Here is a 72,089-nt window from a genome sequence, read left to right on the forward strand (position 1 = left end):
AAAGGAAATTTCTTTGCATTCCATCCGTCTTTACTCATTTAGACTCAGGTTCCTTGTATAAACCCTTATATCCAGGTTCTCTGCAAGTTGTTTCCTTGCTCTCTTGTGACATGATGAAAAAAGCTGTGTTACTGCTTGAGTAGAGCTAGAGATGAGAGTGTTACATAGCTTTATTGTGTTTGTCCCTGACTTATCTTGAATAGCCAAGTGTTTGTTTTTGGTGTTATGAAGCAGTGTCAGTGCCTTTTGTATATTAGCTGTTGATAGTGTGTATATGTAGTAGGTACTTTCAGAAGTCATGTTTTCCATTAGTGATTTAGAAAACTAGAACCTGTATTGAATAGCACATAACTTCTTGTGGTAATGCGTTCACTTTTTCTTCTGCTTGTCCAGTTCAATGAAGAAATGGTTTTGCTTCAGATCTCTTTGTAACAATGTTAGTTAGGTTTTTCTTTACAGGACCTTGTTATCTAAAAGCTGGATCACACACTGGCTTGCTTAATGAGAGAACCTGATTAAGTGGAAGGCAGTTGTGACTTCACAGTCCGGCCTCTAAAAGGGAGGAAAATGCACACAGGATGACATGGAAGTAGCATCTGTGCAGGACACGGAGAAACTCTGTTCCTCCAAGAGCACACGTGTTCTGCTCTGTATGCGGTGTAGAAACACTTCTTGCAATACTTCATTGCTGTATTTTGGCTGCTTGTGTAGAATTAAAAGGTGGTACGAGGTACTGTGCATTTGGTAGTGCTGTGCACTTTTGGACAGACTGAACAGAAAGATCTTGTCTTGCAGTTTGAGCCTGCAGCACTTGGAGGGGTGGAGGAAAGCATCATAAAGCTGGGGAACATGGCAAAGTCTGAACTATCAATCTCTGAAAAACAGGAAAGCAAAACCGATTTATGTGATGGCTTGGCCAACACAAGGAACAGAGGCTGCATGTTAATCAGAGAAACTTGAACAGGCAAGAGACGATTGGAAAAATATCTCAATTTCTTTGGGTTAATGCAGTATGCTAGCCTTTCACCCCTTGAAGACAGCAGGATCAATTCAGGTTTGGGTCACAAGTGGAAATGAGGTTAGTGAGCTCAGGCTAATCTCCAGTGGACATTTGTCTACATTATGAAGTCATTGTGTGATATGGTAGGAATGGCCAGCAGTGTTTTCAGGGAGGCTGTGGGAGCTGGGACTGCCTCAGCAGTTGTACCCAGAAAAAACATCATCTTCGTTCTGCTTAAAGCTGCTTCCCAGGTATTTTGTCTTGTTGCTGTCAAAAAAAACCAAACAAACAAACACTTGAACTTGCAGCAAGGCCTGCTGTAGTGCTGTCCAAAACAAAGGTTATCTTGAAATGACTGCTATGGCTGAAATCTGACTTTTAATGTACGCACTCTGCTTAGTGCTTAAGCAAGTGCTGGTGGAAGGCAATTCTGGCTCTCAAAATATTGTGACTTCTACCACTAATAGTACCTTCAAAGCATGGGGCTCTTGACAAATAGAAATGTGAAAACAATACTTTCTCCAGGGAACCAATACCTACGGTATAAAACTGTAGTGGCAAGGGAGGAGTCATGATGTTATGACTCGGCCATGTCATGGTGGTTAAGGGGCATTGCTCTGAATTATATCAGCCTCTGAGGCCGATGTTACCATTCATGGAGCTGCACAAAAAGAGTGCGCAGGAGCAAAATTACGGTGTAAAATCAAGTTTTCATGCAATGTTGTGGCAGATGTGGGAGATCATTTGAATGGTTGATACTTTTCAGTGAATAGGATGGCCAAAAGAAGAGGCTGTGGGAGATAAGAGGATAAATAACAATTGAATTTTAAGGAGAGGAAGTAGAGGTGTAAATGCTGCAAAAATGGGAAAGGGATGGATCAGAAGATCAGTAGGTGACAATCTTTGAGTGATGGGCTCCAAAGGGGGTTGTTGTTGATGCTAGAGGGTCTGAGATGGAAAATAAATACCTTAATTTTGCATTCTAGCAATTGCCAATTCAGGATGGAAGTTGCAGGCAGCTAAAGTAAACTTACGAGTTAGTAGCTTGCTCAGTCTCCTGGCATGGCTTTTTCTTACTTAAAAGGTTAAACCAAAATTATGTCAATGTTGCTGGCTATCTTGCTCTTGGTTTGAAAGTGAACAAGTGCAAAGTTGAAATGAAAGGGGGAGGTAAGAATAAGAATGTCAATGTTGTACAGAGCTGAAGCTATTTAAATGTCTCAGGCTGTAATCTGCTCCATTTCTAAGCTTTAAATTCACCCATTCCTTAATTTAGCTACAGGAATTGCTTCTTGCACCTTGCCTTAAAAACCCACCTGCTGCTATTGCATCTTTCCTCGGGCCTTTTTCTTTGTTAACTACTTTGCAAAACCTTATAAATAAGTTGTCCTCCCAGGCTAAAGAGCCATGGTGCCTTGAAAACGTGTTTGCTGCTGTGCTAAATTGTGCAGTTCCTGGCCTTTTAATTTCTCCAGCATGAGGACTGAAGTGGGAGCACAGTGGGCAGCCCAGCAGCAGGAGAGGATCGGACAGTGTATGGTGGTTGTTCCTGTTTTTCTGCTAATGGCCTAGGGATTTTAAACTCTACCAGCCAGCCCACAGTTGGGCCTCGTAGTCACACAGCCAACTCACCATGGACTGACTCTGTAGGCACAATTGCCATACGCAGCTGGCCAGCCGCTGTCTGGCCCCTAGGTGGGAGGTAAAAATTAGGCTCAAAGTAGTTTTCCTGCAGTGTTTTGCACACTATTAATTTGCAACAGGGTTTTTTTATCCCTCAATCTGAGAAACTTCCTTTTTTTTTTTTCAGACTGATAAGTGGTTACCTCTGAGTGTGGAGCAAAGACTGGATACCCTGTGTTAAACACTTAAGTGCCTGGAGCTTATTTGGGGAGTATTACCGCAGTGGGTGCACGCAGCTCCTCTTGCTGGCAGGAGCCATGTGTTCGGTCAGTGTTTCTGAGCCCTGGCTTTGCAACTTGACAGTGTTTGGGGTTATTAGCTTAATTGCAGGGTGTGGTCTGTATCGGGACTTAATTATTTGATATTTGTGCATCCTGATGAGGAACATAGGCAGACTGCAGGTTTAGGAAGATGAGCTGCAATTCATCACACTCCTTTCAGACGATGAGTGGGATAGAAATAACGGAGATCTTGGAACTGAGGCATGCCCTGTGCAGCACAAGGGCATGCTGTTGGCTCCCGTTGGGTGCTCAAGGCCCCTCCATGCTGGCAAAATATGGAAAGCCATTGCTTTCTTCCACTGTTCTTTGCTCTTTTCCCACTTTGTTATCAGCATATATTCAAGCAGCTGACACCCACCAGCCTCACTGCAAGCCTTAGTGTGCAAGAAAATTGTCTGTAAACACCCGTTTAAAAGTAGTTATAGAGGTTCTTTTAGCTTAATCCAGTACATAGAATGAGTGTGAATGACAAACGTCATATCTCTAAGCTGGTGAGGCTATCCAACAGAAGACAGTTAGTGGAAGGGATTGATATAATTTAAATAAATTGTTGTTACTGATAGGCATCTACAGGCATTTGAACATTGAAAATGGGATAAAACCCACGGATCTCTGATTCTCAAGACTTCACTCCTATATACTGCAATAGCAGTAACTAATTTTCTAAATGCTAGGTCATGAGGGTCATGAAAATTGTTGGTTGGCAAATGACTTCCAGTAAGTGCTTGTGTAAGATGTTTACTTGAAGGATCTAAATCTCACACCGTGGTAGCCCATCCTATTAAATACAGAGTAACCACTCCTTGTCCAGGAAATGACTAATCTAAATACTACTAGAAGCTGAGAGACTATTCCGGGGAGAAGCCCCAGTATACTTATACTTTTCATTTTCTTCATGCTATTCCCTAGACATCTCCTATGGACTACTATGGAGACAGGATTCTGGGCTAGACAGACCTGGATCGGATGCAATAAGGCTGTTCTTACAGTCCCAGTGTATGTGCTATTTATATACTAGGCTGCTCAGAGAAGGCTTAACTGAGCAAAGCCTGCTAGGTAGCTCTCATGAGGTCTGCTGTAACTCACTGAGGCTTTTGGTGATGTGGGCTGTGGTCTGTTCACTCGAGTTCTTGCAGGCCATCTTCCCACAGTCAGCCCATGTACCCACACCAAAAGAAGCAAGGGAACTTCAAGAGCTTTGTGCTGTGCCTTCGAAATGCAGGAGGCATCGTGTCCCTTGGGGCCTGGGAGGGTCCAGCTAGAACAAGTTTGAGTCAGGGTTTGGGCTGAAGCTTGCCATTTGGGTAGCCCTGTTAACCTTCTACATGCTGCAGGAGCCCTTGCAAAGGCAGCAATGACAGTGTGATCCCTACACCTTAAAAGTAAATGCTAGGGTCAGACACTTCCTGCTTAAAACAATAGTATTTGAACACTGAGCATTTGTCCAGGGCATTCAATTATGCCACAAGTCATGAGGGTTTTGTTTGCACTTTCTTCCTGATAATATAATTTTTGGAAATTTGCATTGTAGATGTGGAGACTACAAAATGGCTTGAGTTTGTACGTTACAATTAGTATGAGTTGGACAGTAATGACATGTCTAGTCTAATGGCCCTTCTGATTTTGTCAGAGAAGGAGGTATTTGCATTGAAAAGGGGCAGAGCTATTAATTGCATGGTTTGCTGCTCAGACTCAGAGCAAGCTTTCATCTAGACAACTGAGATAGATACGAGTCTACATCTATCTTCTCACTACACATTTATTTCTTTTTCACATATGTAGAGCCAAGAGCAAGAAAAAATATTCTTTTAGAATCTGTGAAGTGCCATATTATGAATGAAGCATATGTTATGAAAAAATATGGATTGGAAAGTAACATCACTGAGCTGAAAGGAAAGGGCACCCTGCTGAGAGGGAGCTAGCAAGGGCATATCGCAGATGCAATAACCAAATTAAGAGACATTTAAACATATGTTGTCTCTCAAGCTGTTGGCAGAACTTTGTCCTTGCTGCCTTCTCCCTTAAGTCATGTTGTGCTGTGGACTTGTGTGGACATGCTGCTCTGTGTCCAAAGAGTTTCAGGTGCCATTTCCAGTAGTGGGAGGTGAGCTATCCGTGCGTGAAAGGCTGCACTGTAAGTGATGGTTGCAATTAAATGCTCTGGAGTGTGCAGCTGGATGCCAGGTCAGTGAGTGCTGCTGCACTGTTGGGCACCTGTGGGCAGGTTCTGGGCTGGGTGTGTCGGTTCTGACATTCAGGAGTTGTCTGCTTTTGCTGCAGCTCTTGCATGCCCTTTGATGAGTCAATTTACAGCTTCGTTTACTTTCTCTGCCTATAAAGCAGAAGTGATAGTATGTATTTGATCCTATTTTCCTGCACTCTCAGAATCCACTTGCATAGGTGAGGGTCATGTAATTAAAAGATGAGATGAAAAGAGGATCTGTTCTCTAGAAAGTTACAAAACTGCCAATAAAAACTCCTGAAGAGAATTTTTATCTTTACGCTCAGATGCTGTCCCAAAGCAAACCTTTACAGCTTTACCTGTAATTAATGGAAGTTCAGTTTAGATTTTGTCCTAATAGTATTTGGATACCAGAGAGAAAAGAAGCTCCTAGTCCAGTTGTGCAAATATTGCAGCCTGGATTCTGCTGATACTCTTTTATAGGTTGGCAATGTTTTACCTGAAATACTGGGATGCTGGTCACAGACTCCCTGGTAATATAAAATTTCTACCTGCTGTTCCTTGGAGGCTAGCAGATGAAAATCCAGAGACCAAGATTTCTGTATATTGAGGGAGATTCTAATAGTCTTTGAGTAAAATTAATGGACTGCAAAAAGTGGGAAGAATATTTTTGGTTTTTCCTGAATTTTTACAGGTCCCTGTTGAGCTCTCTCTGGCCTCCTTGAAGCAAAACAAGTAACAATCAGCCTGTTGAGACTGTAGAGCTAAAATGACCACAAATTTTGTTGCTGTGAAAGCTGCCAACATGAAGCTTTAAAATATTGCAGAGAAAACTAGATAATCAAAACTTGTTTAGAGAGTCATTGAAACCCAAGGTGAATGGGTTGACCAGATCAGCTGAAAGTTGATCATTGTCTCCATTGCATTGCTGAATTAAGCTGTTGTATTGGCCCCTTCCTAAATCTTGTCTTTGCCTCCTGTTGCAATCATGTACTGGAAGTGCTGGGGAGAAGCATGCATACCTTTGCCCTACCGGAGTCTTTACTTTTGCTTAGGCCGATCTGCTTTTGGAGGAATGGAATCTGCTCAGCTCCCTGCTGTTGCCATTGAAAGCTGCTTTGTGCAAACGGTTGTGGGCTTTTGGCTGCCTGATCTTCCCGCAGGAGTAGCTGCTGCACAATGCCAAGGATAAGATGCTTGGTTCAGCAAAGGGGTGGATTATGAATTGCTTCCCCAAATTGAGCAAATCGGGCAAGTAGGCTCTGCTGCTTCTCTCACCAGTGGCTGGTTGGCTTGAATTGGCTAAGTCTATCCCATAAAAGGCAGCTGCTTGCGTACCACCTGCTTCTACATCACCACCTTGAGCATCTGTTTGAATATGTAAATAAGTGTTTCTGATAATTATTGTAAGGGATCCCTATGTTAGAAGAGCTGGGGTGCTGCTAATGTGAAGTAGTCCTGGGTAAGCAAGAGAGATGGGTTGCCCCCAACAGTTTGTTTTTCAAGTTCCTCTGTGGACAAGAGAAGCGTGAGGGAGTTGCTGTCCTGAACTGAAACAGCAGGAGAATGGATCTGCGTCTTATAGAGATGCAGCATCCGAATTCATGGTATCCCGGGTGAACTTTTTTGGTCAATGCCTCTCCCCAACCGGCTTCACTCTTCCCCTTGCACTCACGCAGCCCTGTGCTCCCATGATAATCATCCACCCCCAGCTATTATAAGCAGTACAAACAAATGACAAATCTCTGGGAGCAGGAAGGTAACAAGAGGCTGATCAGTAGCTTTAGTTATCTTTCCTTCATGTTTATTGCAGTCTGCTGCAGTTATTTCAAAGGCACTGACATTGATCGACAGCTTCTATTAAGGCCCATCCAAGGCAGCTGGATTGGACAGATACATTAAATAAAGCAGTTATTGCTTTTCATTGCCTTTCCGTAAAATATCACTGCTAAATAGCTTCTGCCATCAGATGCAGTTAGGTACATGGTTTTAATTTGAGGGACTGCTTTATAACACTGCACAATTGACACTGGTCTTTGTTTCCCCTACAATAATGATTGTGTACATCCTGGAGAATTGATGAGCTGTCTTCTGAGGGGGGAGGTGGGAGCCGGGGGGGGCAGCCGCCTTTGTTGCTCTCGCTCTTTTTTATACTTGCCATGCTTGTCAGTTGTTTGCAGCACAGACAGAAATAATGTCAAGCAGGGCCCCTTATCTCAGGATGTTGTAATGTAGCTGCTGTAAGCGCTCGCCTGGAGACGAGATAAGAGCAACCTTACAAGCTTGTGGGGGAGTGAGGAGGGGGGCCAGCAGTGCCATTGCTGGGACAACAATGGCAGAGCTGTCACTTGCACATTATGACTCTTTCTGGTGCCAAGGAAGGATATGTATGCTGAGTGGTGAATAACAAGCATGAAAATAAAAGTCCCGAATGTTCATCTAATAATGATGTATTTGTAACAGGATTATACTGCCCAATGATATTCTTTCTTTATCTCCTCACTAAATGGTGGGGCAGCTGTGTGCTTTGGCACGGCATGATGTCCTTTCTTTTGTGTGCTGCATATTAATCCTTTATTGAAGTAATTAAATGTGTGCTTAATGGCAATGAGCTGGCAGAATGAACGTACAATTGAATTAGCAGTTATGATCGGGACCATGCTACAAGATGAACTAAATGCAATTACTGTAGGCATTTTTCTCCAAGTCGAATCTGGCTACATGACATGACTTAATTACAGGTTGTTAGACACACTCTCAGATCTCATAGTGGTGCATGTGGAGGCACAGCTTCGGCTCTGTTGTGTACCCGTAACACATGCACGGGCACCCATTTACTAAGAGATTTAGCCTGGCGAAAGGGTCGATGCGGATTCCTGACATTGCTGCAGGCAGCTCCCACTTGTGGTGGGAAACACAGATTAAAAATCAGGTAAACAACGGAAGAGGAAGGCCACTGCTCTGCTACTGGGAATCTGGTGGGGTCTTCGACCAACTCCTTGTTGTCTGGTGATCACCCTCCTTTCTTAGGGGATACCCTCTCTTCCTTGAGGACAAGGTGGACAAAGAGCAGGTAGCAGTCTTCCGTGGAGTCCTTCTTTCAACATGTGTGCCTCTAGTCAAACTTTGCTCTCAGCAGGACTACAGATCAACTTGTCTGACCCCAGCTGGACATTTCTAGACTAGCAGGTACAGGGTTTGGGAGTTGGTTTTTGAAAACATTTTGGAAACAAAAAGGAAAAAGGCAAAAGCATGTGGAGCTTTTAATTTGCAATGCTAACTAAGTTCTACAACATGACCTACAGTTGCATCAGGACAAAGATAGTCCTGTAATTTAGGATGTGGTAAGAGGCTGAGATTTCTGACACTAGGGGGACTGTAACTACAGTATTGCAAGTGGAGATTTGACAGCTCTTTAGTGATCTAAAATGTCAAATCCTGGGTTCCCAGAGGTGTTTTGTCACTGGTTCAAAATTGGACTAGGCTTCGGCTGTCATCAAGGAAAGATTTGGTCTGTTTTGATAACTATTGAGTCTGGATCATTGTTAGCAGCACATAGACATCTCCACTGTCAAGGCCTGCCTTGTGTTACCAACACACAAAAGACGAGACTACCTTCTTGCCCCATGCTTCTCCGTGCTCTTAGGTGCTATGTGCCTGTTGTAGCCAGTGTTGCATGCCTTTGAGGAAGGCAGGCTCTGAGGTATGAAATCTCTCGGAGAAGGTCCCAAGATGGAAATGTGTTGTGGCCACTCAGGCCTCAGTCTGGAGGCAGCACAAACTTTTCCTTACATCAGCAAGAGCTCCACTGTCAAGTCAGCGCGTCCCAGAGCTTGCCAAGTCTCAAACTGCTAATCTTGTGTGGCCCTTCTAGGTGACTGCACACCTTTGAGGGTGTCTCTGAGTTCCTGTGGAAAGGTGCAGGTGATCAGTGTTGCATTTGGGTGCTCCACTCTCTTGTATTGTTTGTGCCCTACATTCATTTCTAAATCTGACACGGCACCACAGAGGAGAGTATGGTGACAGAAGTGGCAGTGAAACTGATGGTACAATACGTATCCGTTTATGAAACAAAAAATGTGTTTTTTTTATTTTAACATAAGGCAAACCTTCTGGTCACCAGGGCTCCCAAGGTTTATTTTATAGCCTTCATTCTCTTTGGGGCCATAAATGAAACCCTTTCAGCCCTAATGACCACAATGACTTTCCTCGATCATGTTATTGCTACTTTGGCACATTTATTGCTTTCACATGCACTAATGGATGAGTTTGGATCTGTTAACAATTTATATATCATTTGATCCTAAAAAAGAGCCCACTCCCACCAACCAAACTAACTTAGCCCTGAGGATTGAGTAGCTTTTAAGGAGTATAAATGAATTTAATGCTTTAGAAAGAGCTTCTGTAAATTATGAACATGACACCTATTACATTAAGCTGCATTAAGCATTAATACATCTTCATTACTGGCAGGTTGCCCAAACCTCCAAGGTTGAAAAAGCTGCCTGAAATGCCCAACGTGGTAGTCACCTAAGCTGAGATTTATGACCTCTTTTTGGGAGGGTGGGACACCTTGACTCTCAGCCTGCTGCATTTGCCCATGAAGAAATGTCCTCGTAATACCTGTTGCATGATGGCTTTTTTCCTAGAGTTACGTTGGCCTTTCTGCATCAGAGTGTCAGATTCTTAGGTAAAAAGGTGCAGTAAATCTCGTGGAAGCCGCTGCAGAAATAGAAACTAGTTTTGCTAACCTTTTTAAGCCACTGGTAGTGGATTGCTTGACAGATTTTTCTAACCACTGGCCAAAAATTATCTCACTGAGCATGTAATAGTCATTTCTTATTGTAAATCCTTTCCGTGCTATAGGCACCAAAGGCTGGAATTGCTGAATTGGTGTTTCCAATGGTTGTGGAGGAAGAAAGTCTAAAAAATAATCACAGTACATTAATGAGAGCCTGCTCTACATGGTCAAAGAAAGAAATAAAAGTGATTTTAGTGTCTTAAAAAGCAATATCCATTAGACTCAGATTTGGCTAAAAGTAGACTGAAAGGCTCTTATTTCAACAAGATGTACAGGCTTGGGGAAAAAAACAAGCTAAATGCTTCTGACATTGTAATTGATTTTATGTGGTACATTTATGAGACTCTCAATTCGTGTTCCATATGGGATTTAGCACTGAGGTGCTATTGCAACTTCTGAGACAGTTATGTTGTCGTTCTTGAAGGAATAATTTGGCAGTTCCTCTGTTCCCTGAACAAGTACTCACTTTGGCTCCATGTTTACACCTTGCAGTGGGGGAATAGTTAAACTAGGGACTGTTTTTTCACAGATGGGAATACATAGCACATCTTGGGAATCTGGGTGCCACAGGATGCTGTAATGAGTCTCATGTTGGCAGGGAGAGGGTAATCCACTGTCTCGGAGAGGCTGTAATATGAGACTGCAATCCAAGCATAAAGCAACGTGGTCACTATATGAGATGGAGATTTAATGGATATTGTTCATGGTGTTGGAATATATGAAGCAATAAATTGCTTTTCTGGATGATTTAATGCTGAAGCAAGGTTGAAGACTTAGGTAACTGCACATGGTTTACTGCAAATACACTAGCTTTACAGTGGTAAATGTATAACCTATTAGACAGCAGAGGAGGGAAAGAAAAACAAGCAAACCCCAAAGCCTTTTAATCAAAGCGATATTCCAAGGTTCAAAGTCAAGCTCTCGGAAGTTGAGAAAGACCATATTTAAGGTAACCTAGCCTTCTAAATCGCATACTCTGTGAATGTGTGTGTCTACCTGTGCGCACATTTTGTTATGGGTTTCAGTTATATAAAAACATGTTTGTTTCTTCCAGATACTACCAGCTTCAGTGCACAGCATGAACTATGCACAAAGTGTGAAACAACTCTACAATATTTCTTCCTGTAGTGATGGCTCAATGCCAGGGGTTATGTAAACTCTGCAATAAATATGCATTTAATAATTTCCTGATGTTGTTCTTTGTGGCAACCATCACTGCTGTAGACAAATATTAATGAATTTATCTTTATTGCTTTCCTGTGAAACAGCCAACTAACATACTTGCATCATTGAGTATAATTCAGCAGAAGTCAGTGAGAAAGTTCGAGTGCTTAAAATTAAGCATGTGCTTAAATCTTTGTGGGATCAGGGCCTCGAATGCCTTTACTGGATTAGTGGCTATGTGAAAAAGAAAATAAATAGTAAATTACATCAGTGTGACTTCTTTGAAACTGTGAAGCTTACTAGTGTGTCCTGAAAAGCACATTAAGAGGAAATAATTAGACATACAGAATTTAGACACACACTTATGTCTAACTGGAGCTGTGCTTGCTGTTCCTTGGCTTGTTTGTTTGGGTTTTTTGTTGTTTGCAAGCAAACACAACAGGTAATAGTATTGTCTGTTCTCTTAACTGAAACTTAATTTGAAAAGGGCTTTGGGTTTTAGGGAGATTACCCTGGTTCTATTGGTGTCCATGGCAAAACTCCTATATTGAGAAGTGTGTCCAGGAGGATGTCCCTGAAAATCATATGGCATAAAAAGCTCTCTTCTTGCTGTAAGGTGCCTTCAGGAAAGCTCTGTGCCTTTTATCACCCTCTAGGAAGTTAGGTGCTTCTGAAGAACGTACTTGTTTACTTCATTATCTCATCTTGTGTAGATTGTCCAACTTACTGTGTGTTTCTCAAGAGAACGAATAAGATTGCTTTTTTAACATCTTCCCAATTTTTACAGAAACTTCTTTCATAAACAAAGTCATGTTAATTATTTGCCCAGCGCTTGTCATAGGTTAAATATTTACCAGAAGAATTTATTTTAAGTTTGCTTTGTCATTTATCATTAGTTCCTATACACTTTAAGGTGTACAAGGGAATATGGTCTTGAGCCTTTTTGGCTATTGTAAAATCCTGTCCAAAAGCTGGCAGAAATTATAGGTCACTATTAAAGTTAAGCAAAAAAATTTGCATCTACTAGCTTCAAAGGAATTGAAGAAAAATGTCCTTAGAGCTTCAATTGAACTTTTGAATCAACTTTAACATTTAAGTTAAGAATTTGCAAGTGTATCTAAACATGGGAAGATCAAGTACTTGAGGTTTCTCTGGAAGTTGGAAAAGACTGTGTAGAGGTTGTGATCTCTTTTAATCGAAGGCTTGTGTGATAATTGCATGCAAAGCCAAAAGATCATTGAGTTTTTCTTGTATTAAGTGCTGTCCTGACTCTAAAAGATGTTAAGGTTTGTTACAGAAGGTAATGCTTCCTATTAGGCATAAGGAGAGAAAATATGGATGTACTTTAAAGCATATGTGAACTGCTTACTTCTCTGTATAAACCTTGTATTTCAAGATGTTCCAGGCTATAGTAAGGAGCATAGCTGATTACTCTCTACTCTGCTGTACAGGAAAATTTGGTGAATATACAAAGCGTTGCCTGACTTAGTAAGTGCACACAAAGGGTTTTGCAGGTTTCAAGGACAGAAATCCTTTCTCAGGGAACAGGTATGAGACGGTTAACTATTTGTACTGCTAGAAACATGTAAAGTGTGTGTGTGTATTATTTACAGAGAGAGAGATATGTATTTCTATATACACACACTCTGATAGAGTAGCATAGATTAGGGTGGTAAACTGAGTTTTAATGTGACACTGCACCTTCTGTATAAATATACAAGTATTGTAGTCAGCTTAATTTTCTACACCTGTCAGTGATTCATAGTGATATTACATGGAAGAATTTCATATATGTAAAATGTACATATTTTAGAAACTATGTAATAATCAAATATTTATCAAACATAAAATATTGCACTTCATAGACATAAAGTGCAAAAAGTGCATAGAAGTTGGGAATTCTAAAACCAGCAAATTATCCATACTTAAGTTTAAGGAATTCTGTTTTCTCTTCTCTCCAGAGTAAGTAGAAGAAAAGATAAGAGTTATGCATCTTATCTGTTGTCTTTGTTAAGCCAAGCGTCTGAATGCATTTTACTGTGTATCTAGAATAAATGCAGAGTGACCTCTGGCCCTTTGAGTGAGCTCACTTACATAGTTAACTAGGTATAGATAAAGACATCTGAAAATATTGGCTCGTGTTGTTGCAGCTTCAGTCTTAACCGGTGGGATACCAAATGCACTGAAACCAAATCATAGTTAAAACTGTATTATTTGATTATTTTAATGCTGCTAGAGCACATGTTTGCTGGGGCAGGGACCAGCTTGATGTCTCTTTCACAGCTTGAAGTAGATATTGTTTTTCTGTTGAGTGAGTTAAGTAGGAAAATGCTCTGATATTGTAAGAAAGAACTACTTTGCCCCTGTGTAGCCCTCATTTGATGTACCTGATTGCTCCTTTATTATGCAAAGGTAACCTAAATATCAGGGGTAAGATTAGTTTAATGCAGTAAGCTGCTTGTAAGGCACAAGTGACTCTGTTGGTTATAGCGCATCTCTTAATAACCTGCTCAGTGTGCGTCCCACTCAAAGCACAGGGCAGGAACTAATCTGGTTACTGATTTCAGTGCTGCTTGATTGGAAATGGACTGAGAATTGGAAGGAAGGTGCGGGAATGAACTCTTTGCATAGCTGGTTATGTTGCTGATAATGCCCGAGCCACCTCATCTTCAAGGCGGTGCTTGCTCAAGATGAGCTAGCAGAGAAAGGAACACTTTTTTTTTTCCCCAGTTCAGGAATAGTTGACCTTAGATTTATACACGTTATAAATGTGCTTACAATACAAAGGATTGCTCTGTGTGTGTATTTGCCTGTGGTCAGCTAGAGAAATACAGACGTTCTATAGATGAATGTGCTTCAAGTAAGATCTCAGCGTCTGAGGGCATGAACTCCGTCAGTTCCCTTTCCCTTCCAGGTTTTGGGAGGGGAGATGAGTCTGGCACAGACCTGTGTGTGGGATGCTTCTGCAGGCACGAGCTCTGAGAGGAGGTATTGGGGAATATGAAATGGTTGTAGGCAGCGCTCCACCATGCTATGTGGATGTGTTTTACAAAGCCTGTTGTGTTTGACTGTTTCCAATGCTTTCCAACAGGAAGGAAGATTTGAAGTCAGAAATGTTCTACAGAGTCAGCTCCTAGATTTGTAGCTGTATTTTAATAGTTCATCAGACTCTAGGGCCAGAGACATTTGTTCTTTCAAATCCCAGTAGATACCAGAGGCTTTTGTGTTTGTCCCTGACTGATCTTAGCCAGAATCCGCACAGCTCAGGTATGTGGGATCCTCTTGCTGTTCCCATTAGACAATTTGTTGTCATGGTTGCTATGAGCTTTCTGGATGATATGACTGCTGAAAGTTTTAATGAGACTAAGATTGCTTTTACAAATGAGCACTCAATATGCCATTAAAATTGTTCTCTCACTGAAAGACATCATACTTGAGAGGCTGCTGTAACTGCAGGGAAAAATGGCTCGGGCACCAGCCAATGAAGTCAGTAAATCAAAATAAATAAATGGAAATGCCAGGGGCTATGAGCATGTACTTGATGCAGTTCAGAGCAATTACTGTTACCTGAAGGGGGGGAATCCATCATTTAGAAGTAGCCCTACCTGTGGGTGGAAAACCTGCTCAAATCAGCATGGTTCCAGCGATGGCCTCTTGGCAAGAGGCATTGCCTCTGAGGGCACAACTTGAAAGTTGAGCTTGACTTTTTTCAAGGACTCCAGTTATTTCTTGGCTTGCTATTTTCACACAGGCATCCCTCTCCCACTAGAAAGTGATGATCCCAACTCCTGTCCAGGAGGGATACCATTTTCTTTTGGACCATTGAGAGCAAACAGATCTTGTGATGCTGCTCATTTGCAGTGGTTGAACATGTTCTGCATGTAAAAATGATTAGTGAATGTAAGTGTGTTAGTGTAGGGTACCTAAACTCTGTGATGGTGGAGATTTTAAACACTGTTGTGAATTAAAGTAGGATTCCTCCATGTATTTCCTTGTTTGGAATAAATGGTGGTATGAAATGCAGCCTAATTGCTCCAGAAAGAGAAAGTAAGTTGACCCTCACATTCCTAAAAGCTGAACTAAAGATTTGGAGGCTCACATCAAAGCTCTGTAAATAAAGTGAGTAACACTTTGGACGCTTCTGGTGGAGAGCAGGGGAGGGGGAAATTCCCTCTATAAAGAACACCCAAGTATTTAAAAAGAAATGGTTAGGTTTAAATATCTCACTGTTTTTCTTCTCCAAGGCTCCATGCTGAGGATTTTATTTTCCTTTGCAATGCTTATGCTGCTGAGCCCTTTTCTCAGAGGTAGGCTGACGTTAGCACATTGAAGCGACTAGCAGGTTCACCAGAGCAAGTTTATTTGTAGTGTGGCCTGAGTTGCGTTTGAGGGTGCCATTACGATTCAGAAGGCTCCACAAGGTTTGAATATCAATGGCACTTCAAAGGACTGTAGCTGTGAATGAGCAGACACGCTTCCTTGCAGGCCCCAGAACGGAGAGGGAGAGATGGATTCAAAGGTAGGAAATAGGTAGCATTTGTCCAAGGGCACTAATAGTAAAGTAGGCACCCCAGGTCTTCATAAATGTGGTGGAGTCTTTTTGGAATCTGCAGACTGTGAGGACTGTATAGAAACTACTCATAGCAGCCAGACTGCTCTCCTCCCTTCACTGCCCTGTACGCCCCCTTAATCCAGCCAAGAATTGAGGAGAAAGAAATGCATTTGCTTTTTCCCTACAGAGATATTTTTTTTTTTCTGAGAGATATAAATGGAAACAATGTAATTTATCTTAGGTTTTCTCAGGTATCATTTTAGATTTCAGGATTCTTTCCTAAGCCACCCAAAGCTCCTTCTTTCGCTTGGTCTGTCTAAACAAAATGTAAACTTGGGGTAGTTCCTTTTTCTTAGCTTAGTTGAAATATGAGATTGAGTACTTAGTTTTATTACTGAGGGATAAGTGAGGAAGAGACCTATGGTAGTTTTTGGTCTTCACTGCTGATGCACTATTAAAAATTATGTCAGAGATTAGCGAAGCTGCGCAAAATCTAGGACTTCTTGCTGGCATGATCAGAAGTACCTGCTTCTCTAAGAAGACTGCATCCTTATTGATAAGTCCAGTGGATATGGAAGAAGGCCAATATCCTTAATTTAAGGATAAAAAGTTTGTGAACCAATATTAAGTGACTTGAGCAAGGTCATTCAAGCAAACAGTGGCAGGAACAGGAAACTGATGGCAAAATAACGTGATTTCGTGCTGTAGTAACTATAGAGCTATAGCTAATAGCGTGGCCTCGATACCTTTTAACTAAATTAACTCTGCTCAGGCAGCTTGTTTGGATGGTTTTCTCTGTCCATTTTAATTTTTTTCAATGGGATTTTACCCCCCCCCCCCCCCCACCTTTCTCTCTGGAAATATGCGATATCAGAACTTGTATTGTAAACTTCATGGGCTAGGAGAAACCACCTCTGTGTCCATATGGCAAGACATTGGCAAAACTTACTTATGAATTGGATCCAGACCAGAACAGGCTTTTTGGGTATGTCTGCTCCGTGTTGTGAGGTAGGCAGTATACTTTAACATCCACTGCTACAACCTCTTATGAAATGGTCGTGTTTCTCATGAGTGGTTAAAAAGTCAATTGCCTCTTTTTCTGGTGGTGATATAGATGTTTTCTATGTAAAGTGGCTGTCTCGTAACCGGTGACCCTGCCGTGGTAGGCATGATCACAGACTGTTACGGAGATGCTTTGTGTGGTGTGCAATGCTGTACTTAACAGCCGTCTGCTGCTGAGAGACCATTCATTGTGTTTATGCTCTGAAGGGAAGGACTGGAACTGGACTTTCTGCCCTAACTTTGGCTGCATCCGAGTTGAATGCGCTTAGGCTTTGGAGAACCTCAACAGTATCCTAGCAGCATTTTCATGGTAACCCTTGCAACTTCCAGACCTTGAACGCAAGCATGGATGGAGTATGCTGTAGGTTTGGACTGGCTGCATCACTTGCAAGTACAGGAATCTGGATGCATTGCCCAGGCAGATCTTGCCAAAAGAGTGCCAATAACGGCTTCATATGTGCTAAGCTTGAAGATCTCTAATGATTTCATGCAAGGTAGGCAATGCACTGATTTACTTAGTTGACAAAATGCCATGCGCTGGGTTCCACCAGGGAAGCTTTCTTCCCTTTGTGTTTATAATTAAATTGAACTTGAACGTTTAAGCAGTTGGTTTACAGAAATCAGCATATAATTTTAAGCACTGCTAGTCCATCTGCTTATGAATTGTTAGACTAAGTATGATGCTAGAGTATGTGTACAGAATAGTATTCAGCAATGCTTTTAAGGTATGCTCAAAAATCTAGTAATAAAATGTGCCACATATCCGTGTTTCCTGCTCTGCATAGTCAGTAGCTGCGGGATTCTCTTTCTTTGACCAAACAAACCATAATACTCCAAATGGCTCTTTAAGATTGAGTGTTAAATTTTGCAAACCGGTTTTGCATTAACCACAGTAGAAAAGGGACTTAAGGACACCTGACCAAAAGGTACTTACAGGCTGCATCTGCATTGTCCTGTGTTCGGTTGGGATAGAGTTAATTTTCACAAGAAGCTGGGAGGTGACACAGCCAGGACAGCTGACCCAAACTAGCCAAGGAGATATTCAATACATATGATGTCATGCTCGGCATATAATCTGGGGGAGCTGGCTGGGGGAGGAGGAGGGATCATGGTTTGGGAATGGGCTGGGCATCGGGTTCCAGGTGGTGTGCAATTGCATTGTGCATCACTCGCTTCGTATATTCTTTTACTAGTGTTACTGTCGTTATTTCTTCTCTCCTTGTGTTGTCCTGTTAAACTGTCCTTATCTCAACTCATGAGTTTCTACTTTTTTTCTTCCGATTCTCCTCCCCATCCCACTGAGAGTGGGGGGAGGAGTGAGTGTGCGGCCGCATGGTGCTTAGTTGCGGGCTGGGCCTAAACCTTGACATGTATCTAGATCCTTGTCATAATTTCTTGTGAACTCTTCCAAGGTGGAGATGATGATATGATTTACATCTGAACCTGAACTGCTGGGGACAGGTCCCAGTTTGCTGATCTGCTGCAGACTGTTTCTGTAGCCAGGAACAACATCCTAGCTGGCCATGTTAACTAGGCTGACTTGGGGAGTGAAAGTATAATTCAATTTCAGTTAGACAAATGTGTTCTAACTTTAGCTTGTTTTATGCTAGCAGAAGGCTGCCTAGTATGCGTATTTCTGTATGTAATTATTTTTGGAACTTTTATTTTTATTCATCCATATCTGGCCTGAGATATTTTCCTCTTTAGACCGATGGGTTGCACTCATTTTATTCACAAATAAGTTCTTTCTTCAGACCAAAGGCCATATTTTATGTTGATATTCCTAATCAGTTTACCTTCAAAATTGCTGGAGCATACCTTTGTGTTCTAACCTTTCAATATTTAATCTGACCTTGTTTGGTTTGGAGGAAATGTCTTTGTTAGTTATTGTTTGCTCAGGACTTTGATAATACAGGCACTTTGCTAGTGTTAAGTATTTGCTTTGCTAGTATTTGATTTTTTTATTACATTCAACTAAGGCCCAAAGCATATTACTCCTGGACAGCAGCCTACGTAATACACAGGCATAGTCTTGCTATTGCTTTGGCTCCACTGATAGATCCTTCATGAGAATCATGGCTAGTTTTGGCAGCTCAGGAACAGTTGCCTGTCCTAGTGGTGCTCATGCTGCCCAGTGGGGCGCATAAGAGACTGGAAACACATGCAGCACTTGGGGTTCAGACTTGCTCTGTGCTGAAATCTGAGGAGAAGCCAGAGGAGGCTCTGCCCTACCTCAAACCTGGCAGGGTAAATAAACATTCGGAGGACAGAGAAAGAGATACCAGGGATGGGTGGAAGAAAGGTGGTGGTAAAAGCAGTTACCACAGTTGTTGGAGAGAGACTACAGACATGGAGCGTGCCTCCAGCATCCGTACAGGTTTCTTGTCTCCTCTTCTAAGCGCGCAGGGAACTGCCAAGAATCTGAGCATCACCAATGTGTTAGGATGGAAGAGAGTTCATATCTTTGGTACGTGGGCGGTTGCTTTTGTCCTGGCTCTGTAGACTTCTCCTCCTGAATTGGTGCAGCATCTATTCACTTCTTTGCTGTGGAGGTGCAGAGAGGCTCTGAACATGGCGCAGACATCTGTAACCCATTTGGTGGTGCCAAGCCGCGTGAGTCAGTCTGAATGTGTGCTTTGTCACTTCAAGTATGCTCCAGTCTAGCACGGCCATCCCTGACCCATGTGAAGGCTGAGGGTTAAACCAGCATGCCCAAGAATGAAGCAGGAGTCTGTGACATCACAGACTTCATTCTGCACATGCTTTGCTGATGGTGTATTAGTGATTCAGCTGTCGTGCCAGCCTAATGACACAGTATTGCCATTTTGTGAACTCCGCTGTGCAGACAGGAGCTTATTAGTTTCTGCAAGGATTTACTTTTTTCCCAGACCCATCACTTGTTTTATAAAGCTATCACGTACCATTTAAATACTTACCGCTGTTCTACAGTCTTCTTACAGTACTTTTTGCTGTGATATATTGCAAAATGGTCTATGTTAAATCCAGGGCAATAATGATTCAATATCAATCATTATTATAATTTTTTGGTTCAATGATATTTTGGTGTGGTCTGACTAAGACAAAAGGAATGAGTCTTTTAGGGATGGACTCTGTCATTATTTTTCATTATTTACTTTATTCTTGGAATATTCTCATTGATTTTTTTTTTTCAGATCACTTGCAGTATTAGAATGAGTAAATAGGGTAAGAGTGAAAACATACTGTGTAGAAGAGCTCGAAGCTGGGAAAGCAAATCAAGTCCAATAACATTTTTCTGTTACAGTGTATTTTCTATGGCACGTTTTTACCGCTCTTAGGTGGTTCAGGTTTCTCCTTTGCTCTAAATATACTTTTTGCTCACATGCATTATGAGGGTGCATTCTAGACTCACTTGCTGGTATTTTCTACAGTGACGGGTGATTTTTTTTTTTTTTTTTTTTGTCCATAAACATTCTCAACTTGGGCCTCCATTTCTAGAAGTCTTAATTCTTTTTATTCAAAGGATCAGCACCTGTTCTCTAGTGGCCAAGTGATATCTTGCACTGTTTAGGATGAATGAGCTTTAGTAAATGTGATTATATCTGTCTATAATATCTCTTCTGTGAGTAGATGGCTGCATGCAGTTTTTTTTCCATACTCAGCCATTACTCTTGACAGCATATCTGAGAGCATTTTCTGCAGAGGTTTCTTTGGCAGTCCAAGTGGCTTCACAGAATGTATCTCATCAGTGACAGGATACAACAAGGAAACATTCAACACTTTGAGTTTAACCTGTAGCTCCAAGGTATTAAGCTATAAATTTGAAAACATGTCAATGAAAATTGATGTGTGACTATCTGTCTGCAAAACAGGCCAGAAAATATCGTGGACTCTAGATCTTGAGCCACAGACCCTGCCTGTAAGCCGTGCAGTTTCCCACTCAAGAGGAGAGGGCACTTGGTGCTAAGCCATGGGTGTATCTTTCTGTTGTAGTAGTTCTAGCGTCTGATGATAGCAGGGAGTAGGTGACCCCTGTTTATCGGGTCTCTTGCACTGGAAACATTTGCTTTGGAAGATGACTGTTATACTTGCTGGGGATCTGTCTTCATGAGTGTTCCTGTAAACAGAGGTAATCGGTAACACTTTGCAATGGCTGATTTTGCACGTTATATGAAAGCTTCATCAAGGGATAGAAATTGTTTTGGAATCAGTTAAAATGCACACAGTCCCCATTCTTAAGACAGTTCTAAAAGAGAGCAGCTTTCATATATGGTCTTTAGACTTAAGATGCCTGATCTCTGTGTATTTCTGAAAGGAGAGAGGGGATGCAGTAGAAAAACAAAATCACCTACCAAATATGGGGCCAAATCACGGGGCTGACCAACTGATAGGAGCCTTTCCACATGATGGAGTAACTGGGACCCAAGTGGGACTGCTTGTGTACTGTATATCCTCTGAGACTGGAGTGGCAGAGTTGGGATATCTGGAACTGTCTGCATTGGAAAGGGCCTGTAGGATGGCACTTATGTTGTATATGTGGCTAATATAGGCAATCAATGAAACCCAAAGCCCTTCTGGAGCTGATATTCCACTTTGGCACTCGTATTGGCAGACTGATTTTTCAGGGGGGATTTTTCGTAGTTCACTGTGGTGCAGGTAGGATCAAAATCAGGTTCCCCTTGTCTTGAAATACTGCTGTGGGCACCACTGGAAGTAGGGTCAGGTGTGTGGTACAAAGGATGACCTCCTCTCCTTCATACTAATTTCATCCAGCTACTTTGGCTGGGGTGAGCAGCAGGACCAGACCAAAGTGCTCAGTGTTAGCCCCAGAAGTTGTTGCTCTGCAGGACTAACAGTGTGAGAGTGAGCAGCGGGTACGCTGTGAGCTTGGAGGAGCTTGCTGGACTGAACGCGAAGCTTGAGTGAATAGCTCACTGCAGCTTTTTGGTTCAGACATACAGTCTACATAGCCTTATGTCTCAGGGAAACAAGTCCAGCAGAAAATAGGGTTTGTGTTCTGGCTTTGTGAATATCAGATGGGGGAAGATGTGTTTAGTGCCAGAGACTAAGCAGCCAGTCCAACCTTTTGTGCCAGAGATGACTGGAAAGTGCTTTGCCTCAAGCCATGTCAGCAGAAAGGGTGCGTGGTGTACACAAGCTATGTAAGTAACTGCCACTCCAAAATTACTGGGGGGGGAAAAAAGGAGAATGCTGCAAAGTAATCATTATTCAACATTATCAATGAATGCTTTTTTAGCTTAGTTATGGCTTTCACATAATTAATTCCCTGAGAATGAAATATCAATTTTTTTTATTAGAGAAGTGTGTACAAGTTCAGCAGACGCACTTTTGCCAGGATAGTGATTAGAGTTTGAGACCTTCTATTACAGTGGTATTCTGTAAGGGTGTGCAAAAAGGGGCAGTTTAAGGTGTGAGGAGCTCATCTGCTGTAATAGAGAGGAATAAGTGAGTAGCTGTAGAAGAGAAAATCAGTTTTATAAGGACTTGCTTGAATCTTATAATTAGGTGGCAAATAATAACACAACCGTGTGACACTGTCACACCTGACAGCCGCTGATGTTCAACTAGAGATGTTCTGAGTGTTTTGAAAGCTTTGCTTTCTTTCTCATGAGTCATGTGATAAATAGAAGCAAAAACCTCTGCTAAACGAAGCCGGTAAAAATCCTTTTGAATTGAATAAAATCAGGACTCAATTCTGGGAGTTGAATATACAATAGAGCTAAAAGTAGGAAGGAGACCTATTCTAAAATACTTGAGGTACTCCATTTTTTTTTTAAGTCCTTTATTCAAAAAATCTTTGAGAATTCCTCCACAAGCAACACACCAGTTGATTAGGTATTTTTCTTACCATAAGCTTGCCTTTCTAGTTGACAAAAAATTGCTGAACCTTCTATATGGGTTCAATGCCAAGAATAGTAATAGGGAAAAAACCTTACAGTGTATTTATATGTTCACGTCATTCATTTGCGTAAATGGTTGTAGAAGCTTCTTTGATTTATATGGCCAGCAGATGTTGGAACTTAAAGCACCTGCTAAGAAAAGCAGTTTCTTTACAGCCGTGGCCTAGCCCCGTCTCCATAGGTTTTTATTTTTCCCCTGGCCTCCTTACTGTGGCCCAGCGGTATCTATGCTATTAGTTCATCTGTGCAGGCAGCGTCTGTGGTGGGTCTTGGATGCTCTGTTCTGTGCATCTGCCAGGCCTGCTTTGATAATGCAGCCAAGCCACTGCTGGTTGAAATGTGAAAAATGCCAGAAGCTTCTTTTTCTGTGTGTACAAAATCAGCCCAGGAGGCCTGTGACATGAAGAAAGCATAACTCGTTCTACTATACTGCTTAAAAAAACAGCAAAAAACAAAATAAATAAAGGAGGCTTACTAGCAACACCTAGGCAGCACTGCAGAGCAGGGGCTTGTATTGTGCGAACTTGATACAATTGGCCTAGCTGGACAAAAAAAGTCCTATTAAGAAACTATGAAGGAGCTAAATTAATCCTAAACAGACAAACTGTTTGCTCTACTGTTTTTCTTGCACCCATCAGTGTGTCTGGGAATGTCTTGCCTGCTATTTCTAGGAGCTGATGTTCCAGCAGCGCTGCCCAGAATTTCAGTCAAATCACACTGGTTTAGCTCCCATATATTTGGATACACAGTAGTAAAAACAATCTATTGTTCGTAGCTGTTCTCCTCCCATCATAACCTCTATTGATCTTGCCTGTGCCATCCCTGGCTTTCAAAATAGATGCACAGCAGATGTGGAGCAAGCAGGCCAGAATTTCAAGTTCGATGCTAGGCATCAGTGAGCTGAACGTTTCTGCAGATGATGGGAAATCTGTCTGTAGCGGCCTTTGTCTGTTTTTAGTGTAACTGCTGTATATGAAACTGAGAACAGGTGATGTGTGCCTCATCAATAGATGGCCTGTTGTTGGGGAATTCGTAGGATGGGGGTGAGGCTGATGTAGAAAATACCCTGTGATGCTGGAAACAGCTGAAAACTTCAGATATCTGCACCAAGACCCACACAGAAGGGTGATGTCCTCTTCCTTAAGTGAAGAGCAGACTGTACTCCTTGAAGAGAAAAGGCAAACACTGTAGGCATGGCACTCCTGGCAGACATGCTGGTGGAGCCAGCCATCATTGCTGTGAGATGGGATTAATTGGTTTGGGTGCATTAGGGTAGCTGAGTAGCAGGTGACTCTTGCAACAACAGTGAGATATTTGCAATGACTGTGTTGCAACTCCTTCCCCGGACAACTCCCATGCAGAAGCACGTGCTTGCCTGTCTTCAGTGTGCAGTGAAGAGCTGTGCCTCATTGGAGTCCTTAGTTTGTATAAAGGACTATAACTTAAGTGTGCATGGATGATGTACCTGAAACATGAAAATGAGGCTTGCTTACCTTAAAAAAAAAAATCACACCACAGTTCACAAATCCACCAATGATAAGGTTTTTAATTCAGTTATAGATCTCTAAATTATACTTAGATCAAAGTTACTCCTGTTATAACAGCTTTTGTAATGCTGTGACTATTCTGCCAAGCACAGAAGCTTGAGTGTTAAAGGAATACATCATACCAATTAGTTAATGATGTAGTTTTGTCTAGCCAATATTGTTAAAAAAAAAAGTTGGAGAGCACTAAAGGAAGTGACATAGTTTGGCAACTTGACTGATACTGCATGATCCTTGACCTCATTTAGTTGAAGTAGTAACTGATCTTAAATACAGTATTTCTTTTAGCTCCTAATGACTTTTGTAATATCTGCTTGTAGAGTTAGTCCTCTGCCATGGCTGTTTATTGCTTGCTTTTCAGTTCTCAGTAAGTCTTGACTTCTGCCCGACCCTGTGTTACTGAAGTTGATGCCGTGGCATTTACCTCGACAGGTACAGAATTAGCCCCTAACATAGAAGGTACCCTCTGTAAATATTACTCTGCCCTGCTGTTGCCAAAGGGAGGATGAGTCTAAGTCATCCCCCCAGGGATGGGGCAGTTAGAGATAACTTAGCCAACACAGCCCTCCAGCTGTTTGTATCACACCTAGTCTGAAACCAAGTCCCTTTCAGTTGAGAGAGCAGTTTCTCTTAGCCTTCGCCTTGATCTGACATGCTTTACAATTGTTACCTCTCACCTTCTCTAGACAGCCTGCAAGTTAGAACTGAGGATTGCTGATGTTTGTTTGTCAGAATATAACTTTGTCGCTTTTCCTGCTGTCTGGTCTGCTGGATAGGGAGAAGTAGTAAAGAAAGATTGTGTGTTACAGGGTGGAAACGAGAACAGGGCATTTGTATTGTTCAACAAGCTGGCATGCTATCCTGGCAGCAGCCAGCTCTTCGGAAGATGTTCTTTGGCTTCGCTGCATCTCATTCACTAAAGCACTCTCCTTTGAATACTGACCGAACCTGATTCTTAGAGCTAAGCATTTAATCTTGTGTTTGGCATTAAATTGCAGCTTTATTCTGAGAAATGTCAGAGAATAGCCTGATATGTTATAATGGACTCTACTGGCGAGTTGCGATGGACCGTCTGCAGAGAGAGTTCCCAAGTGCGTTGAACAATTGGAAAGAAAGTGGAGGAAGAAGTTAGATCTGTGGTGTGTAAATTAAGTCAGATGAAACATCTTCTTAATCAGATGTGACAGTCATTTATGCTGCTGCAGTTTATTAATGATAAACTAATATAGGCTATCCATAGCTGATGAAATTTGCTTATCGTTCCTCATTGAAGTCATTCCTAATTTAAGGCAAAGGTCTCTATCCTTGACTGAATGAAAGTCTTGCTGACATGAAGTGAGAGGCTTTCTGGGTTTAGGATTGCATATAGAAATAGGCCTGTTTGTGAATGACAAACTCAGCTTGAAAAGGCAGCCTCAGGAATGTGAAAAAAGTGGAAGTGACTTGGGCATTGGCATGGCTCAAAACTGGTGTTCTGTATCACGAGGTAAAAAGAAAAGTCGTTAACAGTAGAAACCGTAATTATACAGTATTGGCACAAACACGTGCAAGGAGAGGCCAGTGCCTCACATGCAAATTGCCACGCTGAAGCGCTGAACTAGAGAAATAGATCCATTGGCTCAGCTGGCAGAGCCAACACACAGTGAGCATCTCTGAGGCACCTTGTGAGGTGGAGAATGCGTGCCTGCGGCTGAGGACAGAAGATACAGATGACTGAAGTATACAGGATCCGGTGAAGATGAGGGAAGAGAGATGGGTCCCCTCTATGGAGAGATAATCCTATTGACAGGCCCTGTTTTGTTTTGTGCAGATGGCTACTGAAGCAGAACACAAAAGTAACCAGGGAAACTTAGATCGGAGAGGCTCTGGCATCCTGGTGGAGTCTTAGAAATATCTTATGGCCTCTTTCTGCTTGAAAGGAAGAGAAGACATAGGGCTTGATGAATAGAGGATGACTTATATCTAGAAGAAATGATTAGTTATACTTAAAATTATAAGGTTGGAAATTCAAATCTTATCCCCTTAAAAAAAAAAATGAGGAGAGGTGAGGGGTGATCAGACTTGAAACGGTAAGGTGAATTTAATCACGTATATACAATACAGCTCTAAGGAACAAAATGCTGAGGAAGAAGGTTTAAGATATTATTTAACTTCTTTAATGATCTTGAAAGGTAGTAAGCAGTACATTAATGAACTGATAATAAATTAGGAGGATCTTTGGATAGATAAATGATAAAAAAGGGGCATTGATTTCTTAATATAGAAAGAATAGCAAAATGATTTTCAAGCAATTGCCACTGAAGACAGCTGTGAATGCCAGAAATCTCTAATATTAAAGATGTACTTGTATAAACAGTGGGTGTTCTGGCTGCGTGATGTTTGAAACAAAAATTTTTTGCTCAAGCTTGTTCTTCTAGCAAGTGACAGAAACAACTCTTCTATACTTCATAAATATTTAAGTTTTGGTAGTTTATCCTTGATAACAGGTTTTCCAAAGCTATTTAACTGTGAACCAGCAATACATTGCTAGTATGATATTGTAAGTATGTTTCTAAAATGTTCTTGAAAAATTAGTTGTCCTTTTCCCATTCACATCTATATGTTCCCCTGCAGTTGGGCCATCAAACGAAGGGAAAAACTATCAATGACTGTTCAGAATTTTGCCCACTACTTCTTTGACTGCGGCTGAAAAATATTGGGGCAGCATTGCACAAGATAGTCTATGATTTTCCCTCTCCACCCAAACAATAACAAAAAAATCAGTAGTGTCTTCAGTTAAATATGAAATGTACCTTTAAATTAGATGGCTAGCAGCATAACCCTCTTGGGCAGGCCAGTTGCAAGAGATGGTCCCTGACCTAAGGCAGTTTATGTGAAGTTGAATCACAGAAAAGGAGCCCAGCTTCTGAGTGCATGCTGTGCCATGGAGAAATTGCATGGCTTGTTTCAGGCTGCCTAAGTTGAAGGTGGTGTGAAGTGTTCCCTTTGCTCAAAGACAAGATGTTTTGATTACAGGCTTAGAGATGAAGACAGTTGTCTATTGATAACATAAAGAAATTTTTTATATTCTTAAACTTCTCTGTAGGAATCCTGGCAATCATTTTGGTCAGAGATGGAGCAGTAAATATTTGCTGAAGCTCTAGACAAGCTAAAAACACATGACAAACTGTCTTTTTATTATGCATTTATTGAAAAATAAGATACTTTTTACTAAGTACTGTAGAAACAAGGTTGATAATCAATAGTAACAGGAAATATAACTAACCTAAATAGAGATACTAAAAGTAAGGCCCAAGGAAGGCTTGAAAAGATGTATTGTGTTTTGGGATTTGCTGTGTAAGTATCATCTAGTGGCACAAAACTGGGCCTGGAGGGGTTTTTGTGTCAAGAACTTGACTCCTTCAAACTGCTAGAAACAGCAGCCCATAGCTCATGCGGTGTGTCTTACGGGCATTCCCTCCTCTGTCTTTTGCCTGTAGGACTGTAATTTTGCGTATTTTTTTTTTTTTTTATCCATCGTGTTCTCTTGAACTTGCTTCATATTAGAATAAAACTATCCAAGCAGTGTAAACAGGAGAGGTTTCCAGTGAGGAGCTCTTGATGATCCTGGAGACCTGGGTATTGCTTAGTGCTGGTTCTTCTCCCTCACCCTGCAGGCTGCAGCTTTCCACTTGCTGAGATGCCAGGTACAAAACCAAACTGTTGGCACATAACCTAGGCAAATATTCTGATGTTCTCACTGAAGCATGGGCAAAGGGCTCCCAGGAGAAACTGTGTTTCTTAGAGGCCTCAGCTGCAGCTGTGGTTTCTGGAGATAACATTTGATTAAATGAAAGCTGCTGCTCAGCACAGCTTGTGGAGCCACAGTACCATCCCCTGCTCTTTATGCTGATAGCTCCCCTTGATTGGGCTGGAGTAAGGAGTCTCTCATAGCAAGATGCAGCTGTGATGGTGCTGCATGGTCATGCAGTGCTGTATTAACTTGCACAGGAGCAAGCCTTGCCCACCCTGCGCAGTCTCTCTGGCCCCCAGGGGCTCCTGCTGCCCTGGCCCCTGCTGCCTCGAGGGGCTCCCTGGTCCTGCCTTGTCCCCTTGCGCTGTTCAGGGGTAGCCTGAGGGCACTCACTTGTGCCTTCCAGCAGTGCTGCACCAACAACTCCCTGGAAGTACTTCTTGTGTAGAAACCCCTGTGGTGCTGCTGTTAGAAAGACATGTATAAGGAAGTTTCTCAGGAAACAAAGCTATTGCTGGTAACATGGCCATCTTTGGGAGCCCTCAGCTGCCAAAATACTGGAGCCACCTCTTGGAATTGTGCTGGGAGCTCACAGACAAGTGTTGGAAAGCATCCTTCCCCTTAGCCAAAGACAAATCTTTGCTATAGAGCACAAACAGCCTTCCCATTTTATCCTGGAAAAATGCATACTACTGAAATGAAGGTGACTGGGCAAGCCTGCTCTTGGGGGGAAGAGGCAGTAAAGCCCCCGCTCCAGGTGCCAAGTGCTAGGCAGGGGCCCTATCTGAGGTATTCTCTACGTCCTTGCTGGGTATTGCTGAAATACAGTAAGGAAAAAATGTTGTGGGAAACTTCTTGGGTGAAAACTATTTACTGCTTTAGTCCATTTTACCAATTAAGTATTTAGTTTTCGTTTGTTTGTTTTGGTTTTTTTACCTAAAACTGTGTGCATGTTTAGGTTCTTTAGATTCAGTCAATTCAGCTTAGTGAAATTTCTGATGTTCTGAAAAAGGGACTGTTTTTTAAAATGGAAACAAAACTTTGTCCTTTTTTTGCTGATAACTCTAAGTATCAAGCTTTTTTCCTTGCTGTGTGACAGAAATGACTTCATACAGAGTTAAACAATATTATCTGCTGGGATTTTAGGTATAGTTGTATATGTGTGTAATCTTGTTGTAAAAGTACATCTATTTATGAAGACAACAAACCTTGTCAGTTAAACACCAAATACAAGATGGCAGGTGTGTCTGCTGATGTCTGTGAGTGTTTAGAGGACTGAACCAGGACTGGTAGCCAGGAGTTGGTGCATCTGAATCTCATCTTCCATATTCATTTCTACTAGGGCAAAATAAGTGTATTAAAAAAAAAAAAAAAAAAGATTCAGCTGAACAGCAGTGTTAAACTCATTTTTCCCAAGCTGCCCTGCTGTGAAAGGGGATTGCTTCTCACTGCTGCTTGTTAGCTGGTCCCAGGGAAGTTCTGCCGATGTAATTATTTTGTAAATCTTTTGAGGTGGAGACTTTTAATTTTGTCCGGTGTCCTGTTGGTATCCCTTGGGCATAGACACTTACCGATTAACAACATATATATAATACCTGTAATGCACAATACATAGTCCATAGGTATTAATATTGAAAGCTGCAAATGTCAAGAGAAAACATGGCTCAAGACCACTGTTACCAGGGTCTGATTAGACATCACTGGCATCCTCACCTACTAGGTCAGGTCTTCAGTGAAAGATTTGGTTCTGAGTGCTCGTGCCTTATGAAACTGATTTTTTTTTTTTTTTTTTTTTTTTTAAATACAGGCTTAATACTCTCCCTTCTGAATAAATAGGTTAAATGTGCTGTGTTAATTTGAGAGAGAATGTAGCAGTAAGAGGCAATCACAATCGGAAAGAAATATTTACGGTCAGTTTAGCAGGATCAGCTATCAGATGACCTCTGACATCCACCATCATCTACTAAAGAGCTAATTAGCTGTAAAAGTAGATAAGTCAATTGCATCAGCACAAAGGATGAATTTGTCTTTTTGGGTTTTGCTGATAATAAAGTCTGCTGGATAAAGATAGGCAGAGAGCCACCTGTGTGTGAAAAGCAAACTTTCCTGAAGGAAGGTTAGAAGATGCAGCTGTAAACAGAAGCATAAAGGCAAGGTAAAAGTACGGGATGAGGGGATGCTTGTGGTGAAATGGGTGGAGGGGCTCATAGCTACAATGAGGTAATGAAGCACAGGAGAAAATTCAATCTGTGGTCACTAGGTTTAGCCCAGTGCTAGTTCAGATTGTCCTGATTTTTAAAAAGCTGTGCATCCTCATTGCAGCTCCTGAGGATGCTGTTGGCTATATTCAATGGCATGTTTACCTGGGAATGAAGTAAAGGCAGCTTTCTTGGATGCTTGAACACCTGCTTCTCAGCACACAGCCTTGTGCTTTCAAATACACAGCCTGCTTATTTTTGTGCACCAGTTTCCAGTGGGACTTGCTCCAGGCTCATGCCTCAATCTTAACTTCTCCATTTCTGTGTTTGTAGCCTTGAGACAATTTAAAGTTTCCTTTACATTGGCATAAATTGGAATTAATTGTTCTGTAGCTTTGAAATTTGCTCCAGATGACTGGAGAGTATGCTTGACCTGGTCAAGTGAAACTCCCTGTTTTGCCTTCTCAGCTTTGTCTGCTCCTTGACGTGTTTCTAGCTGTTGCAAGCAGGTACAGGGTGGTGGAGCTGCCATATGGCAGCAGCCTGTCTGTCATGGGAGTCTTGATGGAGCTAATGCTAGAGCAGTTGAGACCTTTTCAGCAGCTTTGAGAAGATCCTATGTGAGGGATGCTGCAGGGAGCTGTTTGGCCCTGCAGTGCACAGAAGACCTTCTGGACCATACTCATCCTTTTTTCCTTTTGTGTTCCTCTATTTCCTACAAAGTTCCATTCTGTGATTTAGTCAGATTTTCTTTGATCAGTCCTGTACCATGCTGTTCTCCGCATAGCCGCATAACATGATGCACTGGTGGCTTTACCCAGTAACAAGTCAGGGTTACCCCTTCCCTCTTGCTGCTTCTGAAATGCTGGTTGCCATTGTGAACGTGGTTTATGGCACAAAGCAATTTTATGACTGGCTCTACTAAGAGCATTCTCTAGGGGCTTAAAAAATACTAGTTACTTAAAAAATACAGTGAGGGAAAAATGGGAGCAACTGCACTTTCTGGTACATAAGATGGGCTCTGTGGGGTATAGTAAGACTAGTTAGCAAAACTGATTCCCATTTCTACAGTAGCGCAATTAAGTACATTTACTATAAAAGCAAGTAATTCAGAGAAATAGAAAAGACAAGGAGTGTTTACTTAACCTCTTTTGAAGGGGACCTGCAAGGAGTTATGCTCACGTGCAGAATAGAGTTGGTGGTTTATGCCATTCTGGACCTGGCGAACGCTTCATCCGTGTTAGCAAGCGGGTAAGGGATGGCTGCCACTATAATTTTTTGTAGAGAAGACAACTGTGTAAGCGGCAGGCAGCCGCTGAGTGTCTGGAGCGCTAGCCCTAACCCAGGCCAGGTTGTTCTCAATTGTCTTCTGTTGTTGAACACACTTACAATTGTGGCAGCTGTTTTGTCTTCATTACATGATTAAAAAAAAAAAAAGACAACTCAGGCCAATTTCTAAGGTTCATAACTGAGCACAAATCCCCACTGAAGCTGAGGGGAGTTTATTCGATTGTTCCACAAAACTGGCTCAGTTTGTAAACTGTAGCTGTGGGGAAGTCTCAAAACCCCTGAAAGCCCTTATGCTAGGATGCTTTAGCTCCACTGAACTTGGCAACTTCTACACCACTGCGGACTCTAGTTAACTAGAGTACCTTTAAAAAGGCTTCCTGAGTTAATAGAAGCCACCAGGAGCTTTGCCTAGCCTTCTTGCCCCTGTTCTCTCATAGCTGAGCTACTTTGGGAATGACATTAGCCCATTGTAATTGCACACCCACAACATATTTGTAGGCAGTGAGGAAGGCAATATGGCCTACTGAATTAAGGAGCAGCTTAAGATGCAAAGCGCTGTATCTGGTTTCCGTTGGTACTGCTCATTTGCTGTGGGACCTTCTCTGAGCCTTGGTTCCACAACCTGTAGAAGGAAGATAATTACACTTGGAATTTATTGGGCAAATCAGTTAACAAGCTAGTTACTAGATAGAGAGCTACTTCCATTAGTGATGTTGAGATGTGGTGAGACCAGAGTTTATTTTGGTTGAAATGATGTCCTGATAGCTTTGTACTTCCCTTACTCATTCCCTGCCTTCTGCTGTTTTCTCTTCACCTGATGCACATGTTGTACATTTGTTGGAAAGGGAGTCTCTCCTCCTCCGAATGAAGAGCCAAGCAGTCCTGGCTGAGGGACAGATTCAGTTTTGGATAAAATGAGATACTGTTGTGAAATGACTGCGTTGCTTTCTGGTAAAGCAATCCTGAGCTTTTCATGTAGGCTTTGACAGGTAACTGTTGTCAGCAGCATGTTGTGTGTTGATGTTGTGGGTAGCTGAGGGCTCCAAAAACCATGCAAAATCTCAGCTTCTATCTATTTCCACTGTGACGAAGAGTGTAAGCTGGTTTTGAGATACCTGTGGTTTTTTGCCTCCACCATGTGTCCTAATGATCCAGGTGATAAATTCAAGGTAGCAATTTGAACGGGAAGGATGAATCTCCTGCCTAGGCACATGCTGAACAACAGCATCCCTGAGGCATTCAGCCAGGGACTCACAGGGCAAGAGTGGTGTGGCAGAAAGTAGTACTCTAGTACTGTACTAGTGCTTTAATTTTTTGGTAGAAATGCTTCAACAATAAAAAGAAATCCATATGAAATCAAACTACAGTCCAGAGCAGACTGCATTTTTATAAATATGAATAATACAAGTTTAGTTGGATTTTTTTTTCAGTTTTGAAGTCATTTGAGGATGTGGGGCACAGTAAAGATCATTTATCGAAGTCTGCAATATTCAACCGTTTGTGTTGCTTTTCATATTTTTAATAGAAATTATTTTTTTAAACTATCTTTTAAAATGATTTATTAAAAAGGAAAACATTTTCTTCTGCTGTTGTCCCCTTATATTTTATTCAGACTCTTCTATTGTGCCCACTTCTGTGGTGCATGAACGCTTAGCTGCACTACCAGTGCACTACAGCAGACCGGCATGAAACGATATAAAAGACTGTCACATCAGTGAGAAAACACGATTGAAGATTTTAAAGGGCTGTATAGGTCAGGGAGAGCACCTTGAAGCTAGTGTGAAATTTGACTGGCAACCAGTGCCTGATGGAGACAGAAGTGGAATTACGCGCTCACTCCATCTGGTGCCAGTCAGAATCCCAGCAGCAACATTTGGTACCAGCTGCAGTCTGTTAATTGTGTGTTCAGGGAGACTGGCAAAAAGGGCATTACAGTGGTTCAAATTGAATGAAACAAAAGCAGGAGCAAATACCTCTGCTTCTGAAAGGGCAAGTTGCTGGCACAGTTGGGTGGTGTTTCTGAAGTAGAAGATGATGCATTTTCTCAACAGAGAGCTTCAGCTGCATGTATTTAATTCCAGGTGCAAGGAAATGTCTGTGTCCTAAATTACTTGCTAAGGGAATAAATTGCAGTGATGCTTTCAAAATGCATAAATAAAAGTAAGAGACCGAAGGCAGCATATGGAGATGACTTTTGCAATACTTATTTTTGAGTTTTAATTAAAGAAGACTTCAGATGCTTAGGCCAGGCTTTGGTATGGCAAGAAGGCAGCCTAGTTGGAAAAGAGGGTATAATTTGGTAATAAGTCAATGGTATGACCATATGAACATAGTATGAGTGGTGATGGTTCAGTTTGACTTGGGAATTCATGTAAAAACAGGTACTTAGGAAAAGTGTCAGAGTTTGTGGATCTACATCTCAATAGTGGCCAAATGGAGAAGAAATAAGTGGGACAGATCTGGACCTTTCTTATACAAAATAAAGTGTCAGAGGAGAGAAGTGCAGAGGGCCCAATTCAGCCTTCTTACGTGCCTTACCTTCCCGTGTGAGAGATACAGGCATGCACCAGGAACACGGAGTTTGAGTCTAAGCTTTTCTAAAATAAATTAGTTTCAGGAAGCAGTGTGTGACAAAGGCACGCAAATGTTAAATGCCTGAGGCACAGCATATAACATCAAAATACCAGGAGGGCTATAAGAGATGAGTTTTAGCTGCACCTTCCTGTCCTGCTCATCACAAAGGATGTAAGATAGTTGGATGCTCTCTATATCATACACTGACAAAGCTCATGCACTTGGCTGAACACTCGATGTACCTTCCTGGAACGCTTTGCCTTTCAAATCTGCAAGCAAACAGCTGACTCTGCATTGCAGTGTTTGCTCTACCTGTCCTCATCAGGTCTGTACAAGCTGGAGGAAAGATGTTGACGAAAGTAATCGATAGAGTAAAGAATGATGAACCAATGAAAAGAATCTGACTGAAAGGCCATGACGGAGACCACAACAGTCATGACAGTATCATAATTATCATTTTTGGGGATGGTAAATTAAAGTGCTAGCACAGAAATAACTGGATCAATAATTTAAACCTTGGCAAGTGTAAGGTTATAGAAGAAAAGGCCAACAGCAGTAACTGTTGTGCACAAAAGAACACTTTCTCTACTCTTTAGTTTACCAGCATAATCATCAGTCATGATGCAATCCTAGGCCTGTTGGCAAACTTCTTCAAATAGTGATAATACGCCAAAGAACCGGAGGGTGTGGGGGAGAGAATGTTTTTATACATAGTGATTACAGAAGTCGGGTTTCTCCTGGGTTGTATTGCTATCAGCTGCTTGTGTGACCTTGAACATAAGACAGTTTACTTCCTAATGACTCCTTTTTTTTCAACTAAAAAAGGATTGTGCCTTTTAAATTTGTGTTTTGAGAGTACTTTGCTATACTTGCATGGAAGGCAACTGTAGATGTTCATACACAACTTTCAGCTTTGCATTAGAATGATGTGAATTAGTGTCAACTGTACTAAAGCTGTGGCTTCAGATCTTGATTTGCAAATTCTCCTAATGTTAATATCTGCCATGCTTGGAGTTTAGAGCAAGAATATGACTGAAGGTTTACAAGACTTGTGTAACCATGCAGGACAGTGTCGTTATGGATAAGCAAATAAGCTCTCTTTAAATCTATGAAAATACTTCTGTGTATAGAAGCTGAGTTTTAATTTGCATGAGTTGAAAGCTCTGCTTCCATTTGAGAAACTGAAAGACTGAAAAGAAAAAAGGGGGGAAAAGCCCAAAACTGAACAGGAAGAAAGGAAGTGAAATACAAATACTGGAGGTAAAAGAGAAATATAAGGAAAAATTGGGAAAGGATATGTAATAACTTTGTAAGGTGCTTTGAGGAGCTGTTTTTGTTAACATAAAATCAGAGTCGCTGAGGCTGGGAGGCACCTCCAGAAATGGTCACTCCAACCCCTGCTCAAGCAGAGTTACAGAGAACAGCTTGCCCAAGACCATGTCCAGTTGGGTTTTCAGTATCTGCATGCGTGTAGACTTTACAACTTCTCTGGGCAAGGTGTTACACTGTTTAACCACCCTCATGCTTAAAAAGATTTTTCTTGCCTTAAAAAAGAAATTCCCTTCTCTTTTGTTAGTACCAGTTGCCTCTTGTTCTGTCACTGGGCACCACTCAGAGCAGCCTGGCTCCCTCTGCTTTATACCCTTTCCCCCTCCCCAGCTGAACAGTCCCAGCTCTCAGATTCTCTTCATGAGAGCAAGGCCCTTCATCACCTTTGTAAGCCTTTGCTGCACTCACTGCAGTGAATGTCTGTCTTGTACTTGGAGCCCAGCACTGAACCCGACACTCAAGATGCCTCTCACGGGGGCTGAGTCAAGGGGAGTCATGTTTCTTGACCTACTGGCAACTCTCTTCCTGATGCAGCAGTCTTCAGGGACTAATCTTTGCAAAAGACCAACTCTTTAAAAAAAAAAAAAAATTTTTTTTTTTGTGAGCATGCCAACAGAGATTCCCAAGAGCACTGTGTGATCTTGAAAATGTGATCACCAGTATGCTGATTCCATAGTGGGTGCAAGCCCACTGCCCACACTCTTTGGTGTCTGAATGATTTAAATTAAGACTTGGATTTCTGCAGAAAGTGTTTATATTGCACCTAAATGTTAAGATGCACTTTTAAATATTTTTCACACATTTGGTTTTTTCCAGCTTGTGTATTACATCGTGCAGAGCAATTTACTAGCTCGGCTCAGCGCATGTTACAAGCTCTGTAGGTGCTCTGAAGGTGGAAAGGAATGCTGTTTAGTCCTAAACTTAAAATTTTAATTGTTGGGCAGGCTTTGGCTGCAGCCTTAATTTGTCATCATGCATAATCAGGAAAAGTAATTTTAAAAACAGAATTTAAAAGTAATTCTTTCATGGCTACCTGTGATCAAATCTTGCAGTTGTTCAGTCCCTACAGCAAACTTCATGTGATCATTGTTATTGAGTCTTCTTCTGAAAAGATCAACAGTTGAATCTTATGCAAATATTTCAGTGAGTGTTCTTCCGATGCAAAACTTAATTCAGTTGTTGCTAGTTTGCTGTGTCTGAGCTTGTCTTCCCCTAACATTTCTGTGACCAAAGAACTTGCAAAAAGCTGGGGAAAATGAACTTCAAAAAGATCTCATTGGTTTTACAGAAGGATTGGATTCAAACTCTTGCATGTGTATTATATATATATATATGAAGAAAAATATTGGATAAACAAATAACACAAAGACTGATCATAAATGGATTAAGGGAAAATTCATTATAATTACCAAAAAATGCCTAAACTTGTTCCAAGGAATTAGTTTTTTAGTAATTCTGCATTTGCCATGAAAGGAACAAGCTCATGTTCCTAAGTTCTTATTTTCTTACCTGATTCTATACTTCAACTGCATCATATCTCAGGGTTTCATATAACTTGGATTTTTCTGTACTCTTCTGCTTTGCCTGAGTTAAACTCACCTTATCCAAGGCTGAATAACGCCATGTGACATGTACCAACAGCTTTTTCAGATGCATTCTGCTTTAATTAACATGTGTCACATATTTCCAACCAGCTTGTGGTCTGCAGAACAAATTAAACATCTCCATAAAGCGGTTTAAAAAATTATCCAAAACTGGACTAAACTTGAACCATGAATATATTAATGAAAATCTCAATCTGTTCACGGGCATTTTGTGAACAACAAAAAGCAGCATTAATCAAGTCAATTACTTGCTTTGCGGTTTTCACTTGACGGTAGGGAATGTCACAGCATTTGGCCCTCTAAATTTTGGTGGTAACACAAGCAAGCGAACTTGATTTTCAGTTTTCTCTTCAATATGTCTATTTCTTTAACTTTTACTTTTCTACCTCTGTAGGTTATAAGGTAGAAAGTGTCTTTGTTAGCTTGGGCAGTGTTCGTGTTGGAAAAAGCAGCCTGGCCAGTCAGTTGGAAGGTGTATTTCCCTGCTCCTTCTGGATGAAAACAAAGCCTGGCTCTGGAGCATGCATCCTGCCCATAATTCATGCTGAGGGTGTCAATCAGTAAACTAAAATGTCTACAGGTATCTGTGTCGTTGTGTATAAGATAATATTGCTTTTCATTTTCTAGAGAAGGGCATTATTCCAGTAATGGCACCATTCCCAGTATCCCTGTGAGCTTGCCTAGGAGTAAAGCGTAGCTCCTGAATATAGGTCAGAAAAGGACGTTGTTATAACTAGTGTCCTTGATGGAAACTGGTATGTGCTGAATTTGCAAAAAGTCTGAGTTCAGTGTCATCCGTTTTCAGTATTTCCCGAACAATTGATTTATTTCACATTATTAATGAACTTTGCAGCAGTTCCACTTGTCAGGCCTACTCTGCAGGGGTCAATAATGAGAGGAAACCTGATGTTAGTGGATCCAGCTTAAGTGATTCTGTCATGCTAACGATTCAATATATCAGGACAAATGTCAGCTCCTTCCAATATGTTAATTCCTCTGATCCTATTTGCATAAACTACAGTCAATGAAATACAAGTTCCCCCTCTAGGATAGTTAATGGAGATTTGTAAAGGATTTTTTTTTTTTCCTGAGTTTCTAAGAAGGCTGAGGATAATGGGACCTCATTCCTGAGCTCCATGTGTAATCTGGAAGCAAAGATGTGGCTTTACTTGAACATGAGCTCTTCAAGGAGTAGGTTTAGCTACCTGATTAGGTGATAGAGATGAGGACTGGACATCCACTGTATCTGATTTTGTAGGTCTCGGAAGGGATTGCTCATGAACCAAGCAAGCGGCAGAGCGGGTTGACTTCTGGCCTCCTGTACTCAGAATAGAGGAGTAACCCTTCAGGTTAGTGTACACACCAGACTGTATTTTCCCAGCCTTTCTAGCAAAAATATTGCCAAATTCTGTGTCCTCATAAAATGAAACTTTGTTGTCAACATAGTACCATGGTAGCTCTGCACTAGCAAGCTTTCGGAGCATGCACTTCTGACTCTCTGACATCTTGTCTGAGTTCTCAGTTGCTTAAGCTGAAGGTTTTTCTGCATTTAGTGGCATGAAATGCTTACCTGTGGCTTGTACCAAGTTCCTCAACATGGCTGAAGTGGGGCTCCTGTGGTTTGCACCCAAGTTTACCACAGGGATGACCTTGTTTTCTCCTTATAGTGCTGTTTTGTGTGCACCAATTTGCCTTTAGGAATGAAAAAAATAATTTATGAACATTAGAAGGAGAAAAAAATTGCACTAGATATTTGTGGAATAGATGTTACTTGTTGTCATGCACTTTCTTGTGGCCCACGTACTGCCTTCCTTGGTACCTGAAGATGCTACAGCATTTTAGTAACTTGAACATTTGTTTCCACAAGCCAACTTAAAGGCATGTATTTAAAACAAGGTTTCGCTGAGGTTCTCTGTCACTACTTTGCTTCTACCAAGATTAAATTAAAAATGAAGGATTTTGTATGGTTCTTCATCTCTTCCCTGGATTTTTGAGATGATGCTTCAGTGTTTAGCAACAGCAATAAAAGTGTGGAATACTAATGGTTGTAAACACCACGAGGGGAAGTAGTCTTTCCCATAGAGTGTTAAAGTTTCTCAGGACAAAAAAAGGTAAGTAGCTACTGCTTTGTTTTCTTCTACTTCCTCTGTGTATGAAATCACTTTGATAGATCTGCAGGAAGAGATTTAGTTGCAGATGGCAGAGGTCAGTGTATTGTGTATTCAATGTAGTCAATAATAAAGTCAGGACTTATGCTAACTGAATGTTAATAAGGAATCACAAGGACCTTGGAAAGTCATTATGTCTGGTCATTTGCTTCATAATATTGCTCCAAACAGGCTCTGGAGGCCAATGCAAGGGGATTAAAAAAAAAAGTCTGGAGGAATAAGGGAAAGCAGAAAGGCTAAAAATAGAAGGTTTGTGTAATGTGCAGCAGACCATTGTAAAGACAATTTCAGAGTACAGTTGTTACACAGTGAAGAAAACCATATTACTTCATTAAATGACTTCAGCATTGACTCTCATCCTAGTCATCCTTTCTCCCACCGAAATTGCTGTCCTGTTGGCCTAGGAGATCATGATTAAGCTATGAGTTTTTCCCGTAAGAGCAGAAATCTTAGCTATGGTTGTAAAGTAGAAATAACATAAACTACATTCAATTGTGAATTTACAGATGAAATAGACACAAAACAGAAGTGGGTTAATTCCTGTAGCTCTAGATATTTGGGCAAAGTTTTTGTTTGCTGGGATTTTCATGTTTGAACAATTCAAGACTTGTCCTAGGAGCTTTATTTTCTGGGTTAGGCTCAAAAGGAAAAACCTTAGGCTATAGCATGACTCAAGCCAATAGTCTTTCCTTCCTACAAACCAAATATTTATTATCCCTTACATTAAGTCATCATTACTTTGCTCCCCCACCTTGAAATGATCAAAACTGGAACAAAAACTTCAAACCCTAAATTGAATCATTTAATCTCACCCAGACAAAACTATCTTTGAAGGAGTAATGTCACTGTACTTAATGTAGGGTCTTAGTGTTGCTCCTCACCTTTATTTCCTGAGGCTGCTAATGAAGGAAATATTTTTCATGGCATTATCAACGTAGTCAGTGAGCACTCAGCAGATGTTGCTGTTACTGCCCTGTGACATGTGGTTGTCCCACTTCTTGACAGTTGTGCAGTTGAAGCTCCAGCCTTTATCATTTCAGTGAGCAATGACCAGTCCTGCAATATACCCAGTTCTACTACTTGGCTATGCATGATACTGTCTCTGTGCCACTGAGCTAGCCTCCACTACTTAATTTATTGCAAATGCCTATAAAATGCATGTAGAAGGCAGATAGGTCTGTCATAAATCTCAGAGAATTAGCTTAATGCTCTTATTGTTTGCAAGCTGGGTCTGTGGGCATAATGCCTGTGTGTTCATTATAATTTGGTCCAAGGGTAAGAGTTCAGTAGACAAAATTGCTGGTTTTGCAGCAACATTCCAGTATATTTACAGTGGAAAGGACCAGTGAGGTTGTTAATATTGCATTGAATTCCATTACTGGACAAGTTTCAAACACTTTGCATAGGGCACCTTAATTTCCAGCGATTTTGCAGTAGTGGGGAAGCTCAGCCTTTGTACAGAAAGTCACTGTGGGACCTAAGGCTTCAGATGACTTGGGGTTAGGAAAATTGGTAGTCTCATTTATAAATATGCTCTAGTCAATGAAGCTGTGTCCACAGTTTAGGTGAAGCAGCTTGAATACTGGAAAAATGCAGCCTGGTGAGTGACAGGGATTCTGTTGGGATTAATTCATTTTGCTTGTCACATAGAGTCAAGATTTGGGCAGAAGTCTTTGCTGCCACCTTGTCCTCCTGAGCCATGAGTGACTTGCACACTTTAAAAAAATGTTGTTTGTCATCAAAAATATTAGGACCTGCAAAGCATAGTATTTTATTTATTTGAGACATATAACTTCCTTACTCAGCTTCTATGAGTTTGCCTAACCCATCCTCTTGTAGATATGAAACCAGGTAGTGATTTAGCTCATTATCCTGAAGACAGTGTGAATGTTCAGCCTTTCCTCTTAATGTGTTGGGTGTTTCTAGGGGGATCCACCATGCTGGACAGCTTTGAATAAGAAAATCTGTAAAACATTTCCCAAGGACTCATCTTGTCAGTGCTCATCAGAGCAGATGGTAAATATAAATAACCTGTGGAGCAGTTTTTCTTTAACCTATGCCCTCCACTTTAATCTTCACTGGAGCAATGCTGGTCCATCACAATTTAGTCCTCAAATATCACATCCTTGTTATATTGAAAAAGCCTTTGGGAAATGTCCTGCATGCTGATCTACAGGGGGAGTAAATGAATAAAAAATGACAGAGTTGTCCCTCAAAAAGTTGATATTAACTGCTTTGCCACCATTTGTTAATGTTCAGAGCAACGTATCCAGAGTATTCAAGTATCACAGGAGCTTAGTATTTTGGTTTATACTGGAGCCTTGATCCAGCAAAATGCTTAGTGTCCTCAGCTTCCATACAATTTCCTCGGAGGAGAGAGCATGGAGGCTCTGGGTTGCAAAAAGCTTGTGTTTTCAGTGACATTGTCTTCATTAAATTCTTACACATAAATCCTGGATTGTATTGTGTGTGAAGGACTGTGAGAGATGGAAGCTTTAATGAGCATGCACATCCTTTTCTTGCTTCTTTGCTGAGTGATCCTCCATTTGTTAAGGAATTGCAACATTTCAGAGTTCCAATATGTAAAACTATGTGCATTTTTAACAAACTCAGAAGCACAGAGATTAACTGCCTCTTTCTACTCAACCCCAGGCTAAATGACATGTGCATGGTGATAAAATGAGAATGAAGTACAAGTTTCTATACTGTAATCAAGGTATAGAAAGGGTATTTAGCTTTTGTCACATCCTAATACTTATAATGAAAATGTGACTGTTCTGTTTCAGATACCTTCTATCTTAGAATAATAGTATGTTGGCATACTGCAAAACTTTTCAGGAAGCTCTTACTCTTTATATCTGTTTCCCCATGAGACTCTGGATGACAACACGTTTAAGCTTTGGAGATGCACCTGGACTTAAATCAGTGTAGTTTCATTGATTTTTTTTTTTTTTTTTTAAAGGATCTGATTTCCATGAAATGTGGTTCAAAACAAATATCAGGCTTTGTATCTACCCTAACTTAATGTAGAGAGCCTTGTGTCACTTAAGTGAAGGAGAACTCAAATAGCTCTATAAACATTTTGCAAACATAGATAATGAAAACTAAGTCTTCACCATCTCTCAAGTAAACTCCAGTTGTCCAAAACTCCTTTTACTCTGGGAATTTTCCCCTTCCACCCAAATTGACCCGATTATGTAACCCTTTTCCTATTCCACCAAGAAAACCACTGCATTGAGATGCTGCAGAATGTGAGAGGCCGCTACTGGACATCCTACTTCCGAGTCCTAAATTGTGAGTGGACTGAACTGTCTGTGACTGGGCCTATGCAGCCTTGGGCAATCTTCCTTCTACATCTTACTAGTGGGAACTCCATGATTGTCTTCTCTTCCTAAAACATGGAAATTATCTAGTACACTGAATATATGTCAGTGACACACTGTCATGCCATCCTTGTTAAAATAAATGTAACTTTCAAATATTAATGCTTTTCCTCTACCAATTATTAGAGTCAGTGGGACTTAAATAGGCACTCCTTACAGAATGCGGCTTCTTATCAAATGGAGACGTGAATTGTGGTAGACTTCATGAGGAAGCAATTGCAGTCCCCAAAAAGCTGCACAAGTGTCCAAATGTGGCATGGTATTCATAAGCAGCAATTTGTGTATCAACGCTCCCTGCACAAGATTGAAGAGCAAGTTTCAATTATAGTCCTTTTAAAAACATTTGGAAAATGCTGCTACTTCATGGCTATTGATTTCCTTATTGAAATCAATATTCATATAATGAGGTCTGACGCATTTCTGACCTCTGTAAATGCAGTGAATTCTTGGGGTGGGGGAGAAAACTCTAGTAATGGAAATTTAAGGATCTGTCTTAAGCCTGAATGAGAGACAGGCACTTGAAAGATGCTTCTCATAAGACAGAGGGTGCTTCAGTACACTTAATTTTGACCTTGATTACTTAGGCATTTTTAGATATGAGACAGGGTCTTTGCTTATGCAATCACCTAGCAATAAGCAATAAAATATATTGAGGTCATATTTACTTTGCAAATCCTGAACGGCACAAAACTGAATAAACCCTTGGATGATACAGCTGGTCACCATCTCTGCTGCTGAAAAAGTCAAAATTAGGACAGTGAATATAAGAGCCCAAGTCCACTTTGCCCTAGTGGTATGAAGAGAAGCCGAATGTAGGCTTCAAAGCTGCACAAGGTCAACTTACTAAATGTTTAGTTCAGAATATAGCAGGAGGTTCTCATGTGTACATATATCAGGCTGTGGCTGGGTTTTTTTCTACTATGGTCTTGTAAATAAAGCACTATAGAGAGATCTGGGGTATATGTTTGGCACTGTTACTGCTCTTCTGGATAGGTTTGTTCTGTGCTGCTGTCTTCATCAGTAAAAATTGAAACAGTGGCTCCCACTCCCTTTGTAAAGCTCTGACAAATGAAAAATGTGGAGAGGAGTCAATTTTCACCAGTGGTCTACCTAATCCTTAGACTTTATGGTTGTTTAATACCTCTTCCTTTTCCTTTCTTGTCTTGGGAACCAACAGTTTTCTTAGGATTCTTAGGGGGTTTTGATGTTCACTGTGTTTGCTGGTCTGGCATGGTTACTCAATCAGCTACAAAAAATAACCACTAAGGGGCATGTGCAAATGAGAGAGCTAGAACAGAAAATGCTCACTTTCTTTTTTCACTCAGCAGGCATTTTAGCAAACCAAAGTGCTAAAGTAAAAATGTGAGTCTAAATGAGACTTCCAGCAGTACAGCAATATGGTCCTTCACTAGTTTAGACACACTCATAAATCCTACATCAAGCCCAAGGTGGTGGTGTTGCTTTGCAGTTTCTCTTAAGACAACCCAACTCTCATTTAAGAACATGACATTAACACAATCTACTATTTCGAAGGAAGTGGTTTTAGTGGTCCTTGGCCTCATTGCTAAGAATATGAAGTTCATCAATAGTGTGAATTTATCATGTTTCTAGCAACTGAATTTTTTGTTTTTGATTAAAAGCTAAAAATCTACCCAAAACCTTGGTAGGTGATGGTATTACTCCTCATCCCATCTTACGCTGCTGCTAATTCCTCTTAGTCCTTGTATATGTTGAAAAGCATAATTCCTAAAATAGTTTTGGGAGTATCTGTATCTGTTTTGAACTTAAACAGCTGAAAGTATCTGCAAGGAATAGGAAGATCAGTGTCCTGCATTATGCATCTGTGGCTTCGTCCTTTCCCATTATTGGGGATATTTGCACTACCAAGATCTCCACTGGAGAAATATTCTAGAGTGCTATTAATGGATAGCTTTTAGTTAGGGAGTAGATGATACAAATATCTTTATCTATATGGCACATATAGATAGTCAGGAGACTCAAGAATCACACAATGGAACAAAACCAACAGCTCCTTTAAAGCCTCATTCTTATGAGAAGTCACAGTGGGAATAACATTGTTGGTTATATGATGCAAAGAAATAACCATGCAGTGGTAAAATATTCATGCCACTTCTAAGTGTACATGGAGGCATAGTTCTCAGATAATTCATTGAGGGTGGGGCAATCATATATTTGACTTTATCCTGATAGAAAGTAGTTGACTAGGTAAAGGTGACTTAGTTATTTTTCTGCCTTGGTACTGAATGATTGAATAGCGGTTGATGTAATGTCTCTATTTTCTGCGTTGTAGTAAGCAGCTTAAATTACAATGTTCTCAATTACAACAGTCTAAGCTGTTGATCTAGAAGTAATTGAAGATGGAATGAAAATGCTGAATGGGATCAAAACTGATATTCATTTATTAAAGACAAATTGTAACAGACTAACCTGGCACCTGTCTTTAATAGGGCAAGTTCACTGTTTAGCAGATGTAGGAAGTACAACAGATTTCCCACATGGGAAATGATTAGTGAAGACAGACAACCACAGGGGTTGATAGAAGTGCAAGGTGGACAAGCAAGCAGTTACATGCCACTGAGGAAAGGCAGCGTGGCTACAAAGCTCAGAGGAAGGTTGCTAAGGGTTTTTCCCATCTGGGATTGGTCTTTGGTGGCTCTTGCTCAAATTTTCATCAGTGACCTTGTCAGCACATTCACTTTTTGTGCTGAAGCTGGGAAAATGCGGGAGTTAACAGGAGAGCTGGGATATCACAAGGCAGAAGAGGAGGGTACTGAAGATTGGAATAAAAAAACCAGATGGCTTTACAACAGCACAAAAGGCACCCAGTGCCTTGTGTATCAAGTACATCTATAATAAGGTGAGCAAAATATGATTTGTGGATGGCTGAAGATAAGGAGGGAATGAATGATAAGATGGCTCTGGGCCAACCAAGGTGAGATGGCTGTAGGAAAGATAAATATTGCTCTAGCCAAGATAGATGTCAATTTGTGGAGGGGTGAGGTGATGCTATTGTACTGGGCACTGGGGAGAGCTCATGCAGAATGCACAGTACTGTTCAGATACAGTGCAAAAAAGATGAACTCTCAGTGAATCAAATGCAAAAAAGAGACCTGGGAATAATTAACGGACTGATCTGACTATCATCCCAGAACTGAAAGAGCATGGCTTGCTTAGCCTAGCAGTATTCAGAGGTGATATCATTGTTTCCTATAAATCTATCAGGAGAGTAAATTTCTGAAAGAGAGGCTACTGTCAGCACAAACTCGTGGACATAAACTGTGAATGGATTTCAGCTGGAAACCAGGAGACTTTTTCTTTGTGCTATTACCCATTGCAATAATGAGGGCATTTCTCCTTTCAGCTCCTTACGGCCCTTACCTAGGGGCTAGGATGGAGCATGTGTATGGCAGGGGTACCTGAACTACTGGGTCTAAACTCCATGGCCCAGTGGCAAACTTGAAAGGCATGTGAGGTAAATACCTTAAACTATTAAACTGCTTAAGAACCCTTTACTGAGTGGTCGACTTTCTCCTCCCCAGCTCTTCAGATGAGGAAGAGCACTGTCCTAACTGAAAAACTAGTTTGTCTCAGAAAGGCGCCTTGAAAAGCAGTTAGAAAAACATGGGCATCACACGGAAGAAAGTGGAAAGCTGGTGGTAATTAATATAAATCAGAAGAGAAGGATAATAGAAAGTTGGCATGGAAGCAAAAAGGTGCAAGGAGAAATGTGTGGCTGGCATACTTAAGGTTAGTAAACACATCTTTTGAATTGAGGTAGGAATGAAAGATATCTCAGGAATAGTATTGGTCTATTGCTGGAGAGAGAATAAAACTGGAGATAAGAAAGCAGAGCTTATCAAGCAAAGTATCTATTCTGTATTTGCAGTAAAGGTCAGATGGTCATCATCTGATGTTGATCTGGCTTTCTGTTCCAGAAGTGTAAGGGTTGTCAAACAGCAACATCAAGGTGGCTGCTTCTTAAGTGGTGGGGTAGGGGGTGTCAAAGCTCTGTTAATTTGCTTTTCAAGAACTGTACAAGAATTGACTGAGGACTTGTTTGAATAATAACCTTGAAATATATACTTAAATTATGGTGAGATTTGTGCTTGGTATTTGCATGAGAATTTGAATGGCTTCTAAAGTTCAGGGTTGCGGTTTTGATTTTCTGCTTTTTTTTTTTTTGTTCTCCTTGAACAAGGTTGGTTGCAGAGCAACAACTTTTTTGTTCGCCTTACAACAAGGTTGAGTGCAGCTTGCAGGGACCTGTCCCCTGCAGCTACCCAAGAAACAGGGCCATACAGCTGGAGTAAAGCTTTGCATGGGCACTAATTAATAAGCCAGCAAAATGCATCTTGTTTTTAAAAAGCTGCAAATGCTAAACATGGGGTCAATCTTTTAATTTTCAGAAATTAATTAATTAACAAAACTTACCACAATGCCCTTAGGTATTTTTGAACAGCTCGTGAATGTAGGTATAGATGTTTAATCCCAGAATCCATTTAAAAGGGCTTAAATCCATACATATGTACAAATGATGAATTAAGTGGATCAATTTTGCCTTATGTGTATTCATCACCATACTGTTCATTAGCTGAACAAAGAAAATAGCTTCAAGATTTCAGATCAAGAGTCTATCAAGCTTTGGCATGCTGAACGACTTATGCAGAAGCTTGAGCTCATGGGACATGAATGCTCCGGAGTGACCTTGAAAGCGTGATTTTGCAGGACAGAATGGGCAGGAGCGTCATGGCTGTAGGGCTGTGTGAGTAGGTGGAGGGGCTTGGGTTTGTTAGCTGAACTCTGAAATCAGAAAATTCTCTGGGGTTGACCCCAGAGTACAAATGCCCTTACTGAAACAGAATACCAAAACACAATGAACTGTGGGAAATGTTAAATACGGCCTATGACCATGAAATATTTCATTTTGGTTAAGTTCTTTAAATATTAATGATTTTGAAGCAAAATATTGTTTCAGCATGGAAAACAAACTATTCAAAAGCCTTTTCTTTAATTGTTTTCAAGGAGAGAAAACACTTATGTCAAAACTGTGTACACTTTTCAAAACACTCCGCAAATACTAAGTTTTACTTAGCTGTGACACGTAATAGGAATTTTAAAAGGTATTTCTACACATAAGCTTATAGCCTGCTTCAGGAAAATAAAGTGAAAACAACATTATACTTGAATGTGTTATAGGGAAGGACCAGTGTCCAGCTCTTGCAGAGAATGCCTAACTTTCTCATGTGCACCTACCTACAGCTGTAGGATAGCAGGTGGGGCTTAGGAATAGGCAACAAGGGATGATTTTTCTGATTGTTGAGTTAGCAGAGTGTGCAAATCAAATAAGAATTTCATTACCATATAAATCTTCATTCAAATACAACTGAATTCCAACATTGTTCAGTACTGGCCACGGAACTTGGCTAACCTGCCTTGTACCATTGCCTTTCACTTCTGGTTTGGACCAGATGACTATAAATGGCTCTGTGGCTTTGTCTAGTACCATTTGATGCAGACTATACCAAAAGCCTTATGAGAAATCATTCAGCTGGCATGGTGAATTAGAAAACAGTAGAGTGACCAATTATTTCTATTAGAGTAGTAATAATGCCCATGGGATGCTTGAATTCAGTTTTTCTGGTACTACAGTAGCAGCAGAATTCCTGCTGTCAGACTGGGTTGTGTAAGCTTGCTAGAGGGCAGCATGGGGGGTAAAACAACAGAAAAAGGGATTGAAAGGAAGGATTACTATTGCTTTCGTGTTGATGGGAGTGGCACCTGAGAGTGCCACAGTATAGGATGAACTTTCATCCTGACCACACTTAGTCCTTGCCCTGCTTTTTGACCTTTGTTTCTTCAACTCTGTATTGTGTTTTATCCAGATCTGAAATGTGGAAAGGTTTTGAGGGAACTTTTCAATGATCTGCAGCTGAAAAAGTCTGCTTAAGTGGAAAGCCTTGTTCTCACTGAAGCTCATCTGATGCTGCCTAGGCTGAGAGACAGAGTGGAAACCCTTTGACAGTGTTTAAGAAATTTAACTTGAATATGCATTGGCGTGAAGTTTGGAAAACTTTTTCCTGGTATTTTCAAGCTTGTTTTTAGAACTAAATGGTAGAAGTAGGTTTAGGTAACTGAAAATGGTGTATTGAGCTAACAAAACACTTTTCTGTGAAACTGGTGGCTAAACTTAGAAAAAACGGCACTATTCTTAACTGTTCCAATGAAGTGCTGCTACCAGGAGGCATTCAACTTGACCCACCAACATCTATACTCTGTAGCTGTACTGCAACTCAACCAATGTCTCTCCTTTTCATTGTGTAATTCATCCCACCATCATCACAAGTCTGAACTACACTTGTAACCTCAGCTCCCAATATGCTGAATTGGCGATAAAATCAAAGTGGGGGGGGAAATATTTTTTACAAAGAACAGACATTACTCCCTTTTGACAAGAGACAAATGTTTCATTCAAATGCTGCATTTCGCATATTGGAAACAGTAATGAATTCTTGTGCACCTTTCTCCCTAGTTCACAATGTCAGCCCCAGGCGTAGAGGCACTTCAGGCTTTTCTTACAAAATTAAATTTAATGTTACACCCTCCAGTGGAATGATGCATAAATCAAGTGTTTGATTTGCATGGACTCTAGTGAACAGCCCCATTCTGTGCAAATATAAACCCGGTCTTGAATATTATGTCAGGGACAGGAACAAAGCAATCTAGGGTTTCCAATGAGAGTCTGGTACCAAGTGTAATTCAGGCTGGTATTATGTTGCTCTCATGTCAAGGCTGTTATTAAAATTCTTAGGTTTTGCCTCTTTTTTTTCATCTCAAAAGAAAATGTTTTTTCTGACCTTCTTGTATTTTGGCAAACCAGTATGCACCAGTGCTATTTATACACTGTCTGTGAGGAGCTGAGATGGAATTGTTGGAGGTTTTTAGTTTTCTCTTAGATAGGCAGTGAGGCTAGCAGGATAGAGGGGTAATGAAACAAGGCAAAGCAAAGATGATAATGGAATAAAAATGCAAATGGAAAGAAAAAGATTAGGTAGCTTTGTACCCTTTTTGAAAATAGGCTGCCTTCCATGTGAGTATTCAGAGCCTGGACCAGGTCGGCAAAGTTAAGGGACTAGAAGGCAATAAATATATTCTGCTTCAACATGCAAATGCATTTGTGTTCAACACAAGTCGCTCTGCAGGGCTTTCTTGTGGAGCCAGGCTGCTAGGTACTGCACTGCCATATATTTGCTACAGATGGATGTTCTTAAATTCTTCATAGTGGTGGTGGTTGTTTTAGTCCAGTGAATTGTAAATACTGTTCCTCACAAACTCTGCTGAAACTTCGATCGCTTTGTGAGCCTGAAGTTTGTTGGTGAGATGCTGAGCTTCTATCTAACCAATAAAGTCTTTCCACACTACTTGTGCATCAACTGTATTGGGATGGGGCTTCTTTGTGTGCCTAAATAAGTTAGGGTCTCATGCATTCACCTTCCCCCTGCCCCCTCCCCCCCTCTCCCCCCCAACTTCACTTAAGGCTATGAGCTCATTCCTTTTTCTCAGCAGATGCAGCCTGGGGGTACCCTACAGGAATTCACTGCATGGGTACTAGTTTGTACCTGGCAAGGATCTGCCTCACAGATTTGCAGAACTCTAGGTTACAATAATGAGAGTGCGAGCAATAACACTTAAGATAAAAAAGAAAATCTACGATTCCATTGGTGATCTGTTTTCAATCTCAATTCCAACTGAACGATGCCCTCCCCTCCAAACTGTGGGTTATATAGTAAGTGGCATCATGTGTCATAACCTATTAAACCTACTTTCCTTTAGCTTCAGCAATTAGGCTTTCTTGCATTCACTCACTTGTGCAGTAATCTTACCTTGGACAAAAACCTGTCACTGTGTTAAAACATAATACTGGATTACTAATATAATTTCTGTTTTAACAGTAGGCATATAATTCTGAGCAACTTAGTCTTTAGTTTAATTTTGCCTTCATTTCCAAACAAGCAGCACACAGTTTTCTTGGATCAATCACAAACTACCAAGAAATCAAAGCTGAACTTTTTCCAATTCCACATCACTGAAGCAGGTAATCTGCTTCTTAACAATAACCAAGACCTAGCTGGGTCTATGGTCAATGGCAGTGTTGGCTGCAGTGACAGGAATTGGTAGAGTTTAAGATCCAAAGGGGAGTGAGGCAGGCTAACAGCTGGATGAAGCTCTGATTGCAAGAGAGTAATCTTTGACTTTCCAAGGATCTGCTTGGCAGCATCCCATGGGAGGCTGCTCTGTAGGGCAAATGAGTCTTGGAAAAACTATCTGATCTTCAAGGACAATCTTCTCAAAGCACAGTCAACTTTGTGTGTTGACACACAGTCAACCTGGTGTGCAAGAAAATCAGCAGCCAAGGAAGGTGGCCAGCCAGATGGATGAAATGGAGAAATCCTGTCTGAGCTGAAATAAAAAAAAAACCCATGTGGGAGACAGAAGTAGGGACTAGCTACTGAAATGTACAGAAGCATCATCCGTAACACTGGAAACGGATAACTAGGTTAAAATTATAATTCAGATAAAACTAGGAATGGTAAAACTCAGTTGCATTTTAGACTGGCGTGGGATGTGATGGAAGAAGAAAAAGTAAGAAAAGCATGGGCTCCCAGATGAGTAAGTGGGCAACAAGTGATGAAGGGTGCAGAAAAGACCAAGGTGTCTGATGCTGTCTTGGCATTAGTCTTTGCTGGCAAGGTTGGGTTGCAGGACTGGTTTAGGGAGAGAGAGATTACCTGCTGCAGAGGATTGGATAATGAGCCACTAACTGGATGTAGACAAGTTTCCGGGAAGGGATGGGGTAGGATGTGCCTGTCGGTGCTGAGGGAGCTGGTTGATGTCACTGTATTTACTGTCTAAAATGTTGGAAAGAATGGTGATTGAGGGAGGCCCCTGATGTTGGAAAAGGCAAATGATCATTTAAAGACAGAAAAATAAAGCAAGGACTAGGCTCTAGCTAACTGCAGGATTGTCAGCTTTACGTTGGGCCAAAAATGGCCTTTTTGTACATCCCATGAATTAAGGGTCCTTCTGACTGCTACAAACTGTTTTAAGTTTGTATTATAACTTGCCCTATCGACCTTTGTGTCCAGGTTTTATAACTTGATCTCAGATCTTAGGAGTCTATACATCTTGACTTAAAATACATTTAGATGCTTTTTTCTGCTTATCTGTGAAAAAAACCTTTTACCTTCCTGTATAATCCCTCTTGTTATATGGTTTCTAGCAGTACTCATTATTCTCTTATCACCTGTACTGTTAAAGGAAGGCACTATGAGATGGCTGTGGTAATAATATGCATGTTATTGTTATGCAGTGCAGATGTAATATTTTAGGCAGAGGAAATACAGCTGATGCTAACTTGTTAGGGAAAGATTGGGATTTCTGATGTTAACTGGGAAGATAAAGCAGTCCTTCCTTGCTTGTAGACCAGCTAGGGTTCAAAAGTATCTGAATGGGAGTACAATCACTGTGGGTATTAGTGACATGAGAGATTTGTGGATGGTTAAAGGCAGCAGGGGAGTAAAATTCTTTGTCTGCCCCAGACAGGCTAACATAAGGCCTGGATGCTAAACTCTGTGGTCAGAATTGGCTCTGGAAACCTTAGGCACTCAAACTCCTCCCAGCCTTACATATCTCATGTGATATATGACATCTATTTAGAATCCCCTTTTATTGTGTCATTATGGTGCTAAATGATAATCTTTACTTGTGGCGTTCAAAGTCTTATTCTGTGGCTGGTATCAGCTTGTTCTTCGTAGGATCCTTCACAAAAAGAAATATCTAGTTATTTTATTCATATAGATCTTGCCTTTTGATCTGAAAATTGAGTGCTGGGTAAAGCACCCTGTATTGAGGGTCTGTCTGCTGGAAAGAATTGGCAAAGCAGAACATGAGTACCACTGTAAGTGTTGAGGAGGAGCATAAGGCCAGATTTCACTAGGAGGCCTGAAATCTATTATCAATTATCACTGATGAGATCCCTTGTAATGATGAACCCCTCTGTTGGAGAGGGGGACTTAGACTCACCAGTGAAAAAGTGTATTTATGGCCAGCTGGGTGTTTTAGAAGATGCTGGGTTCCTAGGGGCTTTTAGAGTGCTGTTGGGAACTATGCTGTCAAATGCTAACCATCTGTGAGCATACCTGCTTTCAGTGCGTCAACAATATTTACTTTTATGGTAAAATGCACAGGACACTTGTGAGGATTGTCTGTCACCCCCATACAACTCCAACTGACTTCAAACTCTGTTTTCTTTGAAATAAGGACTGTCAAACTGAGTTATGGGTAAATAAAATGTATTATTATTATTTAAAGAAGCATAAAAATAATTTTATTAGCCTAAGACATTAACAGTGGAATTAGAGGAAAATAAGATCCACCCCAGAGTATGGCACATACCTAGCATTATAAAATGACAACAGGTTTTTCAGACTTGATAATGCACTGAAGAGTGAATTTCCAAATCACTTGAAGCTTTTTGCCTTATTTTTCCCAGTTTGTACAATGGATAATATTATTTGTATAATGAGTGTGTGATGTTTTCCTGCTGCCATGTGGGCAGTCACACATTTAACTCGCTGTTTCCAAAGTCCTTCATTGGGCAGTTACTACACAGGTGTAAAGTACCACTAGTGTTACCCACCTACATTTTCCTTCGGTTAGCATTTTCACTGTGAAATGTACTGAAAACATTCTAAAAGGTCAGGGCTTCCACAGTATGACCTTGGTACAGCAACTCACTTTGATTTAATTATCCTCTACTGATGTTTATGGAAGTCAATAGGACTTACTCATTTTCCTGTGTTAAGTACAAGTTAAGTGTTTTGATGGATTAGAACATTTTTAATTGTGTATTTTAAGTTATACACTTGCCTAAGTGCTTTGCTGAATTGGAGCCTAGGCGACTTACTGTTTTGATTGTCATCATCTATGATGGAACTTGGAAAGTTAACTCGATATTCTTGAGCAGGTGGGTGATATCAGATGATTATTCTCTTTGTCTTCGGTTTTTTTACAAGCATTTTAGCCTCAAGTTCTTAGCTTACTGAAGTAGTTGCTGTAGTTGACAGAGGTTGCATCTGCAAGAGGGATGTGATCTGAGCAATGAGGAATAAGATGAGGGCATAGGTTAATCATTGGACTAATAGATGATTCATGATATGGAAAGGTTTGAGATCTTAAGTGCCAGGACTTGTGAAAAATAAGGGCAGCTCTGTTGCTTCATATTGGTGAGAAGGTTATGTTGCAATGGGGTTTGGTTTTGATTAGGGAGATGTTTTCCTTGCTACAGCTGTACAATCAGTGCTAAGCAAAGTAAAGCTTGATGACTGACTGTCACCTTGTCTTATTATAGAATTGAGAGTGGCATTGGTATGATAAAGTGTGTAATGAACTATCTCCATGTCTCTTGCCTGGCAGAAAGAGGTGTGCTATACTGGCTTCCTTGAACTCTTTCAAGTTGATGATCTGGTTAGACTGATGAAAATCTGTGCTTTTTTGGCCTAACTATCATAGCTGCAAGGTGAGGATGGGGGATCTTTCAGACAAGGCACTGGATTGCTTCAACATGAAAGGCAACTGAGTTCATAGGTCTGCCACAGACCTTCTGTATAAACTTCAGCAATTTCCCACGTAATTATGTCCAGAGTCCCCATCTGTGAAATATGCAGGTAACTGCTTTGTCACATTTGATCTGTTACCTAGGCTTAAGCATCTTTGGATGATGACTTTGTGTCATGCCACACTTAACAGGGCCTCAGCATTTTGGGTTGGGGTCCCAAAGCGCTTTTGATGTAGATAAAAAGAAAAATAGACTGTCAGTCTGTATGAAGACCAGTGTTTTACCTTTTAAGTTTCTACCTATCCACAAGTGCCTTTCAAGTAGACTTAAAGCATGCTGGAAATGTCCTGTCAAATTCTTCAAGGGCTCTTTCGGGGAGGACTTAGATACAGCAGAGTTGGCTCTAAGTACTGCTTACTCTTTTGTTGTTGAAAAAAATTCATTGCTCTAGCACTAGGAAGGATGTATTACTTGGAAACTGTGTGCTTGTAGTCCATTCATAGTCCTAATATGGCATATGGTCATCCTGTTTTTAACCCTTTTCCATAAGTATCACTGCTGGCCACTGTTAGACACAGGTTTAGCCTAACATCTGGTCTAATAGAGTATGGCCATGCTTTAATAAAAAAAAAAATAAAAATCATTTAGCTCCCCATTGAGATCAAGCAGTCACCTTGAAAGACTTTATAAGTTTATCCCAAAAAGTGTGTTTCTCTATTTTATGGGAAGTATCATTGGGAAACATCCAAAATTTTATGATTTAGAGCCACTTAAGAGTAAATAAAACTTTAGTTGCTTTAGGATTGTTTGAACATATCATCTAGTTAATAACTGTGATACCTGAACATACCTACCTCTGTAATGTGCTTTCAGAGACTGACAGATCTACCCATTTTGGTAGTCTTGTATGCAATTATGAGCGTTGTGCAAATTTTGACTTGTACGAAGTACATGACTGTTGCGATTACTCGGAGTGTATAGCTGTGGGAATGGCCATATTGGAAAATCAACCTTATCAAATGCTTTGAAATTCTTCCAGAAGCTGGCCATGTGTATACATTTCCAGGATCCTGTTCTTAGCTCACAACTCTGTTCTCTGGGTTTTTGCTACTGTTTTAAAAGACAAGAGTTTGCCATCTGCACTTTGACAAGAGATCATCTGTGGCGCCCTTTTGTCAGGGCCAACAAGACAACCGTTCCTCAAAAGAGATTAAAGATTTTGGTTTTGAGGAAATCAAAGCTTGATGTAGGATTTTGTAATGCACTTGGAAATCGGGACCGTGTCAGATTTCTGTTGTTGTCATTGTGATGAAGGGAGGATGTGAATGGTGACCCTTGTCTGGATTGAATATACAATAAATAATGAGGATGGTGGGAATCTATTTTAACCACAGTGGGGGAAAATTTCAGCCTAAAAAGGTACTGTAGAAAAACCTCTGGTTTTATCCACTTTATCTAGTAATGTAATATCATAGAGTAGCAAAGGGTCTCATTCTTAATCCAAATGGGGAGAATTCAATTTACTTCAAAGAACAACCTTAATAACATCCTTAGAAGGCCTGACTTGCTTTCCAATTTTTGTGTATGAATGACGATGTAGTTTGGGAATGTCCTGGTTTCGGCTGGGACAGAGTTAATGTCATCTCTAATAAGTTTGCTCTAGGTTGGGAATCTTGAACAGAAAAAAAAAAATAAATAAAAAAATTAAAAATCCCCCTCATCAGTTTCACCATGTGGGATCTAATAGATCTATGCAAGTGCATGTGCTGGTGCAGCTGGCTGAATTGCATCCCCTGTAACCAAGTTTCTTCTTGCAGACAGAGAATTGTCCTTCCAGCTTTTTAAAGCAGTCTTTAGCATGTTGAATCAGAGAGTCCTGTTTTTTAGAGCTTAGAAAGAACTTGGCTCAGGCTAAGTAATGATTTTTGCCTCAGCAGTTTTCTTATTAAATTCTTGCGGAAAACAACCGCAAGGTTATTCAGTGAAACAAGCACAAAATATACCTACCCAGCCAGCTCTGTGCTTTTATATTCAGTCATGAAGACTAATGAATCGGAGACAATTGCTGTGGTAAAATCCAAATGTAGATATTTGCTGTCCTTGCTAATGGGAGAAAAATATAGTATACCATTGGCCTAAAGGCTCCAGCTGTGATTCCTTTGTAGCTTGGAGTGCATTAAAAAAGCTTCAGTCAGCACGATAAGTTAATTTTTTATGGCCTTTATAAACTGTTTTAGCCTGGAACTTGGGAACATCTCTTTAAGATTAAATGTTTAAATCCTTTTAGCTCAGGATTGCTAAGCATCTTGAGGTCTCCTTTGTTTCAGAAGAAACCTCCAAAATCTATAAAGAAATTCTGTTTGTGAAAATTATTGTCAAAGGAATGATTAGCTAACATGGAACTCTAAGGTTTTTAATGGTTCTCATCACTATAGTACTAATTTAATAGAAGAAAGCTGCTTTCTCTTAAGCTAGGACTTCTAAGGGTGTGCATGGTCACCAGTTGCTGTTCCCTACACTTGCAAACACTTGGAGGAACAAATTGACTTGTCACCAGAGTCATTATTTTGTCCTGCCACAGCTGTTGCCTTGGCCAAAAAAATTGAAGAAAAGGACATCCTTCTCTTCTGTGAGAGAGCACAAGTGTAAAACACTGGGCTGCTTTGAGAAATTGCACTGGAACCGAAGTCATAGCGCATCAAATGAAACAGGTGAGAAAATGTGGCTAAGACTTCAGATGGGCTACTTGGCTGTCACAGCTCAGCTCCATTCTAGTGCTTTATGTTCAAAGTTGGCTTTACTTATATCTGCATTTCCTTAGTTGTACCAGAGGATGGATTATGTGTCTGATAACAGTACCACTGGAACAGCCTGCTGCATTTCAGTGAAGCTAGTCTCCTATGTATAGAAAGCTGTTCGCTCCTTGGTGTGTGGGTTGGTTAGTTTTTAAACTAAGCTATTTCTGTTTTGGTTTGGTACTTAATGCTCAAAATGACAAAAGCAAAACAGCAGCAGTAGAATATCAGCAAATTAGGTATTGTGTGTTGCCCCTACTTAGGGGGGGTAAGTTCAGCTTAAGATTCACTGTCCAGAGTTGGATGCCGACATTCTAATCCCCTGAGTACTTTTCCAGATCTGACAGAATGAGTTTTGTAACTTGAAATAGTATCTTTAATCAATCAACAGCTATAAGTGGAAAAGTAACAGTGATGGGGAGAAGGTGCCTTTTTCTTGTCTGATCAGAATCTGAGATACGGATGAGTATATTAAAGTCTAATATATTTTTCTCCCAACTACATCAGTTAGTCTAATGAGAGATATTATTCCACCTACAAAACTTGTCTTGCCTTATTCTCTACACTGACCATTAAAGTCGGCCAGCTTAAATAGAAGTGTTTCTTTTTTGCCACGTCAAGCTAGATGAGATGGATTCACCTGTTCTTTAGGGTGGCTAGAATGATGAGCAGCTATCCTGGATTGTATTCGACGGGAAGACAGGCAAATAGTTTAGGATTTTTCTTTTCACTTAGCTGTATTAACTTGTTGGTGTCTAAGGTTGACATTTTGCTATCAATTGCTACAAAGTCAAGAAACATGTGTATTAATCATGTATTGGAAAGTGTGGTGGTTACAATACTGACTTCAAAGTAATTTAATTTTTCTTTCTGGTACTCTAAGATCCCTTCTTTTTGTATGAGGTTTTTTTTTGAAGAATATCAATAGTAACCCATGGTTGCTATTTAATTAATTAATTTGTAGTTTATAACTTGATGTCCTCGTTTGATCATGCACCAAATTGAAAAACCTATTTGAGACTGAATGCGGAAAAAGACACTAATGTTTTGCACAGCACTAGCAACAAACAATCCTGCATATTTTTGTGGAAATAAGGTTGGTTAGGGAAGTTTCTTCTACTTTTAATTTACATACAAAAAGTATCTCTAAATGTAATTGATCTAACCAGGCATGACTGCTGCTTGTACTTTCCAGGAGTGTTCTTTAGAAAACTGAAGACTGACTAGAAATGTACAGCTGCATCATTTTGTGCAGAAATCTGTACCTTCTGCACACTGCTGAACAATACAAAATGTGTTATTGATCATATACATGATTGGATGGAGGTTAGTGGAGGGGATACCCTCTGTAAATTTCCTTTTGATCCCGCTAAATGTTGTTACCAGTGTGCTACAGGAAATAAGTGAGTGTAATGATTTTAGAGTGGCGATATTGTTGGCTATATCAAAGATGAAACACTGCCTGTGTTCCCTTAGCAGACTTTACAGTAGTGCCACCATGAAAGATCTGAAGATCATTATTTACTGGAAATAAAAGAACAAGGCAGAAATCGATTACTATGACACTAGATTTATGTCTCCATTGCACTCTATATACATCTCCTATTTGTTCTAACTTCATGGAAGGATATTTAATACATAATGGAAAGAGGCTTTTGCTTTTGATTTATTTTTTGTTTATTATTTTTGGCATTCCTTGGAGAAATTCTGGAAATCAATAGTTGGATGTGAATGTGCCTGGATGTACGTAGTGGGAGGCAGTGGCAATTGATGTATCTGTGCATTTTTGCACTGACGTGAGTATCTGGCATACGCAGTACTCTGTTGTTGCAGTAGAATGTGCTCAGCCTAAGAGGGGAGATAGTTGTATTTCTTCCATCATCTGTTTACATAAAATGATCCAAGAGGCATAGGTAAATTTGAGTAGTTAACTTAAAGCTTGGAAATCAGTCCCACTGAAGTATTCAGTTGCAAGTGTAAATATTTGTTGCATCAAGATGAGAGATGAAGACAAATGTTCTCGATGATGGAAAACATGAGCACAGATTGTCTTAAAATGAGGCAGGGGACAGGGGGGATGCCAAGTGCTGAGAAATTTCAAGTGATGTCACAAGTTGCTTGAAAATGGACATGGCTTTTCTTTCTCTACTCTCTTGCGACCTGTTAGGTGGCACTTAGTTGACTTTTGCCCTTGCCCCAATTTCAGTTGAGCATCTTAGACGTTACAGCTCCTGCAGTCATGTGGTAAAGGAAGATGCAAACCACTGCTTTTCTTAAGATAAAATAGTAGGATTTGTTTTAAAAATCCTAAAGATGGTCACATGCTGCAGCAGAAGTTGCTATTGCATTAGACCTTATAGAGGTTTGAAAGCAAAGTCAGTCTGTTATCCCCCGAATACCTTTTGGTAAGATATAACAGGTAAACAGTGGACGAAATAAGGATAGGATCAACTATCTGGCTAGCTGGTGCATGGTAAGGCACAGATCAAAGGCAGTGATGCAAGATGTCACAGCTCGGAGGGCCACCCAAAGTACCCAAGAAAGAGCACAACACGACCTCCCCTCCCGCCAATGTTGTGCTATCACAGGCTGCAAAACATGAGGTTCTCCACAAAAACAACCCTCTTCCCCAAACAAGCATGTGCTTTGGAAGCTTGTTGTTACTCCTTTTTTCACCTAATGTCTCATTTGTAGAAGGGCTTGTTACAGCTTCACTCACCTGCGTATAAGCTGCATAAGCTATGATCTTTAATAGTGTTCAAGACCCTTGGGGGAGCTGCTGCTTCCCTCCTGCAGAAATTTCGCTGTTGTGTACCTGCAAAACCAGTGACTGGAGTAGTCACTGAGGTGTGGCAAGACCTAGTCTGATAATAGTCCCATACCTGCTCACTGTGTGGTGGGCAAGGTGGAAGGAAGGGAAAGCTTGCTTGATGTCTTCCACCTCCCCCAATTTAAAATAAGGAATTGGAATATTGTTGGTTCAAATTATGATAACAGTGAATATAATCTGGGGATGACTTGTAACCATTCAAGTTGTCAAGGACGGTTGGTTATATGAAAACACCACTAGGCTTCACCCAGAAAAATATCTACTTTTCCAATTCAAGGGCAACTTGGAAACTCTGTACTTGCATGGCAATGTAAAGCATTAAAATGCTTCCCCTTCTGCACAAATTAGTTTGTGACAAGGGGAAAAAAATTCATGCTGCTTCTCAGGCTGAAATGTTTATTCCCTTTATTCCTTGTTGGCTTTTAGTCATGAATATGAGCAGCAGATGGCCAACAGCAATAGTTTGGTGTTTTTCCTGTTCAGCAATGACCAGCAATAGCTCAAATTCTGGCTATCCTCTGTGGTTGTGCAGTTCTGAAAACACTGTCACCTTGCTAAAACATCTATCAATAACAATTTCTAGCTGATGTATACAGCTTTATGAAAAAGTCAGCATCAGCTGAAGTCTAACAATGCGTCTCCACCAGGGCTTCCTGGAGCAGCGCGATCAATATCTTCAGTTAAGTTTATGAGGATGCCGTGAAACCCTCTAAATGCAGTGGCATTCTCTCCAACCTTTCTTGTAGCCCATCAATTACAGACTAAAAGGTCAGTCTTGCTGTAGGAAAAGTCTGTCTTCAGTAAAGATTTTTTTCTACTTTTCCTGCTAGGGGGTGGAGGAAGATGTTTGTTTTGGCAGGAGCTGTTCCTTTATAGCAAACCTTGCCAAAAAAGCCTGAGGAGAATCCTTCTTGCTATTCTGCACTTCTTGCTATTCTATTTCTGAATCCTCTCTGGTAAGTCAGGGGTATTTTGAAGTTTGTGATTGTCTGCTCCAAGTAGTGAAACAGCCAGTGGTGATGCACAATCTGTACTGAGCTGGCAGGGAATGAATGGAGCTCAGAAAGTAGGTGCCACGTTACGCTGTTAGCAATTTTCTGCTTTGCTGTCAATCCTTCTAAAATGATTCCAATTTTCCCTGAAGAACTCCACAAGGTTATGAAGCCAACTGTGAAGGGAACGCCTGTCTTGTATTTGCCTTGATGTTCTCTATGCTCCTTGAGTATGCAAAGCTTCTCACATATTTGGCTGTCTGAATACAGGCAAAGAAACAGCCCTGGTGTACGTGGCTTGATGTTTCTCTACTCCAACCTTAGCTAGGCAAAAGGCTTCAGCAGTATTGCGTGTCTCAACCTCTTTGGCGCAGAGTTTTTGGAAACTCGTTTCATTAATGGTCAGTTGTTTTGAAAATTGTCAGCATTGACGTAGTTCCATTCACCCTGGTGCTCTGACTGCAAGTAGGAACAGTTTGGCCATTGCTGAGCGGTTCTGAATGCAGCTCTTTAATGTTTTATTGAAAAACTGTCACCAAATGCATATGCCTTCATGTATATTCATAAATTACTTGCAAAGTTCAGCAAATAACAAAGAGGATGGAAGGAGAGGAGGAAATACTAAGTAATAATCTTGAAAAATACAGTGGAAGTGAGTAAACACCTTTTTAAAAAAAATGTGAGTAATCCAAAGCCTTAACAACTTTAGTATCCCCTTTAAAAAAAGGTAATTTCTAACCCTGAATTCTAAATGAAAGCTTTCTGGCCAGAGTCAAATCTCACCCTGGGCTAAAACTGGAGGAATCCTCCATGTTAGGCTGGATGTGAGTGCAGCAGTGATGTTCCTTCTCTCCCCCCCTCCCCCCCCCGCCCCGCAAACTAAATGTTTTTGTCCTGTACGACAGCTTTTAGTACTGTCACAATTTATGTCCCATACCTGGAGGGTTCCGAGACCCATCTTCCACCCTGTGCTCAGGGTAGTTGTAAGGTAGTGACATAACCAAAGAGAGGGTCAAGATGGACCAAGTGAGTATTTTCATCTCTCTCTCTTTTTTTTTTTTTTTTTTTTTTTTTTTTTTTTTTTTTTTGAGGCCGTACCCTTAGAGTCAGCAGCTGCTAGTGGGTTGCTGGCTTTGGGCTGTAGGGAGGATTTCATTTGGGTAGCTTAAAACGACAAGGGAAATGCACTGAAGGAAGAGATTTATGTAAATAGCATGTATGTTGATGGTAATTTCGTATGAGATCTTGTTGTGTGTTAGGTTAACTGGAAGCTGCTGTTTGTTAATGGCTTGCCAGCCTTGTGATTCCACAAAAGGATTTATTACGACTTACTACTCTAAGGACAACTGCCCCATTAGCTTTGCTTCACAGTTCCTCTACTTGGGGAAACCTGGCATCAAACATGATGCCAAAAGCAATCGGAGCTATTCCCAGGGCAGGCAAACGACTGTGCAGTCTCTTCGGTCTGTGCCTCCCAGGAAACCTGCCGCAGCACAGCCGGACCTCTGCCCTTTGGGTTTGTGCTGTTGCAGCAGCCTTCCTGTCTCATGTAGTTTGCTTTTTGCAGAAATAAGCCACAGGCAATTGGATTCCAAACAATCCCAGCCTTGAGGTGTTTTTAAGGACCAAATTTTAGCAGTTAATTATCACCTAGTTAGGGGATGTTGGTAAGGGATTAGGAAGTGTTGGATGGGGGTATTGGCCCAACCAGCAGATGGGAACTGAAAGGACTGGGAGAGAAGGCTGCAGAGAAGCTCTGATTTTCTTTCAGAGGGATCTCAGTGCTCCTCCAGGTCTGTCATTGTGTCTATCACTGTGGCCAACTCACTGCACCCTTTCTGGGTGCTTATGCTTCAAAGAATAAGCACATTTGTATTGCAACTGTACTGCCTTGCATGACAGTGATTAAGGGTACTTTTGGAGTCAATCTAGAATGAGAGCTGGACACACAGCATATGACTGGGTCAGGGAAAAAAAGGCAGCCTGTCATTGTGCCCCATCAACCAGGTATGGGGCTACCACCCCACTTCAAGACAGGAGGGTGCAGAAGTCCCTCCAGAAAGGTGTTGGGTTTTTTTTTCTTTGTTTTCTTTAGCTAAAGGCAAACTTTGGTTCTAGAGAAGCCTCGAATGATTTTTTCCTTTGATTTACCAGTTTTAGAGCAAGCCATAAAACATTTCAGCTCTGTCAGCTTAGAGGTGACTGTAAACATGTGAAAATGTAGGATTAAAATAGAAAATAAATTGTAACCGTCAAGTTCACCACAAAGAACTAGAGTACGTTTTGCCGATACATCTCAAGTGGTGTATCTGTATGTATATCTCTGCATGTGTATATATATTTTTCCTATCTACGCTATCATCTTTGCACACAGAGCAGATGAGCAAATTAAATTCAGTTCCAGAAGGGAATACATACTGTCTCTAGATCATCCTCTGTGTTAGAAGTGTGGCACAGTTCCAGCTTGGATTACTTTTGTCTATTTTGCTTTTTGGTGGGGAGGGAGGGACAAATCCTTCTCTCGGAAGTACTGCCATTCACATAAGGGGTGACACAGACCTTGTGCAGCACATGACAGGGGGTAGGCTGTTACATGGCAAAATTGGATGGCTGCTAGGCATCTCCACACAGTTTAATGAAATTTTGTAGGAATGTGTTTGAAAAATCACTACATGGGTACACTATTAGGCTGAAAATCCTTTTAAGCATCCAATCAGAAAGTAGAAATCACACTGTGCCTCAGGGAACCCGCGCAACATGATGGCTGCTTTTGTAAGTGAATGACTTGTGAATTACTCATACCCTACATGTTGTTTATAAGTATTTGGAACTACTAATCTGAATAATTGATATATTCTGGTTTTGAGAAGTCAGAATTCATTTTCTAATCATGAGGCAGCAATTGAAAATGAACACTGTATGTATTTCTCATAATATTTTACATTTGCAAGCTGCAGGCAAACATAGTTGCTCTCATAAAGACTAAACTGTCCCTGCACTGTTGTGGCTGTAGCAGTATACAATAGTGACTTTAAATAGTAGAGTGAGCCCCTGCCCATGCATAAGCTTGTCTACTTTTGTAGACATGGAGAGGACTACATCAATTTATTTCTGTAAGTTAAAGCAATGAGTCTTTATGGTGCAACTCCAGCCCTTAGTTTCCATTCATATAACAACCTGGAACTGTGTCAGTGTGCTCTAAGGAAGCGCTATCCCTTGGGTGTGTGGCTTGGGCTACGTGTGCTCCTTGTTGGCCGCTGTGAAAATATCAGCTGATGCACTCTGCAGAGCTGAGGCATGTACAGCTCAGCATGGTCTCACAGCTGGGATGGCAGCAAGCTCTGGCTAAGCAGAGCTTACTTGCTTGAAGTGCATCTCACTGTTCATGTGGGCAATGTCTTTAAAATGAGAAGTAGAGAGATGTTGAACAATCTTTTACCTGTAATGAATGACTTGACTGAGATAAGCAATGCTAAACCCTGCGTCTTGGAGCAAAAAACAGTGGACTGTGCCAGCATGGAGCCCAATGGCTTCAGCAGGTCCTTTACTAGGTATCACTCTACTTCTGCACAGGCTTCAGTGCACACAGAGGTCTTTAAACATATTTGTGAAATGATAGTGAGGATGTAGTTTTAAAAGACAATAGGAAAAATGGGCAGTAAGCACCACAATTCGAGGTGTAGACAAGTGGCATAGAATTTTCGGTATACAAATGTTTGTGAGAGGAACTGATAGCAACTTGCTTCCTGTGATATGGTCCCAAACAGGACAAAGACATCCTCTACTCTGAAGAGCAACTAAGGTACCATTTTCCCCCAGTAGCTCTGGCAAGAAAGAAAAAATGCCGCAGTAGCAGTCCATTAATCCTGCCACTGCCTAAAGATGGCAGGATTTGCTTGAGGACAGTTTGTTGAGGAAGGATTTCTGACCTGGAAGTGCTGTGTGAATGAAAGCAAGTCTCCCCTGGCTCCCTCTGCTCGCAGGCATGCAGTTCAGGACAGACTGTCTGTGATACCATGGTCATAATTCAAAGTCTTTTCTAAATAAATTATAAATAAAGCCAGCGAAGAGTTAAATGCAGCATATATTAGATTTCAGTGATGAAGCCTCTGATTAATATAATGAAAAGCCTGGTTTAATTGCATTACCTTCCATTAGCTCCCCTCTTCCTTTTTTTATAATTGTTTCTAAGGTTCTGTGTACCTCATCCCTGCTCGGACTTTCATCCCACATTTATTGAAGTGAGATTTCTGCTTTCAAAACTGCACCTTTCATCAATCTCCTATTAATTAGCCAAATGCCGCATCATATTATACATTGATGCATTCGGTTGAGCATGTGCCATAATGAGAGGAGAGCCCATGGTCTGTCCAGGCTCCTCTCAGGAGTTGGTCATTGGTATTCCAGGATAAGTCAGCTTACTGTAATTTGAAATTGGTCTGCCGTCCCATTAGGAATCTACCCGATCAATACCAAGTGAATTAGAGTTTCAGTGATCTGATTAACTCCCCATTATTTTCTACCCTGGCTGATTTAGAATGCATGATGAGACAATATTCCAGTTTCTTTGCTTTATCCCAGTTTAAATGAAATATAGACATCTGAGGAAGCAGTGGCTGTGCATTTGATTTGGCTGTGCTGTAATAAAGTCAAACACTGTCAGTGTCTGCCTCGCTGTGACAGCCGGGAGCGAGGGCTGCCATGCTACACAGAGGGATGGCGGGCAGCTGGAGGGGACAGGGCTTTTTCTCTGCACTGCTGCTCCTTTCTAGCTTGTCCATTCTGTGCCTTGGTTGAGCAGAGTTGGCTAGATGGTGCTCAGCTAGGTACACGTTGAGTTGGTAGATGGCCATACTGTTTGTGGTCCTGTGCAAGTAATGAGCTTGGTGTGTACTTTGCAAGTGTGTACTTTCCTGAGTAGTAACCCAAGGTTCAGAGGTGGAAAACTCTGTGTGCAGACCCAAATTTGGTGTGAGCCTGAGACAGGGCCAAAGCCTAGATGATGTGCAACAGAAATGGGAGATATGCTCTGAATTTGTCTACATTCATGGGATCTCTGCCATCATGAAAGAGGGAAGTTGGGAAGTCTCATCAAATTTTGTTAGGTCGTAAGTACATCTTCAGGATATGGATGATTATTTTGTGTTGGCAGCTTGTAGATGCAATCCCTAAATGGAGCTTCCAGTTGCTATTTTATTGCAAGTATATAACAACATGAAATAGGACCAGGAAAAAAGGCTTCATTTTGTGAGTCTGGAAGGTAGTTTTTAAGGAGAAAGATTGCTGGCTTTGGTTCATCTGCTAATTTTGAAGTGATGTTAATAGGTCCCACTTATCTCTCTTTTTTTTTTTTTTTTTTTTTTTTACTCTTAAATTTATGTTTCCAAGATAAAAAGGCTTAGTGTTTTTACTGCCAATTTCCTTGGCAGTGCACGTTAATATTGGCCTCGGGAAACAGTGGTGAAAGAGCAATCCCGGTTTGCTGCAAAGAACTGTACAACCTGATAACCCTAATGCCAACTCTGTCTCAGTGTTCACTGCTCATTGGTCATGGAAAAGAAGTAAGATAGTCAGAAAAGATTGCCTGTGTGATAGCCAGAGATGTTTTAACAAGGTATTCCTACCTAAAGAACTTGCCCCTAAAAAATGAGGCCTTGCCAGCTACATATATGGAAGACAAAAAGGGCAAGGTTTCTAATCATGCTTAGATACTCAAAAAGATGATTTGAACCCAGAGCAGAAGTTGCTGTATTTTAAAATGTACAGTCTTAATGTACCAGTAGACCAGAATTACAAAATAATTTAAAAATCAGAAAATGATTTAGAGAAAGCTGCAGATGCATTTATTTTAGGAGACAAAATCTTGTTTGTATTCCCCTTCAAGCTGTTGTAGAGTCCTAGCCCCTTTAATGCATTTCAGGGCATAGAATAATGAGCAGTGCTGCACATTTTGTGTGCTAATAGGCAAAAAATGGGTCATAATCTGCTTAATATGTGCAACGAGTATATTAATATTAATTTCTATCTTTTACAAATTAATATAGATTTGCTGAGTAGTACACGTGTAATACATAAATACATACATAAAAGTTTAATGCAGGCATACTCTTGTACCTCCTGCCAGTACACGTTGACATAATTTTAGTGTTTCTTCATCGCTGCTTCATAGACAGTTTATAGGGATGTTTGGTTTTTTGTTTTTTTTTTGAAATGAGAAAAGAAAATAGAAGAGAGAAGACTTGCAAGTGCCGAGAGTTTGAGTCATCTGTGGGCAGTGAACCTGGAAACTTTGGCTCTCAAGGTTAAGCCTCTGTTAGTGCTCTTCAGAGGTCCTGGGTCAGGACACCACCGATGGGATGGTAAAGCTCTGTACGTAGCCCACTAGAGGGTGACAAAGCCTAATGTTAGGAACATGGAGGTGACACGCTCCCCTGGGCATCGGGGGTCCAGAGCCCTTGGCATCCTCATTGCCTGCCTGGGGTGCACCCCCTGGTCCACCTGCCAGGCTTAAAATGCCCATGTCTAATGGCATAAACCATCCCTGCCTGAGAAACATGAGCTGGGCCTTCAGCTTACGGGTAGTAACCACCTCATGAATCTCCTCATAGCATCATGAGATGCAGGAAACAATTCACACTCTATTTGTGCTAAAAGTTATGGGAAAAATATTAGAGCAGATGCAGGACAACTGACCCGATCCACAGTACCATGCGCAAGGGCTGAGAGCTGTGCATTAGGTTGTCAGTTTTGCCAGCAGATGAGACAAGGATGTGTGGAGAGGTGGCCATAAACTGACTCGGGAGCCAATGGCCAGGTGGCCTATTCCAAACCCACTGAAGCTGGTGGAAAGGTGAGCTGTTGACTTGGCTAGGCTTTCGATCATGACCACAGCAGAAAGGCACATTGCAGTGTGTCCCAGCAAACCTAGTGGGCCCTTGGGCTCGAAAGAGACCCTGCACTGAGCTTTGGCCGTAGTGCTCTCAAGCATGTTGCCTCTGCAGAGAAATGCCGTTTAACAGCATGATGCATGACAGCCCTGTGGGAGATATCTTGCCCTGCAAAATGCCTCTTAAACTAGAAAACTACCCATTTTGGTAGTTGCTACCATCTCTGTGCAAGTATTAAGACTAAATCCAGGGTTTGCAACCTGTGCCTGATGCTCGGAGTTGGAAACTCCAAAATCTGCAGAGCAGCAGTGCTGAACTGGTCCAGTTCAGACACCCCATATGGGCTTCCACGTGTGAATGGGAGGATACCACATTTCTGGTGGTGAAACTGGAAATGTGAGGTCTCTGCTAGATCTGAGGTGGAAGGAAGCACCACGGGAAGCTGTTAACTACCCAGGAACCAGGGACTGAAGTGAAGCCTCACCTGACTGGCGCTGAAAGGCTGTTAGGTGCCTTCCTCAGATGTCCTTTGTTGCCCGCTTATGCACTAGGTTTGCAGAGAGCAGCTGTGCCCACCCTGTGGGTTTTCATTAAATAGATACTTAGTTGAGTGTTTTGCATCTTGCTCTTGTGCTGAGGTTTCTTTAGTGTTTGCAGCGTCATTCAGTGGGTTTGGGGGGTTAGCTTGATGAAGATGAAAATAACAAATTTCCAGGACAAACATTGCAAGCTCTGGGTTGTGTGTAGCTTAATGTTCAAGTGCTATGGACCGATTCAATATCTCTCAGGGACTGGGGAAAAAGAACAGGAAGGGGAGAGAAAAAAGTGTTGGTGAGCAGTCATATAAAATGTTGTGCTAAACTGACAATAAAATAGCATTATAATCTAAAAGGGAAGTGTTGCAGTAGCATGAGATTACATCTCAAAAGGGCTAGTCATCTTTGGAACTGTGCAAATTGTGAAATCCTAAATAAAAATTTTGTAGGATTTGAAATAAGTTTAGGATGGATTTCAGGCATGACTTACTACTTCAATGTTTTATTATTATTTCTGAGAAACCCATATAGAAGTCTATTAATTAAAACTCAGACCGACACTTTGGCTCCATAAGATTTAGGAATTAGTGTGATTTTATCTCATTAGTGCATTTATTGCAGTGTTCGTCCTTTTAATTAAGCATTAAGTCCCTCCAAGGTGAGTTTTATCATCCCATAATGCATCTGGGCTTTCACTACTTGTCTAAATACACATTAGGGGATGACAGCCACTTTGGAGAAACCTTAATTGTGTTATCACTGAAGTTCGATTCTTTCATTTCTCTATTTTTGGGTGATTGATAGGTTTTATTTTCTTTACGGCCTGCTGCAAGTATGCAGGAAACATACTGTGATGGCAGTTGTGTCTAATGCCAGTGTTGCCCTACATGGGTAGGAAGGCTGAATTCAAAGGACTTGAGAAGGACCTGAGCCAAAGCTCAAAAATGTCTTCCCACTGGTCGTGGTGGCCTTTAGAAGGTACCCAGGATGTGGTGCTGGGCTGAGAGCTGCTGGTCCTGCTTGCTTACTGTCCCGGGGAGAGGGCACACACAGCGAAGGGTGCTGGCACACCTCACGTTGCCCTTGGACTTTCTAGCCAGCAGTTGAAGCTGGTGGTGGGCTCAGCCGACTCTGTCAGATGAAGCTTGAAAACGGCAATTGCGCCTGTACTTGGGTGCGGGTTAAGGAGACCATAAAGCTCAGATCTACTGAGATCTTCAGGCCTCTGCTTCCCATGTAAAATATTGAGGGATGGAGTCCAGGCTTCTGTGGTGCCAGTCAGTCATTGTTTTCCTGGAAACAAGGGGGTGTCTTGTACAATACATACATATGTGTGGTATATACATGCGTGTGTGAGTATATAATGTATGCATATGTGTATATAAAAAAATAGACCATTTTTGTCCCAAAGAATTTGCTGTGTTAGCACTTGAAGGACACCGGGTGACCACACAAAGAAGTGATGTGTAGTGACCGGAAAGTGTACTATAATGAAATTATCCCTACAGATATACTCAGCTGCGAATACAGTGCTGTTTAAATAGTAGTTTTTGCAGTATGGACATGTGTATATTTATAGCAGGAGCAGAGGTGATATCGTCAGCCTATTTCAATGAGCCATTTTGCTGTCACCAGATGGCAATGTAACGGTATTTCATCATTATTTTGCCTTGATATGTCACTGCCAACTTGTGGTACTTGGTGTTTCTCTAAAAATCCTCACTAAAGGAGTTAGTTAAAAAAAAAAAAATCCCGTTTTTTGTTTCCATTTTACTTTGCTGCTAACTTCTTTATTTAAATGAATAGTTTTAAGGAGTGCAGGAATTAAGAAATTAATTTTGCATGGGTGTCAACCTTGCAGGTCCAAACCCTCCAGGTCAAACAGAGAACCTCGTGATTTATTGTCATGACTGTTGTTGCTATTAGCATTAATATGTGAATTATTTGTTTATTTTTGGTAAATGCATCATGACTGTGAAATGGAGGTCTTGGGCAGCAGTACAGATTTTTCTCAGTAAACAGAAAAGGCTGAAAAAGGGCAATTTGTTGATACAAGTCAGACTAAACACTCAGAAATGAGGCAAAATTATTGCTATTTGGCTGAGCTGTGTTACTTCTGACTTAGTGAGAATTGTGTGTGATTTAATAAAATTAAATTTGGGGAGCTTGGGTAACATCTAGAAAATCTCAGCAAAAAGAGCTTCAGGCTCCTTAACTATTACTATGAAGCTTGGATATTTCTGTGTTCTTCAATCTAAAAAAAATAAATAATTAATCTGTATTTTTCTTAACCCTAGTACAAAACATCCATTTAAAATAACCAACACTAGTGAAAACTAAACTTGGGCATACTACAAGTATAGCAGTGTCAAAGTAGTATGTCTTCCATGTGCAGAGATAAATTACGTGTATATAATTTTCATATAAAACTGCCTTCCATTCCTTTTGTGGCTGTCTGACCCTGAAGAGCTTAACACCCTTCTTATCTGCTTTCCATCGTTTTTTATGTAATACTTCTGCCATTGCTTCAAAGGAATTTTTAACTGTTTCTTCTAGAAACGTCACTTCAAGTGTGAGGATGTAGACAAGAAAACTAAAAGCACAGTTAATTACGATGTGTAAAATCTCCTTGTAAGAAAAATACCTTTTCAGAGTGAGGTAAATAGCATAAAAAAGGATTGTGCATCTCGGTACTGTTCTGTCCAAGCAGGCTCGTAGTTTACTAAAACCTTCTCAGGCTGGCCAGCATGGGTGCTCCTGAAGACCAACAATGACCCATCCAAGAGTTGAACCCATTGTGTGTCTCCATCCTTTCCCCCGGACTCTCCTTAGGGGTCAGTCAGTGTGTCCAGGAGGCAGCGGAGAGGTGTCCGAGCAAAGGTCCTTAGCTAGAAGCAGACCTGCTCATGCTAAACCCAAATCTTAAGTTGAGCTTTAGTAATAAGGTCGGGTGTTGAGAAGAAACACAGCTGGTCCAAAGAACGGATATCCCTTCCCATTCCTGAGACTTCAAAAACAGAGGAGTGAGCTGTGGGGAACATCTGAGAGGAGGGAGCATGGTGCCAGCTTTGTATGTCACCCAGGAGGGACAGCAGGAAGCCTGTGGACCAACCTGTTCTGGGCTCTGTGCCACTCCGCTTGATGTGAACAGATATCATGTTCACTATTGTGCCCCGCTTGTGCCTGTGAACCATGTGATTGGTTTCTGTCCAAAAAACTGAATTAAAAAAATCACCACTGTGATTCTGGCACGCAGTCTTCTCACTTTCTTCTGAACAACTACAACCTGTACTTCCAGCACAGTTGGAAAGGCTCATAACTGGTGTTGGTGAGGCAAGACTGGGAGCCACGGCAGAGGTTAGCTGTAGATGTGTGGTTTTAGGGATGTGCAAGGTGTAAGTGGCTCAGTTAAAGAATTTCAGTGGCATTTGGGTGCCTGGTGTTGCAAACCGTTTGAAAGACACAGCCAGATGTGTTGGTTTATATCTTAAATTACCACTCTTGTTTTACATGTCATCTGAGCTTTGGGTTCAGTTTTGGCTTTTTCGGACAGATGATTGTTATACTGTATGTGAGGGTGCTGATCCTCATCACCTGATTCTTTGACTGGTCCTGACACTGTGAGACAATCTAGTCAGAAAGTCTGATGCTCTTCTATGCAGGTGTAAATCAAAACGTGTTCTCCGGAAGTAAGTTGAGCTGTGCTTGCATAAAAGTGCCCTGAGGAGAGACTGAGGCACGTATAGCAATGCATATTAAGCAACATGGGGCATTTGTGATTTAGTGCTACCAAATCCTTTTCCCTAAATTTCAGTTTTCTCCTGCGTAGGCAACCCTAGTGCTGTCCTCTGCGAGAGTGATAGGATTACTCTGTACGATTGCAGTGAATCTGTAGTAGAGGTCCAGGTGTAGGGACTTGCCCCCTCCTATATAAAGAGATTATCAATTCTGAATATAATCTAAGGA

Source organism: Gymnogyps californianus, chromosome 4 (genome assembly GCF_018139145.2).
Source record: "Gymnogyps californianus isolate 813 chromosome 4, ASM1813914v2, whole genome shotgun sequence".
Taxonomy (NCBI): Eukaryota; Metazoa; Chordata; class Aves; order Accipitriformes; family Cathartidae; genus Gymnogyps; species Gymnogyps californianus.